At 38.3% G+C, this 72,089-nt stretch overlaps 2 protein-coding genes and 1 non-coding gene across 7 annotated transcripts; all 3 read right to left on the reverse strand.

Moving 5' to 3' along the window:
* Positions 1-33,219: 33,219 nt before the first annotated feature.
* TRA2A (transformer 2 alpha homolog) lies at positions 33,220-54,300 on the reverse strand. 5 transcript variants are annotated; one of them, XM_060157164.1, is made up of 8 exons: positions 54,089-54,300; positions 43,560-43,693; positions 39,993-40,158; positions 38,310-38,498; positions 36,039-36,154; positions 34,815-34,934; positions 34,273-34,340; positions 33,220-34,105 (listed from the first exon to the last, which is right to left on the reverse strand). In XM_060157164.1, the coding sequence occupies exons 1-8, from the start codon at positions 54,122-54,124 to the stop codon at positions 34,095-34,097; spliced, it is 840 nt and encodes a 279-aa protein (XP_060013147.1). In that variant the 5' UTR covers positions 54,125-54,300; the 3' UTR covers positions 33,220-34,094. The 5 variants fall into 5 exon arrangements, with proteins under 5 accessions (XP_060013147.1, XP_060013143.1, XP_060013146.1 ...); XM_060157160.1 differs by having other exon boundaries at positions 34,809-34,934; XM_060157163.1 differs by having other exon boundaries at positions 34,815-34,937.
* Positions 54,301-64,695: 10,395 nt separating this feature from the next.
* On the reverse strand, positions 64,696-64,802 carry LOC132524995 (U6 spliceosomal RNA). Its single transcript, XR_009542130.1, has one exon. It is a non-coding gene; the product is annotated as a U6 spliceosomal RNA (small nuclear RNA).
* A 44-nt stretch (positions 64,803-64,846) lies between these two features.
* Positions 64,847-66,250, reverse strand: LOC132524297 (nucleosome assembly protein 1-like 1). Its single transcript, XM_060156155.1, is given in 2 exon segments — positions 64,847-65,134; positions 65,136-66,250. Coding segments are annotated over 2 exon segments (1,188 nt in total). The 5' UTR covers positions 66,165-66,250; the 3' UTR covers positions 64,847-64,975.
* Between the last annotated feature and the right edge of the window lie 5,839 nt (positions 66,251-72,089).

Below are 72,089 nucleotides of genomic sequence, written 5' to 3' on the forward strand. Positions count from 1 at the left end.
GAAACTACTTTTTGTCTCTTACTCCCCAACCCCTCTGGCATCGGCCAGCGGACTGTGAAAATATCACACTACGTGAGGGCAGGCGCCGCCTCCCCATAAAAAACCCAGAAGGGTGACTGGCAGGGGGGAGGGGAGAAGGGGTGGAGGGAGGAAGGCGCAGGAGGCGGAAAAAATCCGCTCCGAGTGTCCGGCTTTTTGAATGAGCCACGTGTTCAAACTACAAATCAACGTCTCACGTGAGGAATCCCAGCGCCTCAATTAGAGTGGGCTTCGCAGGAAAAAAAGAGCTAGCAGGAGGAGGAAGAGGGGGAGGGGAAACGAGATTGGGCGAGGGACCGTGAGAAGGCGAGGAGGAAGAGGGGCGGAAAATGCTAAAGGAGCCGCAGCCGAGGCATGGAGGGGAGCGCGGCCGGGGGAGCAGATTGTCACCACGGAGTTTAGAAAGGGTTATCTGGTCGGGGCGGATCCGGAGGGGGAGGGGAGAAATATTGATTTTTTTTTTTTAAATGAGATAGGAGTCGGGGTGCTAACTAGGCAATTCCTCAGCTCTATTTACCGGAGTTTTCAATGTTCGATTTTTAAAAAGAGGTAATTAACAAAGCCAAAGAGTCCCCATTCCGAACTCGCCTTGTGGCTTTGATGACACAAGTGTAACCTCGGCAAAGCCGCGAGCACCTTCCCAGGGCTGGCAGGGACGGAAACGCAATAAGGGGGTGTCTGGGTGGGTGGGTGCGGGCGGGAGAGGCGGGCAGACGCGCCCCACCCTGTGCACCCTTTACAGTCGCGGGCACCGGGGAAGTGGGGCGGCCCCGAGCCAGGGGGATGGGGGATGGGAGCCCGCGGCGTCCTGGGCGGGTGTCTGGGCGACACCTCCTCCGCCTCCGCCTGCGCTCGCGGTGGCTTTGGGCTTCGCGTTTGCCATTGGTTGCGCGATTCAGAAAAGGCTCCGGGATCAATGAGGCCGGGGGCGGGCTTGGCCACCGGTGGGGGAGGGGAGCGCAGGGGCCGAGGTTTCTGGCGTGGGGATGGGGGCGTCCCGGGCCTCGGAGGCCGGAGCCGAGAATTCAGAGTGGGAAAAGTCGGTATTTAAACGGAAACCATTTCTTCCTGTAGTTTCCAGAGGAGGAGGAGGAGTGGGGTAGGCTGGTACTTTTATTTAAAGAATTTTAGTTGGAGAACTTGGGACTGCTAAAACAGGAAGACCGCTCTGCGTTACCCCTAGGTGGTATTTGCACTCGAAAAATTGCTCGAGTCTCTTTCTGCTTCTTTTCTGCCCGCATTTGGCCATGAGAACCATTCATAATTTCCCCTGTGTGTAACGAGTACAATGGTGGGTGTGGGGGGGAGGGTCTGGGCCCGGTGGAGCCTTACTGGGCCGACAAAATGAGGACTGGAGACGAGGAATACGGAAATGAGTGCTGGGGTTCTTCTGGAAATCTCCGAGTGTTTCATGATTGTGTACTCCACTCAAAGGCTTCATGTGCACCAGGATACTTGAGGTTTATTTTTAACAGGTATTCCATGGAAAAGAATGCTTATTTTTAAAAAGTGATTGCAATTATATATAGGATGGAAATATAAGCCAGAATCTTTAATGACTTAATACTTATTATTAGAAAAATGCATTGAGTAGTAGAGAAAATACTGTTTACACTGAATCATCTTCAGTAATTATGACAGTTGATATAGTTCATTTCTTTTGGTCCAATCCGTATATGGCATTTAAAGGTGTATGATTTCCAATTGAAAGATGAATGGCGGATTATTTTTTAAATATGTGGGAATTATTGCATGGTATAAAGAGCATTTACATTTTTTCTTTTAAAGGGAACATAATTTTGTGTTAAGAAACCGGAAGGTGTCAGATCATCCATTTTAAATGCAACTGTTTCTTTCTAACAGGTTTTTCTTTTCCTGCCAAGCAAATCCAACTTTTTAAACGTAAACTCACTTTCACAATATTTTCATTCACATTTAATTTAGTGAAATTTAGTGTTTTTACTTTACGATACGGAGGGGGCAAACATGTTCTTGTGTAATCATGTTTTGAACTGCGTTATGAGCTATGTCTTCAAAGAACGTTTTGGTGGTGAAATTTTAAGTTTCTGGTTAGATTTAACTTTTAAAAAGAGCTTACTTATTTTTCCTTTTCATGTTTTTGAAAAGAGAACCTTCGTTCTAAAAAAAGGGAAAAAATATATGTATTCTTTATGACTTCTGTGGTATTCAAAATGTAAATATCAAATTATGAATTTATTTTTCATTTACCTGTTGCATGTGATCAAAAGCTATTTGGAGAAATATGCTTTTCATTCATTTAGTAATATTTGCTTTTCTCTAAATTTTATAGTCTGTTGACCATTTAAGTTTTAGTAATTTTTCATAAGAACAATTTTATATGTTCAACTTGCTTTCAAAAATCAATTGAATGTTGCCTTCTGGATTCTTGACTGTACTTGCTCTTATTAAAACTGAGACCTAAGAAAATACTTCTAAAGCAGGGGGTAAAATGTTTATTTTCCATAAATACTAGTCCGTGCCTGTCTGTCACTATCAAACAAATCTAACAGCTGGAATTTAAAACAAGTGTGTGCTGTTTTGATGAATATGTTCCTGGGGCTCTTGTGAATTTAATCTGTGTATTATTATAACAAACTGGATACTCCGTCTAGGACCTTAAAAACATACACGAGTTATATAAGCTCAGACATCAAAAAGGGAGGTAAATACAGTCCATTCCACTTCGAATTTTCCTAGCATTTGAGGGATAAGTATATGATCAATGGCTGAGTAAAAAGAGCATGGGTAATTGGGTTTTTTTACTGGCATTTCAAGTGTAAAAATATCTTCGGTGGATTTTCAAGAATGAATATAAGGTTGATGTAACCTCCAGTCTGAATGAGTCTCACACATGAAATTAACCGTGTGTATGGGCTACTCCAAGTTCTTCCTGAAGCAACTGCAGCTCCTAATTAATGTTAACTCCACGAAGGACTCCCACCCATTGTATGTGCTCTGATGCGGTTGAGTCTTTCCAACTGTAGCCTGTTTACTCTTTGGACAGCTGCACCTCCTCCTGATCTCCTGACCTGAAGGCAATAAAAATGTTTCTTAAAGGTCAGTGTAATATTAAAGGAGAAAAAACATGCTTATAAGGTCGGTTACCCCTCCTGTATCCACAGGTTATAAGCGACGGCTTATCAGGTAGAGGAGGGAGAAGGGGCATTCTTGTTGCTACCCCTAACTCCTGGCTTCCTCTGAGACCAGCCCAGAGCCGAAGTCCTTAACGCGGGTGGGCACGCAATGCCCGCCGCGTCGCCTGGGCCTCATAGGAGGTATTTTTTAACATTCTCTTGCTCCTTCGAACAGCTCTCCTGGACTCTGATCTGTTAAAACCAGATGCGTGATAAGTGGTAACCTGGCTCTGCCCTCTCTTCAGAATATGCCTTCAGTTATTTTTGTTTAAAATAAAAAATGGTGCCCTAGGAGATGTTTCCTTTTTCCCCTGGCTCTGCCGGGAGAAAGAGGGCGGGATCCTTCGTCGGCCGCTGCTCGCCTCAGAGGCCCTAGACCACCCGTCTGCCCTAGCCCTGCCGCGGGACAGGCGCCTGCTGGCTCCGCCTCGGGGTCTGTCCCTCCGCGCGGAGCCGCGTGGAGGGTTAGACGTGGGGGCCCGGGCAGGGGAGCCTCTCTCGTCCCCCTCGCGGCACTACCCCACCTGAGCTCGTCCTTCCCCTGCCGGCCGGGGCGGACCAGGCAGCGAGTCTGGCGACCCTGCCGCACTTCCGGCCTGTTTCGAGTGTGCCAGGGGCTCCCTGGAGCTGGGGGATGCTCGGTACCCACGGAGAAAGACCGCAAGGAGAGCTCCCTGAACCCTCCGCCTATGCCCGGGGCGGGGCGGGGCGGTGAGACGGGTGCACTGGGCGCGCGAACGCGGCTCCGGGGCGGGGCTTCGCTCTCTGTGGGGCCGACTAGCTGAGCCCGAGTCTGAGCAACCAGCTTGGAGAGAGACACCGCCCCTGGCTGGGGAGGGGGCGGGAGGGCTTCTCTCACCCGATTGGTGGACGGAGGGAACCTATCACCGTCGGCTACCTCCGCCGGAGCCGTTTGCTAGTTCCCATTCATTGGCTATCGAGCAGCCCTTGGATTTCCATCTTTTGTGGCGCGAAAATAACCCTTTGCTCCCTCTCATTGGTTTTGTTCTTGTTGAGGAGTGAGATTGGGTTCCTCTCTTCTTGCTCTCATTTTTCCTGCCCTTTAACTGTGAGACCCCAACCCCAGCCCCCAAGGAGGAAAGAAGGAGATAACTGAGGAAGAGTAGAAAATGGTTGTGCGTGTGCGTGTGAATTCCGCCCCTTGGGCTGACCGCGTGGTGCCCGCAGAGTCCCTTCCCTTCCCCCATCGTCCAGCGCCCAGAGGTCGTAGGTTTGCTCCATGCTCAGCTGCTGGAGTCACATCGTTTCCCTGCTCGATTCCAGCACCTTAGAATGTATACGTCTTTTTTAGTTAAAACAACATAATACGTTTCCAGGTGCCTGATTTTTCCGGGGCTTCTAGAGAAACTGACTCATTCCGCCCCCTCCTTTACTAACCCCCTTTGTGGTCCACAGGGTTGTTTTAAGCAAAACCAAACAATCCCTCCAAAAAAAGCAAACGAAAAATTCCGGGTAAAATCAACTATGCCGAGACCACGTTTTCGTTGAAGCTTCCCTAAGACCTAGGAGCTGAGACCGACCTTGAAGGATTAGCGATTTCTGTAGCTGAAATGTTCTAATTTTACTGACGTTTGGTGAAGACGGTGAAAAAAAATAAATATGAATTTGGCTTGGAAAAGCACAAAACAAACGAATGATCGTATTTAATGTGATTAAATAAAAAGCTAACAGCTACAGTGGTGTATTCTAGGTAGTGATATCTTGGATGCATTTGTAATTTTATACGTAAGTTGCTACTGGTCTCAAAAATAAATTAAAAATCAGGACTCTGACCATTACAGAAAAGAGGGAAGTATAAATTTGTTTGGTATATCTAATTTCATGACAGACTTTTCAATTCTTTGATTATCCAAAGAAAAGGAAATGTACCAGTTAGAAATATAACAATTTGTTCACAGATAATTTAGTTGTTTTTTTGAAGTCTTGACAAAACACTTGATTTGGTTTTAAACTAGTAAAACAATAGTTCCCCAGTAAATATTTTAAAGTAGTCAAGTTACATCATCCTATCATCCTCTTAAGTTCATTTGGAAAAACTATTTATTTAGTTTTGTACTTTTTCTTTTTAGTCTCTGAAAACCAACTAATTGAAGGAATATAAATGCCATGTACCATGATACTAAAACAAAGTTATTTGAGCAGCTCTTTAAAACAAATTTTAAAAACTGGCTTAATTAGTAAAGAAAAACTGTTCTAAAATACATTTTGTTTACATTTTGTATAATTAAACTACATTTCACTAATATGGTTAATAGATAATGTATTTTTTAAGTTTTCATGTAAAATTATTTCTCAGAAACCAGAGTAATTTACAAATGGTTTATTTTGACTTGAACAAATTAATGAAAGCTTAGAGACTAAGTTTATAGTGTAAATACTGAAGATTACAGTTCATAATTTATATAAACCTTAAACACCTAAGAAATTTAAAATGTAAAGACATGATTATTTGTAAAATGAACCTAGATTGGGTTTTATATATTATGTAACCTTTATATTTTGAAAATGATACAGTAGAAAAAATAATTTTTCAGAGTAAATTTCAATTGTAAAAAAGAGTTCCAAAATAATCTGGACAAACCCAAACTCTAAAACCTGAGCTATTTTCAAATGTTTTCTCGAACTCAAAGATTTATATAACCAATATTTTTATTTAAGGAAACTTTTTTCTGGTTGGAGAAATTTATTTATTTTTTTAAAACTTTTCAACTACTAAGTCAGGAATCAGAATTTTCATCTATCTGGTAACTTAAAACATAATTGTTAAAGTAGTAGATAAACATGATTCCTTTTATTGCTATTCTTTGTTTTACTGCTTCACATGAGTGAAACTTTAAAAAAATATTCATTTATTATTGCTACTCTGGGGGTGGGGGGATTGAGACCTTTAGTGAAAAGACTCTTTGGTAATTGATGTGTACATAAGTATTTGCAGACCAGCCACAGGAAACAAAGAAGATAGACATTTGTTTGTGGGGGGAGGGGTATGGGGAGGCTGAGAAGACTTGGATATTTAAATTTGTTTCTTGGTTGCAACTAATTTATCCTGCAGGTTTTCCTGCTAAGGGTGTAAGGATGGTGGTAGAGAGAGAATGTATTGACTGATGGAGTAAAATGGGACAGTAATCCAAGCATGAAATCCCACTGGAGAGAACAATAAGAACCTCCTCTCCCCACTAAAATAATCCGAAAGCAAAGCACATGCTGAGGTTATAACTAGTTCTCAGCATTTTCTAACACACAATTAAAAGACACATCTTAGGTTACTATTTTCATATTGGGACCTTTTGTTTTCCTGGCCATTTCTTTTCCAGAATCCCATTCAAAAGAAAAAAGGAACTATGCAGATTTCATGACATGGATATACAAATCAGCTCCTTTAGAGATAAACTGATGAATCCTTCATGCTGTCTATATATGAAAATACAGTTTTTAGATATAATAAGGCAAAGTATATTTATAAATTCCTTACTTGCAGGAATAATGGTAGATCATTATCATTTACACTTTGACTCTTTAAAATTCATTCCTTCTGAGTTCTGTTTGCATTTTGGTCCTGAACTTCTCTAGCGTGATGATCCCAGCTTTAAAGATGGAAACAACAGGCTAGATGAGGATTTTATTGTTATTTCAAAACATCTCAGCTAAAATTCATAAGAATCTGAGAATATAAGATACAGCAGAAAATAAACAAAACTTAGTCTAAACTCTTTATCAAAATTGACCCTATAAAGATTTGTGCTAAAATTCATGCCTAACACACTTCCGTTGAAACATTTCTTTTTTGTAGTAGGTTGCTTAAAAATATAAAAGTTGGTAGTATTTTTTGTTGCTTTTCTCAAATGACTTAAATTTACTGACCAATTATTTTTAAATTGACAGTGCTAGTGCCTTCTCAAAGGCAAAATTTTGCTTGAACTGGGATTTAAATTTAATATCAATAATTGAAACTGATAATTTCCCCTCATTTAATTTTGGTTTGGGGGAGGGGAGTCTTGTGCCAGTCATTGAAGTAATTTTTCTATTTTTTAAGTTATTTTTCTTTGTAAACTCTTCATATCTTATTTGTAATCTAAAAGTGTTTTTCCTAGCACTTTCCAAGACTTGGAAAAAAATTTAAATGTAACTAAATCTTACTCTAAATATTATTAAAACTTTAAGAAATGTGTATAATTTGATACAAAGAAGTATGAAACATATTACTATTGAATATTTTCCACTAAACTAACATAACTGTATGGCCCCTCTTTTTAATTCTAACCCATTCTAATTCAAATCCAGCTACTAAAAATTTAATTCATAAAAAGGAGACTAACAAAGGTCATAAATACCAAAAAAAATCAATTTTGTTACATCAAGAAAAGGTATGATTTCTGTTATATTGTTAACAGTTTGTTCTGGGACAATTAAATACTGAATGATGTCACCATCTTTTGCTTTCGTTTGTTGAAAATAGCCTAGAATTTTGCTCCTTCATTCTAAATATTACCATATATCTTATGGTAATTTATCTGCTCTTATATTTTTTAATACCAAGATTCAAATGCCATTTTTGGTTTTGATTTAAATGAATGGCCATCTATAAAAAGCCAAATAGAAAATAAACTAAAATTTTTTTAAATTTTGGTGTAGTACATTATAGATGCTTATCTCTGGCAACCATAGAGTTATATTCAAATTGTATTTTAATCCACAGCCAATATCATAGCCTTTAAAAACAGATTAAATTGAATTTTGTTTTAAATATTAATAGACAGCAAAAGAAGTTGAGAAAATGTTTAATCCAGTGAAATAGACAATAGGGTTAAAGGTGACATTACTCTTTTCCCTCAATATCAACAAATCTTCCAGTTGAGGGCAGTTTTGTCAGGTATGGAAGGTATGGAATGCAGTCAGTGTGTGCAATTGGACAGGAGAACATATGTACATATTCCTGCTGAGAAACCCTTTGTGGAGATTTGTGGAGTAAAGCAAGATAGAACTTGTGTTCAGTTCTGAGGTTGCAGGTTAAAACAAGCAAGGTAAGCATTATTTTATTAAGTTTTTGCCTTAACTGTCAGAATACTTCAATATGATGCTTTTAAAGGTGGGGAGAGAAGAGTAATAATATAGACCGAACTGGAATTAGGATGCTATTAGTACATCAACATTAGAATTTAAATAATACAAATATGTTTGGCATTTTCTATTTGTCTTGTTTTCTATTTTTAAAAAACTATTACATACAGGTTAAAAATATCCAATAACATTATTAAAACATACATGTAATGAATTTTAAAACTTAGAATAATATCACATATTTTGAAAATGTTAGGTGTTAAATTTACTCAAAAAATATGAAGTTATTATCACAAACCATTTCTGTTGGATTGTTCCACCACTTCTATTTTTGCATATGATCCATATATGGATGGTTCCTTTTAATCAAAGTAAATAACATTATTTGAGAAAATGTCCCTAATGAAAAAAAAAAAAATGGTGTGCTGTTATTGTGAAAACAACAATGTGTTTTGAAACCTAAATATAGAGAGGAAGCTCAGATTTTAAGTGAAAGCTGGGTCCTATTATTTACTGCATTTTCTCTATTTATTGAGGGATAGGGGAACGGATTAAACTGTAATATTGCTTCAGGGCTGACCACCAATAAAGTTTTTAGTGGCTATAAACAAAGGATGTTGTTTCAATCAATGATAGCCCCTTCCTATTACTATTCTCAGAAGAGATTCTCTTTCCTTGATTATTAAATATCCCTAAATTATTTCATTACAGAGTTGGGGGAAAGTCATGTTACATTAGGATAACTAAATATTTTTAACACTTTGAGCTTTTGACAGATGAAGAAGGACCACTGCTTTTTAAATAAACAAAACATTGTCTTTTTGTTGTAATAAGTGATGCATTTATTTTCTTTCCTATTCTCTACCAATGTTCTGCTAATATAGTAATAAGCTGAATTACTCTCAGATGTGGTAGTTAATGGAAATAAATATATTACAACCAAAGTGCAAAGAAGTTGTATAAGCAAGAAAAGGAGAAAAATCAGCATGTCTTGATTAAGCTAAAAATTAAAGTATCTTCCCACAACCAAATCCAGTGATCTGGATTATAGTTTTTATTGTTTAAAGTCTATAACAGTTAAAATTTGAACGTATTGTTGGTTTGCAGTTACTACTAATTATCATAGGTAGAATCTCTTTAATAGCTTGTGATTTCATTTAATGTAACTTTGTATGTAATATAAAAACCAATTGCTTTGTTTTTTAAACAATTTTTCATATTTTTTTCAATAAGTTTGAAAACATGAAAGTTAAGCTGAAGACTACTAGTTATTTTGTTAAAATCTATTATCTGTGGGTTAAAATATGGTCTTTTCCATCGAATTTTTCCATGAAAGCTTGAAATAATAACCGATTAAAAACCAAGAGATGCAATGGCATTTACAAAGTCATAAAACAGGTTTTGCTGATTTTTTAAAAAATAGTCTTAAAGGTAATTTAAGGATATTAGAGAATTTGATTTATGTATATGTAACTAATTAGAAGTTGGACATTTAAACAGAAATTCATTTTGAAAGTAATACAATTTAAGCAAATTGTCACCAAGTGGCATTACCAAAGTGATTATGCTATATAAAATGTGGCATAGACTCTGGATTTTCAATTCTACTATGGATATACCAATATAAATATGCAAATAAATTATGGTTTCCAAAAGCCCAGGCTAGAGTGGATGTAAAGTCAAAAAAGCAGACTCTGTGGCGTAAAGGGAAGTCAAAGTGTTTGAAGCACTTGTAACAGGAAAAGGCTGTGTGAACTGGAAAATATCTAGATTCACTATAGTAAATAGTAAGTTATGATTTCTCTAAAATGTAATTTTGGTAGTTAAGATTTGGTCTTTGGACATGTAAACTTTTAGCACTTTTTTTTATCTAATGGAAAGAGAAAGAGATTGCAGCAGTTCATATTAGAACTTAGTCCTAAAAGACTCAAAGTGGGAAAATAGCCCTTTATATATTCCAAAATCTTGGATTCTTTGTATAAAGAAGTTTGGGCATTTCGTTTTTGTGTTTAATTAGGGGATAGTACAGAGTATCATCTCTTTTATATGTCTTTCATTTGAACCTCTTTCATTATAAAACAATTCTAAAATTTGAGGGCTGGGAGGATTTTTGGGGGGTCTGCTAGAGTCTCCTTTTACATTTGAGGAAATTGAAGCCAGGGAAGATCAAAGCAGGTAGACACACAGCTAGTTCGGTGGCAGGACTGAGACTGTGTTTATCATAGAATGATACCACATAATAATCCTGAGTGGAAGGTAGTAAAAATACTTCTTCCTATTTTTGGTGGTAAGAAAACTGACCCAAGGTGAGATTTGCCCAGACCCAATAGCATTACTTTCTAAAAAACAAACAAACACCTATATTTATCCAGACCAAAAGTTCTACATGTCGTTGAAAGCTAAAGGCAAAAGACTTGAAGGTAGAAGAGACCTTGAAAAAAAAAATTACCTGGTTCATCTCAGTCACTTTCCCCAGGATCTCATTTAAACTACCCCAAACATGTGAACTCAGTTTAATGTGAAAGGCTGATATGGAAAAAGATCCCATGACTTTTCTTCTCTCAAAAGCTTGATTCAAGGCCCAGCCACATCAGAACCTCCAGAAGCCAAGGAATCTGTATTAACAACCGCTTCACACACTCTTAGCAGTAAGCTAAGAAATTCCTCCTCATATCAAACTTTAAAAATGATATGTTCAGATTTAGTCCAAATTAACAATAGTTTATCACTGGGTTTGAATTTTATTTTCTTTTTGCTTTAGTGAAATTTCAGGGGGGGGAGATGTGTATATACATATACACGTACATATATTTGCATATCTATCTCCCTGTGCTGTAGTTCAAACTCTTCCCTCCTCTGCTATCTCCTGCATTGTGAAGAACAGCTGGCAGAAGCGCCCCCTGCCACTAGCCCTTCTCTTATTTGCTCACACCGGGACAGAGTGGTGGTCACAGGCCATAAATCCTTCTGGCTTCCCACCCCTAACTAGAGACATGAACCATGGCCTGTTCGCAGAGCTCAAAGTCCCTGGCTGTGCCTTTGAATTAAAACCTGCACTTAAATAACTTCATTTACCTGTAAATCTGTTGATGTTCATAAACTGTGGATGCCACAAAGGCGCCTGTTTTCTCTGTGTGTCACTGACCCTGCTGTGACCCTGGGTCAGTTTTTTTTCACCTCCTTGGTCTGGTTTCCGCAGTTGTAAAGAGAATTAAACTATTTATACCATCCTTTACCTTTTCCACAACAACCGGCACTGAGTAGACTTTCTACAAATATTTGTGGAATTTAGTTTTCAGAAAGAGAACTAAGACTGGAAATAGCAATGAAATTATTGGACCACTTCGGAAAGTTCTATCAAATGCAAGAGGGGAAGGGGTTATTGCTTGACACTGGAAAATAATGCAAGTAGGATACTTTGTGTATATAGAACCAGTATCAGAGAAAAGAAAGCTCATTTAAATACCACAGCTAAGTAAGAAGAGTTGGTAGGGAAAGCAGGACAAAAATGAAAAACTATCCCCTGTAAAGGAATCCCTTACTGATGCCAACCACCCAAACAAGCCAATGTCCCGACCAGAGGTTGTAAAAAATTTGTCTCAGCTCTCTGAGTAAAACAATTTATTTCCATAAACGGTTTCCTTCTGTTAGAATCAGAACCTCATGCTTCAGATGAACTTAGATAAGAAATTATTACCATAATACAGAATTTATAGGTAAAAGGGAATTAACACAGAAAACCAAAAATGTCAAAATTTTGAAGCTGATGAGTCAAATGTCAAATTACTAGATGATCAATCAGTGTGAATGTTTACTGATAACTACATTTGGCCTTTAAATTAATTTTCTAACTGCTTCCCTTAGATTTTTTTTTTTTGTGTGGGGAGTCGAGTCATGTGGGAAACTTCCCTGACCAGGGATGGAACTCATTCCCCCTGCATTGGAAGCATGGAGACTTAACCACTGGACCACGAGGGAAGTTCTTCCCTTAGATTTCTGAAGAATGAACCAATTTGGATATTTTATAGAAACAAATTTAAGATGATTAGAACAAAAACTTGAGTCTCTTGAGCCCAATTATATTGAAAATATACTAGACCAAACTAAAGGTAAACAAAATATCATTAGATTAAGACCATGTATATTAGATTTAAAGAATTTAAAGTGCTCAGTTAAAATATCTATGTTTACTTCTATTCCTGGTGGTTTCTTGAACTATTCTGCAAGAATTACTTAGAAAAAATACATAACATTTTTGTTTGTGCTGCAGTGACTATCCCTGGCTTGGCTTTTCCCCCTCTAGAGTGGAAATGTTCATTTGAGCAACATTTTCAAGAGAAACTTTTCCATAGAATTAAAGAAGTTCAGCATAGTTGCTCTTTCATGCTAAATAGCTTTAGCAGTGGTGCACTTGAAAAACTCCAAAAATAATGGGAATAGCAGGGCTCTAAGAGAAAAAAAGATCCTGCAGATGAATCTTTATTTTCAGTATTTGAAATAAGCACAGTTATATAATGCAGCTTTTTTTAAAAAACAAATTTATTTATTTATTTTTTGACTGCGTTGGGTCTTCGTTGCTGCGCGCGGGCTTTCTCTAGTTGCGGCGAGCAGGAGCTGCTCTTCGTTGCGTTGTGCAGACTTCTCATTGCGGTGGCCTCTCTTACTGTGGAGCACCAGCTCTAGGCGTGCGGGCTCAGTAGTTGTGGCACTCAGGCTCAGTAGTTGTGGCTCGCAGGCTCTAAAGCGCAGGCTCAGTAGTTGTGGCGCACGGGCTTAGTTGCTCTGCGGCATGTGGGATCTTCCCGGACCAGGGCTCAAACCCGTTTCCCCTGCATTGGCAGGCGGATTCCTAACCACTGTGCCACCAGGGAAGTCTCTATAATGCAACTTTAATACTCTGTGATTATGAGTATCCCTGTGCATTCTATCTGCTTAATTCATTCTCATAAAACGAAGGAGAAGCTTGATGGAACAAACTGACTGATTTAGGAGCCATTTCTTATTTCTCACTTATTTAAAATAACAAATTGTAAAGAAAAAAAGCAGCTTATTGGAATTTATTGTGCTTTTCATGTATGATATTTCAAATTTTTGTAGAGACTAAAATTTTTAGAGTCTAGGCAAATTGAAAACTATTTTGTTAACAAAAAATTCATAATGTGAAAGTAAATGAAGACTCTCAATGATAACAGCAGAAAAGATTATTTAGCCTATTTAGTTTATACCTCCAAGTGTTTATAAAAATAATAGCCTTTTAATCTTGTCCTGCTACTTTGAAGTTATTAATAATGTAAATATAGAAGAGATTTTTATAAAACTTAGAAGTTTATAAAACTTCTATTCCACTGCAACAATTTAAATATATTTTTAACAAGAAAAGTCCTTATAGTCTAAAGTCAGAACTAATAATGTTTGAAAACAAGGAAGCCAATCAAATTTGGGTTGATTTTTCCTTTTACTTCTTGTGCTGTTGTGTTTTTCATATTGAAAATCTTTCATGCCCATGACACATTCAAAGGTAGACACATTGTGCACTGTATATTTTAAACTTACCTCACTTTTCTTTGTTCTTTTTATTTTGTAATATAATGAACTTAATTTAAAGTAATCATGTACGACATATTCATAACTTAGACTACACATGTAGGCTGGTCTCAACTAAGTCATTATTTTCCATGAAGCCTTCCCTGATCCTTGACACTAGAAATTACCTCTCACTCCTCCGATGTTAGAATTCAGAAGCATGAATTTGACATAGCACTTCATATATTGCAAGACATTTATCATTAAAAAATTTTTTTTTACACTTATCTCCTCTGTTAGAGTGTAAACTGATTAGAAAGCCTGATTTATCTTTGTATATAAGTAAACTCCATGAGGGCAGGGTTTTTCTTTTTTGGTTTGGTTTAGTCTATATTGCTTATTGCTAATTTTCCAATACCTAAAATTGTGCTTGACACATAGTATATACTCAATAAATATTTGTTGAATGAATGCATGATACTATCTAACATCCAGCCTTTTATGAAGCAAGCCCTCAATTAAAGTTGTTGAACATACAAATGCTGGGGCTTTTGGGGTGCAAATGCATACTTTATCCCACTCTCTAAAATGCATGTGGTGATCCTGTTTCAAAGAAAAAAACTAGCTACTTTGGGATTGAGAATATAGACTAATTCTGCAACAAAATACATCAAAGTTCTGTCATTTCCAGTTTTGTGAAGGTGCTGAAAAGTCTTTGATCATAATTTCTTATCAGTACAATCATGTCAGATAGAGCATCATAAAGTTTAATCACTTCATACACAGACTAACTTCTAAAAAATAGTAGAGAGTATAATTGAATTTAAAGGAAACTTTTTTGAGACTTACTCTGTATGAATGATTTTTGTCACATCTGGCAATGTATATTGAGTAAACATGAGGTTTTTATTAAGTAGCCCTATGATACAGTCCTATTTTAAGAGAAGAAATGGTAAAATTGTCCAGAAAAAGAGCAAGTCTATGACCTAAAACTCCTTAAACAATAATTTTCAAGTTAAAAAAGTAAAGTGGCTGAGAACCTCATACAAATTATCAAGTGGGATTCTGGGAAGTTACAATAAACTCATTTCACCTTCTACTTTGAAATAGCTATGATTTTCAGATAGTGAAATCTATGCTTTGATTTTTACAGAATCTTTAATTTTTACATTTCTCATTTCACAATGGCCAATATCAAATAGTTAGCATTATCTAAAATGTAGTAATATAATGTCATAAGTTTTAATTATGTAGCTAGCTAACAAAAATGATTTATAGAATCACTAGCTTCTGAAAATAATGAATATAACAGATACATTTTTCTGTAAAGACTTTAGTGTATTGGGTATACTTTGAACTGGATTTGTTCATGTCTACAATTCTCTCTCTAATAAATGTCATCAAAAAATATTTGGTGAAATAATGTTTTCTTATTTATTTAACAAATATTTGAGCCCCCAAAGGTGTAGGGCACTGTGGAGGGCAGAAATTGATGCATAAGGTGTGGTCCTTGCTCACCACCCCGTAAAAGGCAGCATATAAATGCCATTTATGCAGCCCTTAAAAATGTCTGCGATGCACCCCAAAAGCCCTTAACTTTCTTTAATGGCCCATTTTAAAGACTGTATTTAGAAATCCATCCAAACCCTTCTTGAACATATCTAAATGATATAAAAATATCAAAGTGCCTTCAAAAAATAATGACTCTATCAAATAAACTATTTAGTTTTTTTTTCTCAATCAGAGGTTTCTTGGTTCATCATGTCCTAACAGAGATTGACAGTAAAGGGCCACAAGAAACTCACTACGTACCCTCTAAAGAACTTTCTTTTTTCCAAAGATCTCTCAAGGCTGAAACTATGCTTTCTAATTCTAAATACCAAACAAGTTCACACACATCCCACCAGTTCCTTTCAGGAATTTTTGAACCGCAATGATATATCCTCTTATTTTAAGGTTCTAGTTTGTAGTGCCCTGGTTCTCTCAGCCTGGTCTCTTAAGATACTCATTGATGGATTTCTTGGATCATTTGTTGCCTTTTTCCAGACTTCTGTCTTCCTTTCACTGTTTTTGGAGCAATATTCAACATCCAGGCAGGGGTTCACTATGGTTTTATGAAAGGAGAAGTTCTGTTTTCCATCTTGTTTCAGTGATTTGTGAGTATCACCCAGGGTGGGGAGATTTCAGGCTTTTTGGACCTCTATCTCAGGCTGCTGTTTAAATGCAACTATGCACACTAACTCCTCAATCTCTTCCCGAGGTATTGGTTATTGTTTGGAGCAGAGCCCCTTGTTTTTTCTCTTACCTAGACTGAAGCTTATTTTGTACCCTTTATGTTCTTGGGTGAATGGATGGAGGAGAAGAATAGATAACTGTTAACCAGTGTGTTAAAGTGGTGAGTAGAAATCATCAGCACTGTCATATCCCACAGATAGGATAGTCTTACCCACTAATGATTAAACAGATCAGGTTCATCTCAATGATGTTACACAAAAGTTTAGCCTTATAATTTTGTCTGGCTGTCCCCTAATTTGAAAATGACTGGCCTGGACTTAGTGATCTTTAAAGCCCTTTTGAGCTCTAATATTTTACTGATTCTCCTGAAACAGGAAATTGCTACCCAAGGTTGACTTTGCTTATAGCTTATTTGTTGCCATTTAGTATTTAAATAGTGTCTAGAGAAAATTTTATCACAGCCAACATGGAGACTTATAAGTTGAATTTTCTGGGAAGAAATGCAGAATAAGCTAAAGGATAATAAATTTCCATCTAGAGAGTTGTAATCGTAGCAGAATTCATTTTTTGAAAAATCTCACTTATACATACGGGTGAGAGGAAGAGTGAGTGGGCTTTCATCCCCCATGCACCAGCCTTTAGAAATTTTAGCATCACTTTTTCAAAAATTCACCATTTTGGCCATATTAAAATGTACAATTCAGTGACATTTAGTACATTCCCCATGTTGTATGACCATCCTCACTACCTAGTTCCAGAATATTTTTGTCATCCCAAGGGGAAACCCTACTTATCACCACTTTTAAGGAGAGAGGGAGCAAACATTTCATGGACACTTGGCATCATTTGTTCTTTTGGTTCTAGTACTTATAAAACTAAACATAAATTCTAGCCAAACTTTAGTACTCACTTTCACCTTCTGTAGGCTGAAACTATTAAGATTCAAGAAATAAAAACTAATTAAATTCATAACTTAAATATACATAGAATATTTTTTTCATAGAATATTAAATAATGAGATACAATTCAATCTGAAGTCAATATATTCTTGTCTATTACGTTGTGGTTTTATCTAATGGGTGATCTTTTAAATTTTTTTAACTTTTCTGTTTATGTAGTACACAGTTTGCTACTAGTTGCACTTTTCTCACCCTATGAGACTATAGTGTGTTTTCCAAAGGATTAATTTGCTGAAAAAGATTCTAAACTTACTTGCATTGTAGTTAGCTAAGTGAAATTCCTTGTGCTAGCAAGCCTAGGAGTAGTAATTCATACTGTATACAGTGTAGAAATGTTCTTTGAGGAATTGGGTCAGTCATCTCCCTTTCATTTTACTTTTTTTTTTTCTCTCTCTTTTTTGGTGCTGAAAACTGGGATCATTTTTACTTTCAAAGCTAAGGTTTTTCCCAGTTTTTTTAAAATACAAATTTATTTATTTATTTATTTATTTATTCTTGGCTGCATTGGGTCTTTGTTGCTGTGCGCAAGCTTTCTCTAGTTGTGGTGAGCGGAGGCTACTCTTCATTGCGGTGCATGGGCTTCTCACTGCGGTGGATTCTCTTGTTGCAGAGCACGGGCTCTAGGCGCGCCGGCTTCAGTAGTTGTGGCTCACAGGCTCAGTACTTGTGGCTCGCCGGCTCTAGAGCGCAGGCTCAGTAGTTGTGGCGCACGGGCTTAGTTGCTCCGTGGCACGTGGGATCTTCCCGGACCAGGGCTCAAACCCATGTCCCTTGCCTTGGCAGGCGGATTCTTAACCACTGCACCACGAGGGAAGTCCCTTTTCCCAGTTTTAAAAAAATTATAATTAAATACGCTTTAGCCACAGTTGTCTCCTCTTCAAATTATGGGTTGGAAACATTTCAATTTTTATTTAAATAAATTTATACTTATAGAAACTCTGAAAGAATAGTGCAGTGAATCCACACAGCTTTTTGACTTAACTCTGTATCTGTATATACAATTTTTTTGTTTGAACTATTTGAAAAAGGTTGCAGTCATCTTGACACTTCACCCTTTCAGTCTGCATCTTCTAAGAATAATGATATTCTCCCATAGAATCATTATGCTATTTTCATAGCTAAGAAAATTAACATTCATTCAGTCACATTAGCTAATATGCATAGTTCAAATTCAGTTTCCCAAAGTGACCCAAATACCTTTTGTGGATATTTATTTGTTAGATCCTGCATGCAGTCAAGGTTTAAGTAGAGCATACCAAAATCATATCTTTTCAGTGTCTTTTAATCTAGACCACTACACACCCACCCCAGCCTTTCAGGCTGGTTGTGTGTAGAATTTCTCACATTCTGAATTTGTCAGATTATTTTCTCCAGATTAGGTTCGGGTTAAACACTTTTGGCAAGAATACTTCTAAGCAAAGTTGTAAACCTTACACTGTATTACAATACAGGTTCATGGAGGCACGTGTGTTGTCCACTATTGATGATGCGAAATTTGGTTACCTTGTTAATGTGATGACTGCCAGATCTCTCCACTGTAAAGGAATATTCCTTTCTTTTATGATTAATAAGTAATCTGTAGCATGATACTTTGAGTCCCTTCAAATATCCTTCTTTCCAACAAACATTCACCCAAAGGTTTTAGAATCCATTGATAATTTCTGTCTAAATTTGTTATTATATTGAAGGCTGCAGAATGATTTCTTAATTCTATCAGTTATACATTCACTAACTGTCATTCACCTGTAAAGAACGTTCCCACTCCTTCTCTGTGTGTGTGTGTGTGTGTGTGTGTGCACGCGTGCGTGTCTGTGTTTGACTTCATTTTTAAGAGTTTGTGGGGGGGTATGTGTCTGCATCACATATATATGGAGTTTCACCCTTTGTAATATATTTACAAATGTTTTCTGCAGTTTATCATTTCTCTTCAACTTTGTTTATAGTATGTGTCACACATTTTTTTTCTATGTAATTGAATTTATCAATTTCTTTTATTGCAAATGGATTTTGAGTGGTAATTAGCAAGGATTCTCTCACACCCAGATGATGAAGAAATTCACTTATGTTTTCTTTTCAAACTGGCACGGTTTCATTCGTTTCATTTAAATCATTGCTTCATTCTGGAAATTCCCTGGCAGTCCAGTGGTTAGGACTTGGCGCTTTCACTGCCGTGGCCTGGGTTCCATCCCTGGTTGGGGAACTAAGATCCTGCAAGCCTGTGGCGAGGCAAAAAAAAAGAAAAAAAATCCTTGATTAATTCTGTGTTTCACTGTATACTCATAGGTGTCCCAACACCATTTCTTAAAAAGTCCATCATTGCCTCAGTGATTTCAGAAGGCTACCTCTTTAATATACAAACTTTCCATATGTAAATTGGTCTATTTCTAGACTTTCTGTTCCACTCACTTATCTGTGTGTCTATTTTCATGGACTAGTACCACACTGTTTTAATTATGGAGATTTTATAGTATGTTTTAATATCTGGTAAGAATAGTCTTGATTCGCTGCCTCCATGCCCAGGGTTTTCATAGCTATTTCAGCAGGTTTAGTTTTGCAAATAAACTTTAGAATCATATTATCTATCTCTAAGGGGGAAAAGAAAAAAACACTTGGACTGGGGCATATGAGAACTCTCTGTATTTTCCACTCAATTTTGCTATGAACCTAAAACTCCTCTAGGGACTTCCCTGGCTGTCCAGTGGTTGAGACTCTGTGCTCCCAATGTGTGTGTGTGTGGGGGGGGCATGGGTATTTTCCCTGGTCAGATCCTGCATGCCGCACTGCACAGCCAAAAAAACCCTCTAAAAAATAAAGTTTATTAATTTAAAAAAATTGTTAGAATGGATGAGTTGTGTTGAATTTATATATGAATTTGGGAAGAATTGTCTTCTGTATGATGTTATATCCAAGAATGAAGCATTTCTTTTCCTACTTTGATGTCTTTCAGGAGGGTTGTAAAGTTCTCCTAAGTATTCCTACATATTTAATCTTTACTGTTGCTGTTGTACATGGATTTTCTTTTCCATTATATTTTCTAACTGGATGTGTTTATACATTTGAAGACCCCTGGTTTTTGCATTTTTGATTTTATACGTTGCTACCTTATATATGAATTCTCTTATTGTTTATGTTAGTTTTATCATTGATGCCTTTTGGTTTTCTATGTTCAGTACACCTTCATATCACCTCCAAATAGAGATTTTTTTAACTTCATCTTTCCAGTCTTTATGCCTCTAATTTTCTCTTGCCTAACTGCATTTACTACCTCCAATACAAAGTTATATAGTAATGGAGATAGTAGACATTTTTTTTTTTTTATGTTGGGGATAGGAGTTAATTAATTAATTTATTTTTGCTGTGTTGGGTCTTCGTTTCTGTGCGAGGGCTTTCTCTAGTTGTGGCAGGTGGGGGCCGCTCTTCATCACGGTGCGCGGGCCTCTCACTATAGCGGCCTCTCTTGCTGCGGAGCACAAGCTCCAGACGCGCAGGCTCAGTAGTTGTGGCTCACAGGCCTAGTTGCTCCACAGCATGTGGGATTCTCCCAGACCAGGGCTCGAACCCGTGTCCCCTGCATTAGGAGGCAGATTCTCAACCACTGTGCCACCAGGGAAGCCCAAAAAAAAGAATAGTTATTGAATTTTGTAAAGAGCCATTAGACAACTGGAAATAATCATACGATTTTTCTCTTTAGACTATTAATATGGTGAATTATATTAATGTATTACCTACTATTAAACATTCTTATATATGTAGAATAAATCCCCTTTGGTGTATTTGTTTGAAATGTGCTCTTGGAGTCTACTTGCTACTTATCTCATTCAGAATATTTGCATTGTTATTCTTAAATGAAATTTGTCTGTACTTTTCTATTTCGTGCTACCTTTAAGTTTAGATATCAATGTTAAACTTGCTTCACAAAACAATTTGGATTTAAAAAAAAAATTCCCTGAACAATCTGGATAATCTTGGTATTATCTGGTTTTTGGAGTCTTGTCAGAATTACCCTTGGAAATCATGTGGGCCTGGCGCTTTTTCTTGAATTAGTTCTTTAATAAATGTCTCTATTTCTTCTAGAAATTGGTCTGTTTAAGCTTTCTGTCTCTACGGACGGCAACATTGATAAAAGGAAACATATTTTAATATGAGTAAGTTCATGCTAATACCTCCAATTCAAATCCAACACAAGAGAGATCTTCCTCACCTTCCCTTACTCCACATTTCTATCTTCCTTCTCTCACAAAATGAAAAATATGGGCTCCCAACAACATCCATATTTCCACTCATGATTTTCAAATCATACACAGCTTCAATTCTATTAGCCTAAAAGACCATGGTTTTTTACTTGGGGAGGGTTATGAACACCTTTTAGAATCTGATGGGAGCACTAAACTCTTTCTTTAGAAAAATAAACATAAACACATCTAGTTCTGAATACATATTCAAAGATTCACGGTCTCTCTAAAGTTCATTCACTCGGCTACCCCCTAGCCAAGGACCCTGGGTTAAGACTCACTTCCTTAAACTACCTACTGTAAGGAGTATCATGTTCTAGAAAGGATTCAATTATTAGATGGAGAGTTGGATTAGATCATTTTAAGACATTACTCAACCCTGAGGTTCCAATCTAGAATGTTTAACCGAATGGTAAAACAAAACAATACAGCATGAAAGACTGATCAAGCATTTATGGACTACTTATACAAATGACCAATTTTAAAGGACTATATGAATTTAAGAATGGTAACTAAGAGATTCTTTCAAGTTAAGAGGTTCTCTCTCTCCCTCTCTTTTTTCTTTTGAATATTTTTCTACAAAAATTTGTTTTTTTCCCATATACTGAGAATTATTTTTCACTGAATTGAAGTATACATATCACTCCATATTTTTAAATTATACATTCTATCTTTGGAGATAAAAAATAGTCACAATTTGATTACATTATTTTAAATAGATAAAAACATGTATGTTTTAAAAACTTCAAACAGTACTAAAAAATGTGAAATTTAAGCCTCCCTTCAATATGTGAACTGCAGTCAACTAATTTCTGGAAACTACCATGTCCATGTCATATATATTTCCAAAGTACTTAACAGCAGATATGTACATATTTCCATTTCATGCATGAACACATGCACTACATTAATACAGATACACAAATGGCAGCATAGAATACATACTATTCTACACCTTGTTTTACACTTTACCTATATATTTTGGATGGTTTTTTATATCAGTACATACAGATTGTATCATTTTGTTAATGTTTTTCTTCATTTTTTGAATAACTAAACTATTGAATGGGTTGCCATAATAAACTTTATTAATTTAATTATATTTATTTTTGGCTATTCTTCATTGCTGCACACAGGCTTTTCCCTAGTTGCAGTAAGCGGGGGCTACTCTTCATCGTGGTGCGCGGGCTTATTGCTGTGGCTTCTCTTGTTGCGGAGCACGGGCTCTAGGCGCGCGGGCTTCAGTAGTTGTGGCTCGTGGGCTCTAGAGCACAGGCTCAGTAGTTGTGGGCGCATGGGCTTGGCTGCTCCTCGGCATGTGGGATCTTCCCCGACCAGGGCTCGAACCCGTGTCTCCTGCATTGGCAGGCGGATTCTTAACCACTGCGCCACTAGGGAAGCCCCATAATATACTTTTACTAGTTTTCTGTTGATGGACATTTAAGTTGCATCAATAAGGAGTTTCATATGTGAATATTTGTGCCCATGCTCATGTATATCTAAGGTATATTTCTAGAAGTAGCAATTTTTTTTTTTTGGCCTTGCTGCGGGGCTTGCAGAATTTTAGTTCCCTGACCAGGAATTAAACCCGGGCCTTCAGCAATGAAAGTGCAGGGTCCTTACCACTGGACTGTCAGGGAATTCCTGCTCTTTAAATTTAAAAGCAAATTTTTCATACTAGTTTGGCAATTATTAGGTAAAATAAGTGTATAAATTTGGGTATATCTTAAGATATAAACTCAACTTTAAATGTCAGTTAGTTTTTAAAATGTATTAGTGTCCTGTTCTCCAAAGATGACTTACAATTCTAAATCTAATGGTCCAATTCAGATTTGGAGTACCATATATTATGAACACATTTAACTCAAACTTTGGCCCATTTCTACGAAGATCCGTGTTAAGATTTAGTGAAGTTTTATTTATTTATCTTTTATTTTTTGGCCTCGCCTCGTGGCATGCAGGATCTAACCCTGACCAGGGATCGTACCCGTGCCCCCTGCAATGGAAGTGTGGAGTCTTAACCACTGGACCACCAGGGAAGTCCCAAGATTTAGTAAAGTTTTGATCAGCTGTTGGAGTGATCTGGTTAATTGAATTTTCTCATTAATTGACTTTTAGTCAGAAAGTCCTTTATTTCAACTCTTGAAGTTTTTTAAATGTGTTAGCTTCCTGCTTTTAATCCAATAAACAACTTTTTAGCAATCTTCACGCACCTTAAAATTAAGTCTAATTGTATTTTATTGTGGAAATTATAGGACCTTTACTAAACAGTCTAAAGGTCATGGAATGAAAATTGTTTCACTAAATAAGATTTTGGTTAGCACTTTGTTTTCTCATGACACATCTCTGTCACCTAAAAGTAGAGTAACCCTTAGCTTAGTGAGAACTCAATTAACTTTTATTTAAAATCAAATATAACATTCTTTTTTTTTTTTTTTTTTTGGTGGTACACATGCCTTTCACTGTTGTGGCCTCTCCCGTTGCAGAGCACAGGCTCCGGACGCGCAGGCTCAGTGGCCATGGCTCACGGGTCTAGCCGCTCCACGGCATGTGGGATCTTCCCAGACCAGGGCACGAACCCGTGTCCCCTGCATCGGTAGGCGCACTCTAAACCACTGCGCCACCAGGGAAGCCCCCAAATATAAAATTCTTTTTCACACCAATTCAGTCTGTCTGGAAAGTCAGTTTACAGAATTAACTCTCTAATACAATAAGTACTAAAGAAGTACTAAGAATAATTGTTGGTATGAAAAGGCTTCTGTGCTCTGTAACTGCTGAAGTAGATTTAAAAATTAATATAAACCCTGACTGTACACATTTAGTCAAAAATTGTATTGTACACTTGAAAGTGATGAATATAATTTTATGTAAACTGTACAATAAAGCTGATTTTAAGAAGAACTAGAGGATTGATTAATCAGTGGTATGAATCCCCATGGCTGAAAACAATGAAACCATTTTAAAAAAATTTTAAATTATTATTATTATTATTATTTTTTTTTTTTTGCGTTACGCGGGCCTCTCACTGTTGTGGCCTCTCCCGTTGCAGAGCACAGGCTCCGGACGCACAGGCCCAGCGGCCATGGCTCACGGGCCCAGCCGCTCCGCGGCATGTGGGATCTTCCCAGACCGGGGCACGAACCCACGTCCCCTGCATCGGCAGGCGGACTCTTAACCACAGCGCCACCAGGGAAGCCCTTAAATTATTTTTAAAAAAATATTTATATTTATTTGGTTGCACCAGGCCTTAGTTGCAGCTCCTGGGCTCTTTAGTTGTGGCATGCATGTGGGATCTAGTTACCTAACTAGGGATCAAACCCAGGCCTCCTGCATTGGGAGCACAGAGTCTTAACTACTGTGCCACTAGGGAAGTCCCTGAAACCACTTAAAAATCATATTTTATTAACTTATTTTTAAAAATTCTTTTTATACAGCATGTTCTTATTAGTTATCTATTTTATACATATTAGTGTGTATATGTCAATCCCAATCTCCCAGTTCATCCCACCACCACCACCACCACCCTCCCCGCTTTCCCCCCGTGGTATCCATATGTTTGTTCTCTACATCTGTCTCTTTTTTTTTCTAATAGTTTTTTAAAAAATTAAATTGTTTAATTTATTCATTTCTGGCTGCACTGGGTCTTCGTTGCTGTGCAAGGGCTTTCTCTAGTTGCAGTGAGCGGGGGCTACTCTTCCTTGCGGTGCGCGGGCTTCTCATTGCGGTGGCTTCTGATGTTGCGGAGCACGGGCTCTAGGCACGCGGGCTTCAGTAGCTGTGGCTCGCCGTCTCTAGAGCACAGGCTCTGTAGAAGTGGCGCTCGGGCTTAGTTGCTCCGCGGCATGTGGGATCTTCCCCGACCAGGGCTCGAATCCGTGTCCCCTGCATTGGCAGGCGGATTCCCAACCACTGCGCCACCAGGGAAGCCCTGTGTCTTTACTACTGCCTTGCAAACCGGTTCATCTGTACCATTTTTCTAGATTCCACATATATGCATTAATATATATTTGTTTTTCTCTAAAAATCATATTGTAAAAAGAATAAAACACAATCCCAGATCGTGGCTTGCATTGTTATATGGCTTTTAAGTCTCCTTTATTCCTCAATCTTATCTTTCATGACATTGGCCTTTTTGAAGCAAACAGATCAGTTACTTATAGAATGCCTCTCCACTGGGGGTGATCTCCTTTCTCCCATGATTAGAGTCAAGTTACATATTTTCTGTTGACTGTCACAAAAGTGATATTGTCCTTAGTGTTTCATATCAGGAAGCACGTGATGTTCATCAGTCCCATTACTGTGATGTTAACTTTTTTTTTTTTTTTGCGGTACGCGGGCCTCTCACTGTTGCGGCCTCTCCCGTTGCGGAGCACAGGCTCCGGACGCGCAGGCCCAGCGGCCATGGCTCATGGGCCTAGCCGCTCTGCGGCATGTGGGATCCTCCCGGACCGGGGCACGAACCCGTGTTCCCCGCATCGGCAGGCGGACTCTCAACCACTGCGCCACCAGGGAAACCCCTGTGATGTTAACTTTGATCATTTGGTTTATGGGGTGTCACAGATTTCTCCAGTGTACAATTACAGCTGACCCTTGAACAACGTGAATTTGAATTGTACAGGTACACTTATACATGGATAATTTTCAGTAATAAATACTACAGCACTACACGGTCCTGGTTGGTTGAATCCGAGGATACAGAGGAAGCACAGATACAGAGGGTCAGCTGTAAATTATACACAGATTAACCCCCATGTTGTTCAAGGGTCAACTGTACAAATTTTTCCCTTTGTAATTAGGTATTTTCTGGGGAGAGATTTTCATACTACGTTTTTTTCATTATTCCTCACACTTTTACCCTAGTTTTGGCACCCAAAGAGCCTTGCTTGTCTTAGTTAATACTATCGTGGTTCCCAAACGGTAATTTACAGCTTCATTTTTCACATTTAGATATTTAATCCACCTGTAATTCATGGTAATGTAGTATGAGGCAAGGGTCTAAATTTATTTTCTTCCAAATAGTCAATTGTACCATCTTGATTTGTCCTTTTTCTACCAAAATGAAATGTCTTTATAAATTCTCGTATGTACTTGGATCTATTCTGGATTCTATTCCTCTGTTTATTCATTCCTACATACATTCTTCTATGTGGTCCTTGGAATAATTTCATCCACTCCTCCCAAACTGCCCATCTTGTAGGGGCTATTATAAGCAATTAACAAAACCCTTCCCCCTTTTGTATGTTTATACATATATATATTTTGGGTAAGGACTGGAATGTTTATACTAGTACTACTAGGTCTTCCCATTCAGTAATGTATAAATGGATTCAGGATCCATGTATACAAGACAACAAATGTTTCTAGTTTTCCTTATTTCTTCTTGAGTTTTGCACCTACTAAATTTATATTAACAAGTGTAAACCCTAAATAATTCTGAGAAACCAGATCACACAAACCATAATTTAAAATTTAAAATTGTATTACAAGTTCAATTAGATATGTGTATGCCTTCACAAATAATTTTTAATGTAACAGTACTTGAAAATAAAACTAATGTCCCTTTTTACATTTCAAAAAACATTTGCCATTGATGTCTCTGCTGCACTTGATTTTGTAAATATCAAATAGAATGCTTCACTTATCTGATACCAGGGATCCCAGTGTTTCAGGTAAATGAATTTTCGAGGTGACTTAAACTCCAATACTTTAATAATTTTTTTTCCTTTTTTTTTGGCTGCGCCGTGCAGCTTGCAGGATTTAGTTCCCTAACCAGGGGTTGAACCTGGGCCCCTGCAGTGAAAGCACTGAGTCCTAACTACTGGACTGCCAGGGAATTCCATAATTATTAAATTGCCTTTTCTCTTCCTTTATTAAACAGATTTATATTAAATGTGATTCTTAATCCCTTTTTAGGGTCATCGTCATTGAAAATAGTTTCAGCCTAGACCCCTTCTGTCATACCCCTTTTATACTTCAGCTTTTCAGTTTAATTTGATGGTAATTTTGGACTGGGAATTTCATAAGTTAATAGGCCTCACCAATTATTTCCCTATGTTAATTCACTCATTTATACATACATACATTTATTGGACACTTACTCCATCAGGACTTATAGGTACTATAACTATTACCTCATTGGTTACCTAATCATTTTTGCTATTTTCAAATTGCAGGATACACCAGAGAGAAACAGTACCAAGCTAGATATGTGTGGATCTTTTAGGCTTTGGGGGTTTTTGCTATGTCCCTTTTTTTGCGTGGTAAACTATACATAAAAGTTACCATTTGTAAGTGCACAGATTTGTGGCATGAATACATTCGTTGTTGTATAACCATCACCACCATCCGTCTCCAACTTTTTCATCTTCTCCAACTGAAACTCTATTCAAATTAAACTTTCTATTCTCCCTTTTATTTGTCCTTTTAATTTTTCAAAATTAAAGTGATCAGAGCCACATTCTGTGTTCTAAAACTGTCATGCTTCAGTTACTCATGTGTCCATGTTCACCTCTGAGGGGAAAGTAGGATAGTCTATTTAGGCCCTCTCTTTGAAGAGTCAATTTTTCCAAGTTTGTCAATTTTATCCCCAACTCATCGTTAAAGTATGTTGCCAGTTACATTCCCTGTATCAAGGAAGTATCCTCTCAAATTTACAAAGAAGCAATATGTGTAGTAGTCTGAAAATTACGCCATGAAAATGTATGCCTGGATTAAATTATCAGAGAGATACAGTAGTCCCTCCTTTCACACTTTCTGTAGTTTCAATTACCTGAGGTCAACCATGATGCAAAAATACTAAAAATTCCAGAAACAAACAATTCTTAAGTTTTAAATTGTACGCCATTGTGAGTAGTGTGATGAACTCTGGCACCATCCTGCTCAGAATCTCCAACCATCAACGTCATCATAGATCCAAGATCCAGCATCACCTGAAGCAGATGATCTTGCTTCTGACCTATCATCAGATCAACAGTAGCCTAACAATGTCTGTCATTCACCTCAATCTCGTCACATAAGCATTTTTATCATCTCATATTATCACAAGTGTAATTACAGTATAATATTTGGAGAACACATTCATGTAACTTTATTTTATATTGTTTTGTTTTGTTTGGCCACGCTGCACTGCTTGTGGGATCTTAGTCCCCAACCAGGGATTGAACCCGGGCGCTCAGCAGTGAAAGCACGGAGTCCTAAACACTGGACTGCCATGGAATTTCTTACAGCATATTGTTTTTTGCTTTTGTTTTCGCTTTTTTGGCCGCGTTGGGTCTTAGCTGCAGCACGTGGGATCCTTTGTTGTGGCGTGCGGGCTTCTCTCTAGTTGTGGCGTGTGGGTTTTCTCTCTCTAGTTGAGGCACGTGGGCTCAGTAGTTGTGCCATGTGGGATCTTAGTTCCCTGACCGGGGATCAAACCCGCGTTGCCTGTATTGGAAGGATTCTTTACCACTGGACCACCAAGGAAGTCCCAGTATATTCTTTTAACTGTTCTACTTTATTATTGTTAATCTCTTACTGTGCCTAATTTATAAGTTAAACTTTATCATAGGTATGTACACAAAGAAAAAAAAATGTGTAGTACAGGGTTTGGTACTACCCGTGGTTTCAGGCATCCACTGGGGGTCTTAGAATGCATACCCCCCAGGATAAATGGGGAACCGTACATACCTAGATTGCACTTCATAGAGTCCTGTGAGGACTCACAACTTTCTTTTTAAGCTTGTGAACATCGTGCTGATGTTTCCTGACTGGGTAGCCTTTTTAGGGTCACTTGCAAGCACGTGTAGGGCAGAATTAGTGAAATCACTTTAAGTATACAGGATTCCATAGTATGCATATTTTGTACCACTATTATGTTGTCCTCGCCATTATTTTTTATTTAGTTTTTGGCTGCATTGGGTCTTCATTGCTGCGCACGGGCTTTCTCTAGTTGCAGGGAGTGGGGGTTACTCTTCGTTGCAGTGCGTGGGCTTCTCATTGCGGTGGGATCTCTTGTTGCAGAGCATGGGGTCTAGGCATGCGGGCTTCAGTAGTTGCAGCATGCAGGCTCAATAGTTGCAGCACATGGGCTCTAGGCCACACGGGCTTAGTTGCTCCGCAGCATGTGGGATCCTCCCAGACCAGGGCTCAAACTGTGTCCCCTGCACTGGCAGGCAGATTCTTAACCACTGTGCCACAAGGGAAGTCTCACCATATTGTTTTTGAAAATTTTTACCTTAATTTCATTTTGAAATAATTTTGTGGTGTAAATAATTCCAGAGTATAGAAGCTTATTTTCCTTCAGTAATATCTCAATATCTTTTGTTTCAAGAGAAGACCTCCCTTTCACATACTCTTGGTGGGAGTATAAACTGGCAAAGCCTGTTATTCCATTTACCTGTGTATTTGCTTTCTTGGAAGTTACTTAAACCTTTCTCATTTCCTATATTCATTACTCCTCAGTGGTATCTCTCTCATCTTACCTTTTAATGTGTCTTTTGTATAATAAAAAAATGCACTGATTTTAATCACTGAATCCACTTAATTTCAAATTCAGTTTAGTGGGAAGAAGAAAATCCATACACTCAAAACATTAAATATGACATTGGGGTAGACCTATTTAGAATAAACCTTCAACTTACATTATAAATAATAGTCTCTTAATTGCCAAAATGAAGCAATATACATGTGTGCCTCACAGTTCTCAAGGTGCTATTAAATTCAAATGTTCTAAGCAGTAATATCCTAAAAAAAAACCAGCCGAGGAAAGACAACTATTCTTGAATCCGTGGGCAATGTCTGTATGTTACGTGCTTTTACCTTAAGAGATGTATGCACAATGTCTGTGAACTTATATTGTTTTATACATGCACTTTACCTAGGAAGATAGTTTGCAAGTTATTTTTCAGATTTTTTATCTTTTTTAAAGAGTCAGGAACATGCCTGCCTCTTTTTTTTTCTTACTATTTGTTAGTTATTTAGTTGTGTCAGGTCTTAGTTGTGGCATGTGGGCTCCTTAGTCGTGGCATGCAAACTTTTTAGTTGCAGCACACATGTGGGATCTAGTTCCCAGACCAGGGATTGAACCCGGGCCCCCGCATTGGGAGTGCGGAGTCTTAACCACTGCACCACCAGGTAAGTCTCCATTTTTTCAGATCTTTAAGGGCTCCATGACCCAAGTAAGATTAAGCAGGAACCACTGTTGTAAGGAGTTAACAACAGAAGAACCACCACTACCACCCCCCTCCCAAAGTTATTTCTACCTTTCAGTGAGTTAAAAACACTATTGTAGATTTTTACTTTAATACTGTAGGGGACTTCCTTCGTGGTGCAGTGGTTAAGAATCCACCTGCCAATGCAGCAGATACAGGTTCAATCCCTGATCTGGGAAGATCCCACATGCCATGGAGCAACTAAGCCTGTGCGCCACAACTACTGAGCCTGCGCTCTAGAACTCACGAGCCACAACTACTGAATCCCACGCCCCTAGAGCCTGTGCCCCGCAATGAGAAGCTACCGCAAAGAGAAGCCTGTGCACCACAACAAAGAGTATATGTATAGCTGATTCACTTTGTTATAAAGCAGAAACTAACACACTATTTTAAAGCAATTATACTCCAATAAAGATGTTAAAAAAAAAAAGTAGCCCCTGTTCGCTGCAACTAGAGAGAGCTTGAACGCAGTAATGAAGACCCAATGCAGCCAAAATTAAAAGAAAAATACCGTAGGAACTCTCCTACACTGTTGGTAGGAATGTAAACTGGTACAGCCACTATGACGAAGAGTTCCTTAAAAAACTAAATATAAAGTTACCATATATGATACTGCAATACTACTCCTGGGCATATATCCAGAGAAAACCATAATCGAAAAGATACATGCACCCCAAAGTTCACTGCAGCACTATTTACAGTAGCCAAGACATGGAAACAACCTAAATGTCCATTGACACATGAATGGATAAAGATGTGGTGTATGTGTATATATATATACACACACACATACACGCACACAAATGGAATATTACTCAGCCATAAAAAAGAATGAAATAATGCCATTTGCAGCAACATGGATGGACCTACAGATTACCATACGAAATCGAAGACAGACAAGTATCATATAATATCACTCATATGTGGAATCTAAAAAAATGATACAAACGAACTTATTTACAAAACAGAGACTCACAGACTGAAAACAAACTTATGGTTGCCAAAGGGGAAAGGGCGGTGGGGGGAGGGATAAATTAGCAGGTTGGGGTGAACATATACACACTACTGTATATAAAATAGATAACCTATATAGCACAGGGAACTACACTCAATATTTTGTAATAAACTGTAAGTGAAAAGAATCTGAAAAACAGTATGTTTTATACACACACACACACACACATATAAAACAGTCACTGTGCTGTACACCTGAAACTTAAGACGATATATGTAAATCAACTATACTTCAATACGAAAAAAAAGAAAAAATTGTCTTGGATTTTTACTTACCCATTCTCCCCAGCAGTGCCGAGCCCTCGGTTATTATCTTTGTCCTCTGACCTCTTTTCTTCTCCAACACTTCCAGGTATGTAACTGCCTTAAGGCAGTTATGCATGCTGTACCCTATACCTAATACATGCTTCCCCCACGTATCTACAAGGCTCCCTCCCTGCTCACCTTAAAATTTTACTGAAATTCCACCTTCTTAGGGAGGCCTTCAAAGACTGGCCTATTTAAAACTCCTATCCCCCTTACTCCCCTTTTCTCCTTCCCTGCTTTCTTTCCATTAATGCATATGTAACGTCTACATTTTATGGTTTTTTTTTTTAAATTTTTGGCCGTGCCGCAGGGCTTTCGGAATCTTACTTCCCTGACCAGGGATCGAAACCGCGCCCTCGGCATTGAAAGTGTGGAGTCCTAACCACTGGAATTCCCTACATATTGTCTTTAATTATGTTCACTATCTCTTTATATGGCTATTAATTCTCCAGATTGTAGCCAACGTTTTTACTTTTGTTGATGATATACAGCTTAAATCTTTAAAGTACTCCTATGGTCAACAAATTAATGTTCTCTTTAGGGCAATGATTTCCAGTCTTTAAATAACCTGGTTTTAAGAACAAAAACCCTCTAGGGAGCAACAAGAGACAGCTTCATTCTCTGGATAGCCCTTATTGGCAAAAAAAATTTTAAACACATTTTGAAGAGTTAGGTTTTTTTTTTTAATAAAGAAGATGCTGGGGGTAGGAGTTTTATTAATTAATTAATTTATTTATTTTTGCTGTGTTGGGTCTTCATTTCTGTGCGAGGGCTTTCTCTAGTTGTGGCAAGCAGGGGCCACTCTTCATCTCGGTGCGCGGTCCTCTCACTATCATGGCCTCTCTTGTTGCAGAGCACAGGCTCCAGACGCGCAGGCTCAGTAGTTGTGGCTCACGGGCCTAGTTGCTCCTCCGCGGCATGTGGGATCCTCCCAGACGAGGGCTCAAACCCGTGTCCCCTGCATCAGCAGGCAGATTCTCAACCACTGCACCACCAGGGAAGCCCTGAAGAGTTAGCTTTTTAATAAAGATGTCTGAGGTACTTCAGTTCCATAGATCCCACTGATCTATTATATAGATCATAATTATCTAATTTTATTCTCATTGCTTTGAGGAAGAAAACAAAGGAGGCTCATGCTCCTTTACCTTTTTATAAAGGTCACCTGAAAAATCATCCACCTCTTCAGCCTAACAGCCTCTCCTTTCATTACATTACAGTCATTTAAGTGTGTTGTTTCCGATTAGAATGTGGGCTTCTTGAAGAAATGAACCATATTATTTATCTTTCCTTCAGCATAGTGTTTGATTCAGAATACTCTCAATATTTCCAAGTTCGTTGACCAAAAAAGGGAGGAAAGAAAATGGTTTTTCAAGACTGAAGAAGAGACACAGATTATACATTCAGGCGTAAGCAAAAATGTTAGGAAAAAGGAAATCCAAATTAATACAGTTATATTTTCCCATTGTACCACAATAAAGAGACAGTCCCATTTTCAAAGAAATTAACTTTTATTTGAAAGGAGACTACCCTTCGCCTCACTATTTCTAAGGACTCTATACAATAGCCTACTTAAACCATTTCCCCAATACCAAAATTTCTAACAGCAAAGCATACAACTGCTCTAAATAATAAATAATAAGGGTTGTCCTTCACTGATTAAACTTCAAAAATTCCAACACAAAAATCAAACTTTACGTTTTTAAGTTTTAACAAATGTATTTTAAATACAACATGTTTTGTAGGAGTCCACAAGCTTTTCATCTCTAAAAAAACGAAATATTTTTTAGGGCTCAAAAGTTCCGTTCTTCAAAAGAAATGACCAAGTGTTTCCTTCTATAGCTTCAAACTTTCTACACTCAATTATTTGATTGCTCCATGCCACCCCAGACAAACCTGACATGACCGAACTACTTTGTTACTAACTTTCCCAAAAGAAAGTTAAAAAAGGAGTTTGTAGTAAATGCAGCTCTCTAATACCATGTCTAATACAATATCTAACACAAAAGAAGCTTTAAAAAGATCATTTCTTTCCTCATTCGATTAGGCAGGAGTTAATTTTCTGTAAAAGCAACAAACAAACAAAAAAACATTTACAAAAGCATAACACTGGGGGTTCCTTTTTTACTCAAGATGCTTCACTACTCAAAATGACAATTACATCTTTAAGAATATAATAAAAGGGGTGAAAACAGCAATACAATCGACAAAGTGTAGATGCTAAATAAACCAAAGATGTTTGTAAGGGTTCTTTTTAAGGAGTAGGAAGGATTAGAAGCTTGGGGAAATCCAGAATTAAACAAAAAAAGAGAAAAGGAAAAAAAAGAAAGAAAAAGATGTCCTCAACTGCAACCACTCTGTTTATCAATAGCGTCCTGGAAAAGAGTAAAAAAAAATTTTTTTTAATCAAATGAGAATTATAGTTTGACTTGCCTAATATTTTCCCAACTATTAACAGTCACTATATACCTTAATTTTATAAAATATAAGCCATTAATTAGAAATGAGGTTCGTAATGCAACAAAAGCAAAAGTGTACGTACTTGGGCTGTAGGAACGAGATCTTGATCGTGATCTGTATCGACTATAGTAAGGAGAAGGCGATCTTCTTCTGTAGGAAATAAAAGATTAATCAGCATATCATATAATCACTACACCGAGGCAGATAAAACCAAATATTCCATCATTCAAAATAATAATGGACCTAAGAGGAAAGCTATTAAGTTTTCCATGTGCCAACAATACTAGAACAGTATTGGCCAATACAGATAATTAACCACTTTTCTTGGTCTTGAGAAAAATCATTTTTCCTACTTTCAAGAAAGCATCATATAAAATCTATTTATTTATTTATTTTTTTTGGCCACGCTGTGCAGCATGTGGGATCTTATCTTAGTTCCCCGACCAGGGATCAAACCTGTGTCCCCTGTGCTGAAAGCACGGAGCCTCAACCTCTGGACCGCCAGGGAAGCCCCATATTTTAAATATTTTTATTAATACACATTAAACATAAATTAAAAGTGCCAAACACTACTACTATCATCTAACTTAGAACAGAAATCGTAAGTTAAAACATTACCTGTACCGGTAATCATAGTCTTCGTATCTGTCGTACCCACGATCATATCCTCTATCATAGTAAGAATCTCGACGTCTGCCACCTCCTCCACCTCCACCTCCACCACCACCACCACCTCCACCACCACTGCTACAGAAAAATGTGAAAACTCTACATCAGTGTGAATGATCACCTTCTGTCATCATTTAATATAAATGGATGCTTAAATAAAATGGAAGAAGGAAGGGAGATAGACGAGAGAGAGAAGAGATAACCCTTTCATGCTAATTACTTCCACGTCTCACTTTGCTGACTCCCATGGTATTCTGCTTTTGCTTCATATGTATAACATAAATAACCAGGAATAATTTCACAAAACTCTCCAAACTATAAAATGCTCTTCTATTAATGCACTATCCAAAACAGCAACACCTTTTGTGAAAGGTGAAAAAAGCATCGTGCTTTTTTCCATAAGGTGAAAAAGTACCAAAATGCTAAGATGTATGTCCTATGACTAGTTCAAAAGCAGTTAATAAATATCAAGAATTTAAAAGTAACCAACCCTGAACACCAAAGAGAACTGACATCCAGCGCTAAAAAATTTCAAGGTCTGGTGTTCAAACCTCTGGCAGTGAATTTAAACTCTAAGCCTTCTTTTTCCTGCTGTTTTCCCAACTCCTAATCATAGGGACATTATTTTCACTATTACTACTATTTTCTGTAGGCTCTCCTTGTCAAATCCTATATTTTCCCAAGAGGCTTCACATTAAATGAAAGCCTATATTTCTTCTTTCACTCTTAAGAAATACTGCCTTTGGTTATATTATATTAAAAAACTTTTATAAAAGTCCCTATTTATGTTGTACACAATGCAAAACTGGCTTTTTAAAAAACAAACATTAATATCAGTAAAACCATTCCATATACACAGAGGCTTCCAAGGTCACATATACATTTAGAGAATATTTAAAAGCATACAATTTTCTAGTATTTAATATTTTTTCTATTTCTGTAGTACAAGAAAATAGCCAGGAGTGCACTTCAATAGTTTTAATTTCTCCCCATGCTCAAATATACATATAAAAAATCAAAGAAATAAAACAATTCAAAGAATACATATAGTCATATTAAATAACTTTCAATTCAAGTTACAGAGAAAAGAAGTTTATCTTTTGATTCATCAAAATTTTGCACACATTTCTGGTGGATTTCTGGCTCCTAAAATTCAGCTTAGGAAACTTGAAATCTTACTGAGTTGGTCTGCCCATGTATATGCCTGGTGTAGGTGTGTGCGCTCTCTTGGTGATAGAATAATCTACACGAATTCTTCTACCATCCAGCTCCATTCCATTTGCCCTTTCCATAGCCTATAAAGGAGAACAGGCACAGAAAGTCATGCATAATTCACCAAGGAGAAACTATCAAAACTGCAAAAAATTTAACACATTTTTCATTTGAAATTTCAAAAATTAAAATTCTCTAAACACTTCTTTCTCAAGTAAGAAGGGCTAGGATTTGATGTATTAATCCCTGCTATATGCATGTCAATAGTACTGAGTTTTCAACGTACACATGGACACTTAAGCAGGCCTCTGCTGAAAGACTAGGGGCAGCTACAGCCATAAAGAAGGAACCACACAACCCAGGGAAGCCTGAAGAATTCTGAGGCTTCAGTAACTAGCTTCAGTCTGAGCAACTCAAAGCAGAAATTGCAACTCAGTGGACAAGTCTAAACTTGTCAAGCCATTCCTTGAAAACTTGTAGAGCCATTCCTTAAGTAACACACTGCCACCTAGTGAACTCCAAATATAAAGGAACTTCTTAATCCGCCAGCAAGTGCTGTCTTTATGTCTGTGCTCACATTACATAACACTTTGCCCTTTGGTACTAATACCAATAAATGCAAAAATGAATCCAACCACTTTAACACATTTTAAGAAGTTCTCAGGAACTAAGTAAAGTTGCCATTTTAATTTTATCTTATCCAGAAATAAACCTAAGAGGAGGAGGTGTGTGAAAAGATTGGACAAACAAGTTTCATATTAAAAAAATGTTTAATTATGATATTGTTTGCACTACGCACTTCAGGTGAGATATCCTGGTATTTCTAAATTTACACCTTTATCCCTTAATTGAGAACAGGAATAAACCAATCACAAACATGTAACAGTAAAAAAACCATTACTGTGTCTATCATAATGTCTATAACATAAATGCCTTCAACTCAGAGCATTATTTTGTTAGAATTATCCAGGGTTTTTCAACCACACCACTATTGATACAGTTGGGGCCTGCTAATTCCGTGTTGCGGGTGGCTATCCTGTGCACTGTAGGATGTTCAGTATCATCCCTGGCCTCTACCACCCAATAAAAATAGCATTTATTGTTTCTGAAAGATACTCTTTTATTACGACTGCTTATACCGCAATCAAACATTGTTGATGCAAAGAGCAATAATGACCTATAGCCAACTACTGTCACGTGTAAAATGGTACAAAAAAGAAATGCCAGTACCTTCCATTTCTTTAACAAATGACCTTCAAAAATTCCTTAAAATGGAATTTTCTAATTCAGTCACTATGAACTTTTAATATGGAGAAGGCAAGCCTACTGCTTCCTCTATAATCCATTATCTAGAACATTAGAATAGTACTATTTCAAATCCCTGACATTGATTAGGATCATTCTGTCAGGCAAATTAAGAATGGCACTAAACAAAAATGAAAAAGTACCAATTCTTTCCATGTATTATTTTCATTTATAGAACAGAATGGTAGATGAACTTAAGAGAATAGATAAAGCTCTGTAGAGACAGGGAGCTAATTATAGACACTTACAAAAATTAAACAGATTAAACCTAAACACAATTCTTTTTTTTCTTTTTCTTTTTTTTTGGTTGCATTGGGTCTTTGTTGTAGTGTGCAACCTTCTCACTGCGATGGCTTCTCTTGTTGCGGACCACGAGCTGTAGGCACGCGGGCTTCAGTAGCTGTCACATGCGCGCCCAGCAGTTGTGGTTCATGGGCTCTAGAGTGCAGGCTCAGTAGCTGTGGTACATGGGCTTAGTTGCTCTGCGGCATGGGGGATCCTCCCGGACCAGGGCTCGAACCTGTGTCCCCTGCATTGGCAGGCGGATTCTTAACCACTGTGCAACCAGGGAAGCCCTAAACACAATTCTTTTAAAAGGTCAATGTAATCATTTGCCTGGAGCATGAATAAGGGTTATTCAAAAGAGAACACATATATACTTCACCTCTTCCATTAACTCAAACACAACCTCACTTTACAAAGCCGGATTTCAATAAAGATATGCCTATACCAGAGAGTATTAGCTGGAAAGTGAAACTGGCCATTCCAATTCTAATACTGAGAGGTAGAGTTTAAATCATGTCAGACAATGAAAGAGGACATAATGTTTATAGAACTGGGAGTTTATCAATCAGCTTTTAACAGTAACTCAATACTAAATAATGCACATCAGAAAATTTTCAAAATGACAAATAATTACAAAAACAAAATTACCTCCTTTGAGTCATCTATTCTCTCGAAATAAACAAAAGCAAATCCTCGTGATCGTCCAGTTCGCTGGTCATAAACCACATTGACACCACTCAACGGTCCATATCGAGAAAATACTTCGCGAAGATCTCTCTCTGTTGTGTACAAACTGAGGCCAAACACTCCTAGACACGTGTTGGGATCTGGATTTGCCTGTTGAATAAAGATGTTATTTAACTTTAAGCTCCAAATTAAAATAAAAACACACAGAAATACTTTGCTTAGAACACTTCACCCAATACACAAAGACTATATTGTTTCAAGTCACTTGGAAACAAGAATTTAAAAAAAAAAAAAACAGGCGAGCTATATTTTACAGTTCATAGTACACTCAAGCCTTCTTTAGAATATACTCCAGGCTGCATCCTGAATAAAAATGTCCCTAACTTTCTAGCCCAGCAATTTTCAGAACGTATCCTAAGAATTCATCCTTAGTTTAATGCCATATTTTTAGTTTATTCAAATGTTTTATATCCCTTATAGATTTGTACTCAACGTTGACTTCATCTGCAATTGCTGCTTAGATTCTCCTCCTCAATTTTCATTCTTTAGCAAGGATAATCTTTCAAGGTTCCCACAATCCAGATTTGAAAAATTAACATGCAAATTTCAAAGCATCATTAAATAATAGCAGACTCCACCATGGTTAAATACAAACAAACCTCCATGTCACATATCTAAGACTCAATTTCCTTATCAATAATAAGGTAACTTGACTCAAAGAGAGATTAAAAGTATTACTTCATTGAGGAACTTTGCACATTGCTCAATATAAGTGTTAGCTATTAATATTACTGCAGGGCTTTTGCTATTTCCTTGCTACCCTTCCCATGGTAAAACTTTTAATCTCAGTATTTTCAACTCAATTATTGGAACATATTGCTTCTTCCCCAATTTCTTTCTTTTATAAAAATAAATTTATTTATTTTATTAATTTATTTTTGGCTGTGTTGGGTCTTCGTTGCTGCACACGGGCTTTCTCTAGTTGCAGTGAGCAGGGGCTGCTCTTCATTGCGGTGCACGGGCTTCTCACTGCGGTGGCTTCTCTTGTTGTGGAGCACGGGCTTTAAGCACACAGGCTCCAGGCACACGGGCTCTAGGCGTGCGGGCTTCAGGAGCTGTGGCACGAGGGCTTAGCTGCTCCACGGCACGTGGGATCTTCCTGGACCAGGGCTCAAACCCATGTCCCCTGCATTGGCAGGCGGATTCTTAACCACTGCGCCACCAGGGAAGTCCCCAGATTTCATTTCTTTTAACAACTCAAAAGTCAAAAAAAGAAAACACACTTGAATGCATATAAACAATATTCATATAGCCAAGGATGTTTCTGAAGTACCACTTTTAAACAGTGCTCTAGCTCCCATAAAAGATGTTATACTATGACTAAATACACAGGAAAGACAAAATAAGCTTTCATTAACTTTGTTTTTTAAAATTTATTTATTTGGCTGCGTCAGGTCTTAGTTGCAGCACTCGGAATCTTTGTTGTGGCGTGCAGGCTCTACAGCACAGGCCTAGTTGCCCTGCAGCATGTGGGATCTTAGCTCCCCGACCACGGATCGAACCTGCATCCCCTGCACTGGAAGGTAGATTCTTAACCACTGGACCACCAGGGAAGTCCCTCATTAACTTTTAAAAAACACATACCCTGCTGCCTGTATGTCTTCTCCGGTTAGACATTGGAGAATGACTTCGGCTCCTGCGACGCCGGTATTCTGGTGTATAGGACCTACTTCGAGATCGTCTCCTATGAGAGTGAGAATGGGATCTGGATCGAGTGTAACGTCTATGAGAATGCCTCCTTGACCTCGACCTTTGAGAGAAATAAATTTAGGTAAAGATACTGGAACAAAATGCCTAACGCTGTTAAATTCAAAAGCAAACGGACACCAAATGAAGGTTCCCTGAGCAGACGAAACCAGATCAGTCATTAATTTACCTTAATCACCAAATACTGTGAAGACACTGCCTGCTCACCATATAAGCTGCTTTGTAACAACATACCACTGAGCCTCATTCCATGTTTGGCTGGAGTGCTCCCAGTTTGCAAAGTGTCTTTTTGGTATGTGTACAGTAAATTTTTACTAATTATGTTCATGATTCATTGGTTTTACTTTCGCTTTCTGAACTTTTGACAATGCCAAGGACATATACCTATATATATCCCTGCTTATTCTCAGCTCGTTTCCCCTTTCAGAGGAAAAAGTACTCTTCCTCACTACAACTCCTCCTTGTTCCCAGTCTATCCCTTCTAAATTCACTCTTCCCACCTTACCTTACAAACATGTTAAGGCTCCACCTTCTTTAGAAAGAAAAAAATCAACTGGCACTAGCAAGAAAATTCTTTAATATTCTACAACATGGATAAACCTTGAGGACATTATGTGAAATGAAATAAGCCAGTTATAAGAAGACAAATACTGTGTGATTCCACTTAGATGAGGTACTTAAGAGTAGTCAAAATCATAAGAGACAGAAATAAGATGGTGGTTGTCAGAGGCTGGGGGGGAGAATGAGAGTCATTATTTAATGGGTAGAGTTTCAGTTTTACAAGACAAAAAGAATTATGGAGGCGGATGGTTGCACAACAATATGAATGCATTTAATACCAGTGACCATACACGGAAAAATGGTTAAGACTATAAATTTTGTGTATTTCACCACACACAAAAGACAAAACAAACCATCAACTACCATTACCATCACAATAAAATCGCTTGACTCTTATCACATTTTCAAAATAGTCCTATATTCCCTCCATTGTTAAGTATCATTTCCTTCCCAGTCTTTCCTTCGCCTGCTGCAATCTAGCATCTGCTAAATTAACTCGTCACAACCTAAATCCCCACTAAACTAAGTCTTCATGTCTAATGGTCTTCATTTCTTCAAGCTTTCTACAGCATCTCACCAATCTCTCTACTGCTGATTCCCTAGTTCATCTCCTGTTTGATTATTTCCAATTGCTCACAGTCCTTTTTCTTTGCCTATTAATGCAAAGAAAATGCCATTTCTTATTACTATTCATATGATCTATCCTTAAACACCCAGACCAGTAGTCATGAAAGTCATACAAAATAACTTCTATGAGGTATTCAATAAATGATATAAATGCTAAGGGCCAGAAAGTTTAAACAATAAAGCTAGGAGACTTAATAAGATTCTACTAGGGAGACAGGGGAAAAGTGTTCTAGGAATACCAAGAACAAAGGTTCCTTAGCAAGAAAACATGGAAATGTGATTAGAGAATTGCAAAAGAGTATAATCTGCTAGGAATTAGGATACTTATAAAGGATGGAATGAAAATGAAGATGACGAAAGGACTGGGACAAATCTTGTGTATGAAGCTTAGAGTACAGCTTTATTGAAAGGAGGCAAACAATCTTGGGTGGGAATGAAAATAATATGAATGGCCTACTATCTGCAAGAAATTAATCACTGGCCGGGGTGGGGGAGAAACAAGAAAATAACTTGTGTTTTATACGAATACCAAACAGGACATTTCCTATTTTCCTTAGCACCAATTTATAGCTTCAATTTAAAATATAAAAAACATTAATAAGTTGTCACATAAAATATCAATAGTTACATTTAAATGCAGTTAGTCCTTCGTGTGGAGGGCTGACTGTACCATGCTATTTTATATAAGGGACTTGACCATCTGAGGATTTGGTATCCGCAGAAGAAACAATCCTTCCCCAACAGATACTGAGGGAGGACTATAGTAACAAAAAGTGACGTTAATTTAAAATCTTTCAGGACTGCTTACCTTTTCTCTAAGTCAGATAGTGATAAATATTACGAAAAAAATTAGGAATAAGGGAATAAAGAGTGTGCATGGTATTTAATGTTCTCCAGTGATACAAGAGCAGAGAACTGCATCAAGTGATATGAGAATATCTTGACGGAAGAGAATCCTAGGCTAAGGGCAGCAAGTACAAAAGTCCTAAAACGAAAATGTGCTCGCTTCTGTTTCTACACCTGAATTCTATCTAGCACTATTCTGCACATGTGGATTCAATTAATTATGTAGAGTGATTAGCAAATCAAGCACTAGGCTGGATCCTGGATACAACAGAGAAAAAGACATAGCTGTGGATTGCACGAAAAGTATGCCTTTGATTCTTTTGTCTCATGCCCCCTTGCAATCACACTCTATTCAAAGACATAAATTACCTCTTTAAAGAAGAAATTACAATGACTTATCAAACCGACTGTCCAGGTTGTTTTTATTTATTTACTTTAAATTTTATTTGTTTATTTATTTGGCTGTGTTGGGTCTTCGTTGCTGTACGCGAGCGGGGGCCACTCTTCATTGAAGTGCACGGGCTTCTCATTGCGGTGGCTTCTCTTGTTGTGGAGCACGGGCTCTAGGGGCACGGCTTCAGCAGTTGTGGCTGTGAGCTCTAGAGTGCAGGCTCAGTAGTTGTGGCACACAGGCTTAGCTGCTCCGCAGCATGTGGGATATTCCCGGACCAGGGCTTGAACCCATGTCCCCTGCATTGGCAGGCAGGTTCTTAACCACTGCGCCACCAGGGAAGTCCCAGGTTGCTTTTAACTGTTTTTTCCACACACCAGTACACCTGGGACATCTGATACAGTGAGCCTTGCAGTGGCTCACTAGAGTCTTTGTTTTAATCAGTGTAAGTGGTAGTGGCTGGGGCTCTGAATCACTCCAGGACCACTTCCTGCCAATTGTATCTGACCAGAGTTCCACGCTGGATCTAATTAGTTAGAATCTTCAGGTAAAGGATGCAGCTGGAAGGTGAAACTTGAAAAATCTTCTGAAATCATTCTGATAACCAGTACAACATACATACATCAACCATCTCTGCACTAAACTGCATGCCAAGTCTCCAATGGAGAAAATTACCTTTTTGTTGTGCAAATATTATTGAAATAATATCAAACATTAACCTTCAAATGCCAAGCACATTTAAATCAAACAACACATTTAATTTGTATTAATAGCTAGCATCAGATAGATGAATGGACGAAGGGAAAATTCTACCTTATCTAAGTCTTTGTATCTATTACGTATCATTCATTTCTAAACCACAGATTAAAAAAAAAAGACAACTTCATGATTTTGAGTCTTCAGTGAAATTTCCACAAAAAATGCAACAAAAATGAGGGATTTGGTAAAAACCACTTTGCCCTGAAAAATCCAGGAAAAGCATTTTAAACATACTTACATATTATTTTAAACACACTTACCTGGATTTTGATCTTGATCGAGAATGGGATTCAGAGTGTTTGGAAACTCTTGATGGACTACGAGATCCTGACCTGCTCTCCGATTTTACACGAGCAGGAGTTCCCGTTGGAGATTTTGACTGAGAGCGAGACTCCTAACAAAGAAGACAGTATTACAAATGGCACTGGTCACGTAGATGCCTAACACCTAACATTTAAAGTACCGTAATTATTTATATTGATTGCTCCTGAAAAACAAATGGTTAGGCAACACCCTCCAGAAAAAATTTCAGCTCATTAATAACCCATTGTTAATACTGCTAACTGTCCTCAATAATTCCCTACTTGAACCAGATCACCAATTCTCTATTAACTAAGTAATCATGCAAATTCATCTACAACTTGATCATACAGACACTGGAACATAAACCATACATTTACTTAACCTAGGACCCATTCATTCTTCCAGATTCTTTTAATTCTACTTCACTCTTGCTTTCTACTTCTCTTCATTCTTCATTGAGTTTTTCATTTTTCATACTTCGTGTATTCTTCCCCAATTCAAACAATTCAAAATAGCCTTAAAAAAAAATATTCAAGTGCTTCTATCTGACCAATCTTCTGTTCAATTTTTTCCCCCATTCAATTTTAATTTTCTGATCTTTAATACTTTTCATTAGCCTTCTTTTATCTTGATTTATCTTCCACATTCTTGGAAAAAACTCTTCAATTTCTTCACGAACATTAACCTTAATGGAAAAAGAACATTTAGTATATTTAAGCACGTGGGGATTATAAAACTCTGCTGGAGTTCAGAATGTTATCTACCAAATGGAAAAGCCAGCAGGTAAAGTGCAAATAACTAGTTTATTAAAAAAACAATTTTATAATCTTTAAAGTTGTTCAAAAGTCTAGTTTCTAACAATTAAAGAGAATTTACTGAATTTCTCTAAATGTTTTTACCATACTCTTCACCCTCCTCCCCTTTCATGTTTCATCCTAGTTCCTAAAACGTGAACAGTTTTAATATAAATACTTAATTCAAGCATAACTCTAACAAACTGTAACCCCCCCACCTATGCCTTAAGTTTTCACTAATTTATAACCTGAAGATTCCAAGTGATCTTAAAATAAGCCTTCACTAAGCCATGCTAAGGTATCAAGATATAGTTAAAGCAAAGCATCATAGGCTGAAATATTTGTACACACCTATCTAAACTCACACATTATAGGACACATGTTGAGGTTCAAAGAAGTAAAAAAAATTAGTAAAATCACTACCATCTCCTGATTTTGTTTGACCACTATCTTTGCTCACTCTGACTTAACCAGAAAGATACAACCTGAAATAAAACAAGCATACTGAAAAAAACCAAGGGGAAAAGAAAGTATGAAATTTAAAAAATTTCCCCTTTGGCTTGTGAATTCCTAGTAGTAGATGTATTTTTTTTTTTTTAGTAGATGTATTTTTGCAACTGAGCCATTTAAAAAATTCTATTTTATCCAGTGAAGTACATAATGTACATTACAAAATTAGTATCATGGTCTTTATTGTTTATCCTACCTCTTTTGTTCATAGTTTTCCCATATTTTATGCAGCTATGCATACTTATACTCCCTTCAGTAACTATATCCTTTATCAGAAAATTGACTGGCTTCTGAAGAAGTTGGATATAAAAAACTGATTAAAAGCCTGTTTGTTTTTTTTTAATTTGATAGACATATGAAGCACTTATGACTGAAGTTGGATGGACAGTGTGGTTTCTCTGTCCACTTAAGCCTTGATTATTAGCGAAAATAATCCCAATTTCGCACCAATTTTCATTTAGGCTATTTATTAAGACTATCACGCAACTTCCTTAAAGTTTTCCTTCAGGTTTAATATCAAAAGACTTACTCATCAAGGACAGTACTAATGCTGCTAGGCCTATTTATTTTTTTCAGATGAAAACAAAATCAAAATATATAGCTACCTTTCTGTTTAATATCACCTTTTCCCATTTATTTACCTACAATAAGTCTTTCACCACATCTCAGATACTTGCTAAATTTCTGGACAGATGCCTGGAGCAGGCACAGCAACTTAGGCTTTTTCATTCACTGAAACTGTAAAAGCAGCACATTCAGGACTAAAAACAGAAACAAAAACAAAAGTATGGCTAATTCACTTGTAATTGAAGCCTCACAGGCCAGTTCATTACCTATAATTCATTAGGTAAAAATATATTCCCCTCTCCCTTTTGGCTTTCCCTCATATAAAACAGATCCGCTGGTATAAATCTACAAACATCACCACAGCCTTTGTTATACATATAGAAAGCTTTGAGTTCTGTAACACTCTAAAACCTTTTTTAGGATAGAAATCAAAATTTTATATATTAGGTTTAAGCCTTCCATCATAAAAACAATAGTTGAAAATTATTCAGTAGTGCTGAAAATAACCACTTTTTAGGTATTAATGCTAACAAGGTAACTCCGTAACAACTTAAAGTTTAAATTTTAAATCCCATTTCTGGTATAGCAACCCACTGGAAAATATGCAATTTTCCTTTTAGTTTGTTAACAAAAGCATTAAGATATGACAGAATATCTTTTCAAAAGACATCAGCAAATTTAAAAGAAGGCTTGCTTTTTATTATCCAAGGTGTCACATATACGTAACCTCCTTTGTTGCCTACTCTTCAATTTTTGTATCAGGGAAACCTCAAACTACATATTTTTTTCCCCCGGAATCATTCAAGATTAAGAAAGAGTAACTTCCCTTTAACTTATAAAGATGTCAATAATTTTAACTTCCAAAAGCAATTTGGAGACTTATCTATCTAAAAAGTAAATCAGTAACTGTCAGTAAACTTAAAAGAATAAACTGTAAAGCATAAAAAACTTTCAATCTTCATAATTATTTTTACTATAATACTAAACAAACGCCCTGTCATTGTAAAGAACTAGCAGTTTAGTCTTCAAACACACATAGTCATATTCACCATTTTAAAATAACATTCCTCAAAGGCTGACAACCAAATAAATGCCACTTTCACCAAACTGTGCATTGGCAATCAGGCAACCATAAGCCCTTTATAGACAAATGCTGGATTATCCTTTTCTACCTTTGACTTGTCTTCATTATGAAATGGTAATTCCAACTTTTTCCAAAGAAATTCATACAACTATTCAGAATTTGGAAACGGAACTGAAATTGCGAAGAGAAAAATAAATATTGAGAAGGGGTGTTACCTGTCCTGTTTCACTGGAGACTACTTAACCTGCTCTTAAAGCTGTCCAGTCAAGAAGTTCTGCAAATTCTTCAGTAACCTGCATCTAGACCCACCAACCATTAAAAGTATAGTGCCTACTTGAAATGGGCAGATTAATGACTCAACCAAATCATACCACGAATTTTAACAGAAATATATCTTAAGGAGGCTTCCAGTCTACCTTAGCTACTATAAACGAGGAGCTAGGCAGAAAGTTCTCACAGTACAACCTGCTTAAATAGTGTCCGTTTTTTTTTGTTTTTTTTTTGCGGTACGCGGGCCTCTCACTGTTGTGGCCTCTCCCGTTGTGGAGCACAGGCTCTGGACGCACAGGCTCAGCGGCCATGGCTCACGGGCCCAGCCGCTCCGCGGCACGTGGGATCTTCCCGGACCGGGGCACGAACCCGTGTCCCCTGCATCGGCAGGCGGACTCTCAACCACTGCGCCACCAGGGAAGCCCCTGTCTGTTTTTTGAACTGTTTTTTGAACTATTTTTTATTAACAAGATGCCTCTGGTGGTAGTTGAAGGACACAGCCAAAAATAAAAAGGCGCTAACTACAATTACTATAGTGTATCCAATACAAGCAAAGAACTATCTTTCTATGTATAAAAATAGTATAACCATGTACTATTTTTTAAACCAGGAAAAAGGTTATTAAATATGTTCATGTCGAACATGAACGATTCCTACAGCAAACAATAACTTCAGGGTCTTTTAATACAGCTAGTATATTATAGATGGGAAAAAAAATTCTGACCATATGTATACTTAATACTTAAAGCCCATTAAAATAAACCAATATAAATGCTATGCTGTAACCCATTCTACTATTATGGCAAGGCAAAATTCCAAGGCAAACGCCAAGTAACAGTGCCAAGTTTACAGAAATTCAAGTCTATATGAATATAGTATAAGCTTTTAAAACAAATTCTCAAAATTATATTTCCCTACTACTTTGTAAAACTGAAGATTTCCACAGAAACATACTAGTGCATTTAGGTAAACTGTATGTGGGGGTGGGGAGGATTTTAAATTACCCAAATAACTTATATTTATTGTACTAAGAATTTCCTTCTTTAGGATTTGAGGGAAACCTCCTGTGTTTACTCACTTCTTTCATTTCAGTCTACAGAAATAGCAGTTCTGCCTCCTTCCTTTCGAGTATAATAGACTGCTTCTTTTACAGATTCATCCTTAGGCTTGTAAAAGAAATACTTTCACTCTCTTTTTAATCCATAACTGGTATTAGAGCAATTTCTTAAAAAGAAAATACCGATTGCTCATAACATTAGCTATTTTAAATGATAATTTCCCCCTTTTTAAAGTCATACCAGTATCTGCATTCTAAGTAAGATTAAAGTGGTCTTTGTACCTACAAAGGCTCACACATATTCCAACCTGTATGTCTTTATATTCTCTAAAGTTTGGAATAATTTTGGCAATGTGTTAGACAAATTATTAAGGAATTGACAGGTAATCAAATTTAAACTCATGTCACACTGTGAAATTACCTGTAAAATCTACAAATCTTCTGTACAAATTTTATTTATTTATTTAGTTTGGCTGTGCCACAGGGCTTTGCGGGATCTTAATTTCCTGGCCAGGGATCAAACCCTTGCCCTCGGCAGTGAAAGCTTGGAGTCCTAACCACTGGACTGTCAGAGAATTCCCTTCTGTACAAATTTTAAATGTGGCTCATAAACCAGCCGGCTTATATGCCATGATCAATTGTAATGTCCAAAAAGCTAGTGTGTAAGTGGCAACTTCAAAGGTACAGAAACAAGTGTAAAAAGGCTAAAGTGGTTTAACTATATTAAAACAGACTACTAAGAACCTGTTACAGAATTCCCTACTTATGTTCTCATCTTCTAATGTCATGGAGTATTTACAAATCTTGAATAAGTAAGACTACAGGGCTTTAGTTTCAAGGAAAAAAATCGTACTTTTCTTCTACCTCAGATTGGTCAGGCCTAGTCACTCACTTTGGTGAAAATCACGAGACAATAAGGATTATACAGAACTACAGACAGCAGTAACTTAAAGGAGGGAGGGGAAACAACACTTCCTTCTGTATTCTCTTCTCAGCTTTTCTTTTTTTAGTGTTTACTGATTCTTTTCCCCATCTGATCGCTACCATTTTCTCACCTCCACTTCAGTCCTACTAAATTGGTTATGACATGTGTACAAATAATCAGTATTAATTCAGTCAGCTTGTGGACATATACCTTTTATAAAGGTCCCAGGGTTAGTTACTTGATGCCTGAGCACCCACTGATGCTATCAAAGAGGTTTTCACACTGTTCACAAGTTCTAAAAAACTATCATGCTGATTACTCATGGCTATTTCACACCTGTTACATTACACACTATACCATAAGTAAGTAACCCCAGTTCATTTACAAAATTAAGTCCATAAACAAAGTTTATCTGTACTTTTTTTAATGACTCTCATTCTTAAATATTTAAATCTCTGGATATTCTTTCAGATCCCAAGACTCTTTATACTTGTTTTAGGAACGGTACAAATCATAAAAAGTATCTACAAAAAATCTGTAAAATTAGTTAGGCACCATGGGTATGATTAGTTGTACTGCTCTTTTTAAAAATCCCAACTTCTGCTTATACTGAGCAAATTAGCACCCTTCAGTGAAAGAACCTCAAATACAAAAATTTGAGTATTTAAAACGTCACCTTAAGTTTCACAAATTCTCTGCTTAAATGGATGGGGGAATAAAAAAGCATTAAAATTTGATAAACCATAGTACTTTAGGGAAAAAAAATTAAACCCAAGACACATAAGACTATCCCCCAAGTTTAATACCACTCCTACTAAAAGGAAGCCTTACCCTTTTGCAACAGGTTGATGAGATATATAAATTGCTTAAGAAGGTGAACCAAGTTTTTTTTTTTTTAAGCTAAAGTGCTAACATTCTTAATCTGTAACAGGGATTCAATCTTATTTGTATTCTTAAAAAAAAAAAAAGAAAGAAAGAAAAGAAAATAAGAAAGGAGAGGTTTTTTTTTTTTAAAAGGAACCAGTCACCAAGCTGGGTTTTTAATGGCATAGTCATCACCCTTATTATAATTACAAACCAGGGTTCAAAGAAGCAAAAAAACACCAAAAAAACAAAAAGCAAAACTTCCCCCATTTCTGCTATTCTTCAACAAAATATCTTAAGACACACAAATTTAAATTCCAAACGGATACAGATGAATTTGTGTTTGGCTCTTCACGTTTATCATCCAGGTAATCATCTCATATATTAAGAAGGGAAACACTAGGAGTCTCTTTAAAATATTCCAGCTACTCAAGAAGCCAGAATAAGCTCTGAAAAACGGACGCCAGAGTAAGTAGTATCCTTCCTCTTCAACTATTCTAAACTATTCTACAAAGCATAGACAATTGTGGAATTATAAGATAGAGAATCCTTAACCTCTATTAAGAGCACTGGGCCACTGTCAAAGAAAAAAATTGGACTTAACGTTTTTCTAAGCTTCGTTCAAAAAAAAATTAGAGGTAGAGGGGAATAAGTAAAATAACAAGAAAGTCTTAATTTCTGTTCCCCTTAATTTCTATCAAGGAGACTAAAATTTTTGGAGATTGAATTTTAGTTGAAGTTGTATTCTTTTTCTGAAGATGACATTCAAAGTCATAGATCAAGTGCCAACATCACTCCCAGCTCCAAAAGACATTTCCGCTTAAAATTCTGTTAAGTTGATATAAATGTCCCAAGCAAACTGCTTTAATGGACCTACTTATTGATATTTTATTGGCACCACTATTCTCCTGGATCCCTTAAAAATGTCTCGCTCATTCTTTACATCCCACTGTTGTCCAGTTTAGATCAGATTTTTCATAAGCTCCTTCCTTAAATATTTCAAGTGTGCCCTGCGGCTCTTCCTATATTGGTCTCCGTTCTTTGCTAAAATTCCTTTCATTTTGCCACTCCCAGAATTAAAAATCCATAGATGGCTCCTTACTGCATACTGGATTAAGTCCAAATTTCTAAATCTAGAATTCAAAATCCTCCATTATCTGACTACACAGTCAAATCTATCATGTCTCATTAGTCCAGCAACCTCTTCCTTGTCTCATCCTTATAATCAATATTCGTATTTCCCTTACCATAATGTCCAGCGTAAGTTTTACATATTAGATAAAGCTTTCCCTTTCCTCTAAGCTCACGGAACTGCTCAGCTTTATTTTCTGAATTCCTTATTAATTCTATCACACAGCACTTGATTATATACTTACTTTTACCCAGATGTGAGCTGTCAGTCATCTCAAATCAGATTCCAAGCTCTCTTTCCCTCAAGAACACCTGACCTTTACTAAAAAGGTAGTGGATGCTCAACAGTTTCACCCCAGGCAGAAGGGAAATTGGTTGGTTAACTGTTAGGGTTACTTATAACAAAATTCAGCCAATTATATTTTCTTTCCTAAAGCTCTTTTACTCCAGTCCTTTGAAAATGCAAGAGATATTAATATATAATGGAAAATTAAGCTCCTGTCATTGTTTTCAGCAAACTCCATTAATGGCTCTGAGACACTGAAGTGCAGTGTGCTCCTTTAAAAAAATGTAATCAAAATATATACACAGCATAGTTTAAGTATACAATGAGCAATGGACTGGGACTTGTAAATCTCATATTTCTGGCTGCATGGTCTTCTGGGCCTAAGTTTTTAATTTCTTAAAATGCTAAGAGTTCTCCAGCCCTTGCAAGATTATGAGCAGTATATGAGAAAATATGTCAAAGATGGCGGGGAGGGGAGGAGATCCTAAAATGCTATAGAAGTAGTAACTATTAGTACGAGTCCTGATTCTTTAATATGTTCCGCAGTCTCTAGGAACTTACCCTCTAATTTTAAATATCTTTTCAATAAGATGGCGTTAAAATGTGTTGTTTATTCTGTACATAAAGCAAATGAAATCTGAATACTGACCTATGTTTTCTCTAATTTGTTTTAGTCAAAAAGTTTGAAGTACAATAACTACTTAAAACACCTCAGAAACATCATTTGAAAATCCTTTTTCTGAGGCTCTCTAAAAGGTTACTACAGTTAGAAACAAAGATAACAACTGTATTCTATAAAACCTTTTTTAATTGCTGGTTTGTGGTTAGTTGATAAAAGATCACTATAGTTTAAAAACCAAAAGAACTGGTGAATATGAAACTGCTTTAAGAGAACAACAACGACAAAGCATACACCCTCAGAAAAGTTTCTGGCATTTTAATTCTTCACCCAGTTATGAATAAAGACAAATATCTCAACCAACCAAAAAGAAAAGGTAACAGGTGAATGTATTTATTATACAATCGGAGTTCATTAATACTAAAACACATTTGGCTATCACATGTGAAAAAATATTTTCTATGACCACAAACACTCTAAAAGGAAAAGGTAAAAACCTTTTTCTATTAAAATAAATTGTTAATGCCTACATGCATTTTAGCTTAAAACTGGGTGGGAATCTTACATTTATTTCTTTCTCAGATGGGTAAGGTAACAATTACCTAGAACTAGCCAAATTCAACCTGATGACTACATAAAAAAATAAGAACTTAAAAGAAAACAAGGTCCAAAACAGTAGTCCTCTTCACTTCACCACAAACCAAAATAAACATTAACTGCCCAAAACTGTACTGAAGTTAACTGAAGATTAACAGACAGCAAAATTTCTTCCCATAACTACCTAACATTTTCAAAACAAGAAGCAGCTTATGACTATCGACCACCTAAATACCATTACATGATTTTAAAAACTTCTGTTGTGACAATCAATACCCCATCCTAAAAAATGAGCAGGTTCAACTATTCATTAATATCTAACGCTCCAGATTTTATTAGAGAAATCCAATCTTAAAGGCATTAAAGATAGCTTTCTTTGTCTCTAACCTCAAAAAGAAAACCCTAAATTGACCTTCTGATTTAACTGTCTGGTTCGATGCTTATCTTATGAACTTCTTATAAAAAGACAAAATTCATTCCATCCAGCATACACCTGAAGTGTTTTTTATGAGTTTCCCCTAGTGACCAGAATGCCAACACGAGAGCCGGAAAATGCTGTCTGGGGACTGTTTTCTTTTCAGGGTTCTACACTAGCTCACATCAATTTTCACTACGAGGGTAACATCGGAAATATAACCCAATCATTGCTAAACGTTCTAGTATCTTTAAGCTGAGGATAACGTATCTTTGTGATGTTTATATTCATCACATCCAAAATAATGAAAAACTTTGAGCCCTCTTTGCTGGGGGATGGGTTGAAAAGAGAAATGGAAGACAGAGGGCCTGTAATTTTCAGGTAACGTTTTGAGTTAAGAGAATAGCATAGCATTAACTACTGTAAAAATACTGAGCCATGAAATTTGTTCAGTTATGTAAGATTAAGACAGAAGATTCTCTCTTTTTTTTTTTTTACCGTAAAAACCTGTAAAGGAGTGGTCAGTGTTGAGGTGAAAGGTCATAGGAAGAAAAGCATTAAAAGGTGATATATAAAGAAGAGAAAGAAAAAAAAAAGCCCAACATCAAGGAATTCGAAAAATAAGGCGTTATAGCATTTCCACATTCATTTTGAAGTGAAAGGAAAGCAGAAGGGACATTAAAGGAAAAGGGCTCCTCGCGTAGTTTTCCCCTCACAGCTCTCGTCTTAAGAACGCTTAAGGGTCGGTGCGGTCGTTGACTAACCACTTCATTAGGCTCGTCCCACCTTCAACCTCAAGGCTTTCGCCTTTATAGACGCAACGCCGCCGGTTCCAACAGAGACGCGGCCGCTCACTGCAATAGAGAGCCAAGGAGACACAGGCCCCAGCTAGTCCCACGCCAGCTTCTCCCCGCCCGGACAGCAGCCCCGCGCACTTTCGACCCCGAGACCCTCTACGATGCTCGGGGTCGCCAGAAACGCCACCGCAGGAAGCACCTACCACTATCCGGCCGGGGGGAACTCCCTGCCGTCTCCTCCCGCCCCACCGGGACCCACACCTCGGAACAGAGATAAGGAAGCCTCGGGGTGGGGAGAAGGCAGGGCGCACCGCTGGGGGAAATCAGACCCAGGGGTCCAGCTATCAGTCTCCAAAGAAAGGGGGAAGGGAAGGTTATCCGTGGTGTTTGGGGCAAGAGTGTAACCCAGAAGCCATCTTGGGATGTGAAGAAGCGACCTCGATGGCTCCAGAGGTTGCTCCCCGCGGGCCCCCGCAGAACTCCCCGCAACCCCGCCCGACCGCGCTCGTCCCAGAGAAACCCCGAGCATCGGGCCGCCGCCGAAGACGGCTCCCGCGGCTTTGTACTCACTCTGCCCTCGAAGTTGTTCTCCTCTACATCACTCATGTCGGCCAGGCACTCCCCAGAACTAAATAAGAGACAGGTCTCGGCTTGAGGGCCGATGGCCTAATCAACCAGCTGACTGGACCGTGGGGAGGAGGAAAGAGTCGGCAACAACAGCCGCTCCACTCCACTCCCACTCGGTCACAGGCTCCGGCAAAATGGCGCCGATGCCGCCAGAAACCTTCTGGCCTCCCGAGTGCGCGACGTAAGGAGGCGGAGCGTCTCTGTGATGTCAAGTGGCCCCGCCCCCAGCGAGGTTTTGTGGTGGCCCCGGCCTAGCAACGCGAGCAGTCGAGCTCTGACCCTCCTAATTTTCGAGTCGCATGCCCACCAGACCTCCGAACTTCAGACTCCTTCCGACGCGTCAGTCCTTTTGAAGATTTTCAGTCACCAGATAAGCTTTTATTGACCTTGGTCCCTTTATATATTTTCCAAGTGGATTCTGATGGAACAGAAAAAACTGGAATCGTCTACATAATTAGTAGGCTTTTTATTTTGAATGTTTTCCGCACTCTTACTTTTCTCTGCCCTATGTAATACTATTGAAGTAATATAGGCACAGATGGGGTTGTAATGAAAAGTCACAGTTCCTTGCTTCACTCCTCCCTGAGACAGCTGTGTCAATTTTATTTTATTTTATTTTATTTATTTTTTTTTTTGCGGTACGCGGGCCTGTCACTGTTGTGGCCTCCCCCGTTGTGGAGCACAGGCTCCGGACGCGCAGGCTCAGCGGCCATGGCTCACGGGCCCAGCCGCTCCACGGCATGTGGGATCTTCCCGGACTGTGGCACAAACCCATGTCCCCTGCATCGGCAGATGGACTCTCAACCACTGCGCCACCAGGGAAGCCCAATTTTATTTTTAATAATGCTTAGTTCCCTACTAATCTTAGGGAACTAAGAATTATTTGACTTAGTTCCCTAATTTTTTAAAATTAATTAATTAATTTTTGGCTGCATTGGGTCTTTGTTGCTGCACGCGGGCTTTCTCTAGCTGCAGCGAGCAGCGGGCTAGTCTTTGTTGCGGTGCACGGGCTTCTCATTGCGGTGGCTTCTCTTGTGGCTGAGCACTGGCTCTAAACGCGTGGGCTTCAGTAGTTGTGGCTCACAGGCTCAGTAGTTGTGGCTTGCAGGCTCTAGTGTGCAGGCTCAGTAGTTGTGGCGCACAGGCTTAGTTGCTCTGCGGCATGTGGGATCTTCCCGGACCAGGGCTCAAACCCGTGTCCCCTGCCTTGGCAGGCAGATTCTTAACCACTACACCACCATTGATTTAGATATTTCCTTATATCTTCATAGCCAAGACCTCCCAAATCTATCTACTTAGTTCCCAATCATGGTGGTAATTTCTGAGGTGAATATGAGCTTTATTTGTATTTTGCAATTTTAAACTTAGTTTCCTCATAAAAATTTTTTTTGCATAATACTTTGTGATGGAAAGGTTGATGTGAACCTTCAACCACAGTTTTATGTTAGGAAAGGTAATTGAAAAACATTTTTATGAAGATTGCTCCCCCAGGGCAAGATTTCAAGATTTGAATGTGTCTGCTGTTGATAGAGCTAAACATATATAACATCTACTTTTTTTTTTTTTCTGCGGTACGCAGGCCTCTCACTCTTGTGGCCTGTCCCGTTGCGGAGCACAGGCTCCGGACGCACAGGCTCAGCGGCCATGGCTCACGAGCCCAGCCGCTCCACGGCATGTGGGATCTTCCCGGACTGGGGCACGAACCCGTATCCCCTGTATCGGCAGGCGGACTCTCAACCACTGCGCCACCAGGGAAGCCCTAACATCTACTTTAAAAAAAAAAAAATTTTTTTTATTGAAATATAGTTGGTTTACAATGTTGTGTTAGTTTCAGGTGTACAGCGAAATGATTCAAAAATATATATTCTTTTTGTACATTCTCTATTATAGGTTATTACAAGATATTAAGTATGGTTCCCTGTAGGTCCTTGTTGGTTATCTATTTTATATATAGTAGTGTGTATATTTTAATCCCAAAGTCCTAATTTATCCCTCCCCTCCTTTCCCCTTTGGTAACTACAAGTTACAAAACTATATGACTGTGAGTCTATTTCTGTTTTGTAAATAACTTCATTTGTATCATTTTTTTAGATTCCACATATAAGTGAAATAATATGATATTTGTCTTTCTCCGTCTGGCTTACTTCACTTTGTATGATAACCTCTAGGTCCATCCACATTGCTGCAAATGGCATTATTTTTTTCTTTTTTATGGCTGAGTAATATTCCATTGTATATATATACCACATCTTTATCCATTCATCTGTTGATGGACAGTTAGGTTGCTTCCATATCTTGGCTACTGTAAATAGTGCTGCAATGAACATTGGGGTGCATGTATCTTTTCAAATTATGGTTTTCTCCAGGTATATGCCCAAGAGTGGGATTGCAGGATCATATGTGGTAGTTCTGTTTTTAGTTTTTTAAGGAACCTCCATACCGTTCTCCATAGTGGCTGTACCAATTTACATTTCCACCAACAGTGTAGGAGGGTTCCTTTCCTTCCACACCCTCTCCAGTATTTATTATTTGTAGAGTTTTTTTTGATGTTGGCCATTCTGACCAGTGTGAGGTTATCACTGTAGTTTTGATTTGCATTTCTGCAGTAATTAGCGATGTTGAGCATCTTTTCATATGCCTTTTGGCCATCTGTATGTCTTCTTTGGAGAAATGTCTTTTTATTTTATTTTTAATTTTTTTTAAAAAACATATAGACACTATACATAGAATTTTCCCTTCAGAACTGCTTTCATTTTATTTTCTTTTTTCGTTTTTTTCGTTTTTTTCGTTTTTTTCTTTTTTTGGCCATGCCGCACAGCTTTCAAGATCTTAGTTCCATGACCAAGGATTGAACCCCAGGGCCGCGGCAGTGAAAGCGCCAAGTCCTAACCACAGGACCCCGCAGGGAACTCCCTGAAGAAATGTTTTTTGTTTTTTTTAAATAAATAAATTTATTTATTTATTTATTTTTGGCTGTGTTGGGTCTTCGTTACTGTGCGTGGGCTTTCTCTAGTTATGGTGAGCAGGGGCTACTCTTCGTTGCAGTGTGCGGGCTTCTCACTGTGGTCGCTTCTCTCGTTGCAGATACGGGCTCTAGGCGCACGGGCTTCAGTAGTTGTGGCACACGGGCTCTAGAGCATAGGCTCAATAGTTGTGGTGCACGGGCTTCGTTGCTCCGCGGCATGTGAAATCTTACCGGACCAGGGATCGAACCCATGTCCCCTGCATTGGCAGGCGGATTCTCAACCACTGCACCACCAGGGAAGCCCCAAAAATGTCTTTTTAGATCTTCCACCCTTTTTTTTTTTTTTCTTGTGGTACGCAGGCCCCTCACTGCCGTGGCCTCTCCCGCCGCGGAGCACAGGCTCCGGACTCGCAGGCCCAGCGGTCATGGCTCACGGGTCCAGACGCTCCGTGCACGGCATGTGGGATACTCCCGGACCAGGGCACGAACCTGCGCCCCCTGCATCGGCAGGCGGACTCCCAACCACTGCGCCACCAGGGAAGCCCCCACCCATTTTTTGATTGGGTTGTTTGTTTATAACAACTACTTTTTAAAAAGATGTTGAACTTTATAATGAGGGAATCAGGTGTGTACCATTGGAACCTCCCAATCAATCTTAATACCATTAAAAGTGAGATAATAAAAAAAAAGTGAGATAATCAGACATGGTATACTTCTTGAGGTGATGCAATAGGAACTACAAAGCACCTTCTATAAGTATTTATGATTCCTCCAAATTGAACTCAAATCTAATTAAGCCTTAGCTCTAACCAACAGTTTATAGGAAATACAGGGAATAGAAAAAGAAGTTTAAAAAAGCGCACCAGAACACCAAGAAGTAATCAGGTTTCATAGGACAAATAGCCTAATTTCCCCAACAAATTGAATAAATTTAAAAACAAGGGACTTCCCTGGTGGCAGGGTGGTTAAGAATCCACCTGCCAATGCCAGGGACACAGGTTGAAACTCTGGTCCGGGAAGATCCCACATGCTGTGGATGCAACTAAGCCCGTGCACCACAACTACTGAAGCCCTTACACCTAGAGCCCGTGGTCCTCAACAAGAGAAGCCACTGCAATGAGAAGCCTGTGCACTGCATCGAACAGTAGCCCCCGCTTGCTGCAACTAGAGAAAACCTGTGCGCAGCAACGAAGATGCAACGCAGCCAAAAATAAATAAATAAATAAAGAATGCTTATTAAAAAAAAATCAATAAAAACAAGTGTGTAAGGGGGAAGGTGGACTATCAAAGACTAAAAGTTGGGCCTTCCCTGGTGGCGCAGTGGTTAAGAATCCGCCTGCCAGTGCAGGGCACACAGGTTCAATCCCTGGTCGGGGAAGATTCCATATGTCGCGGAGCAACTAAGGCCATGCTCACAACTACTGAGCCTGCGCTCTAGAGCCCACAAATCACAACGACCAAAGCCTGAATGCCACAGGTACTGAAGCCCACGTGCCTAGAGCCCGTGCTCCTCAACAAGAGAAGCCACCGCAATGAGAAGCCCGTGTGCTGTAACGAAGATAAATAAATAAATTAATCTATTATTTAATTTAATCAATAAAATAATTAAATTATTAAGATAAAATAATTAAAATAAATAAATAAAATAATTAAATTATAATTATTAATAATAAAACTAATTAATTTTAAAAAAGACTAAAAGTCTTAAGAGACATAATCAAATATGTACCTCATGATCTTGATTCAAACCAATTGTTTTAAGACAGCAAAATTTGAATTAAGTCTGGGAATTTGATCGTATTCAGGAATTAATATTAGTAGATGTGATAATGGTATGGTGGATATATTTAAAGAAAAAAGTCTTTACCACAAAATGACATATCTGGGACTTGCTTTAAATTATTCCAGAAAAAAACCCCAAATAAATAAATATTGTGAATATGGGGAGGATAATGACTGCTAAAATTCAGTAGTGGGTACACAGGGTTCATAATGGAAACAAAGGGTTATTCTCTCTACTTTTTTGTTTAAAATTTTCCATAATAGTTTAAAAAAAATATTGGAAGAAATTACTTTTCTTGTGTCATTTTAAACTGATACAGGGTACTTCCCTGGTGGCGCAGTAGTTAAGAATCCGCATGCTGATGCAGGGGACCTGGGTTCGAGTCCTGGTCTGGGAAGATCCCACATGCCGTGGCGCAACTAAGCCTGTGCACCACAACTACTGAAGCGGGTGTGCTCTAGGCCTGTGCTCCACAACAAGAGAAGCCACTGCAATGAGCAGCCCCCAGACCACAACGAAGAATAGACCCTGCTCGCCACAACTAGAGAAAGCCTGCATGCAGCAACAAAGACCCAACACAGCCAAAAAATAATAATATTAAAAAATATATATATATAAAAACTGATATGGAAAGCACTTTCAAAAGAAAAAGTCAAAAACTTTTTCACAGCCTTACAATAAATAACATTTCAGAGACAGTACTTTGAAGTATAATAATTATTTGAACAGACAAGTTCTATTTTTGTCTTTTCATTTTAAAATAATTCCAAGCTAATTTTTTATTTTTATTTTTTTGGGGTACGCGGGCCTCTCAGTCTTGTGGCCTCTCCCGTTGCAGAGCACAGGCTCCGGACGCACAGGCTCAGCGGCCATGGCTCATGGGCCTAGCCGCTCCGCGGCATGTGGGATCTTCCCGGACCGGGGCATGAACCCGTGTCCCCTGCATCGGCAGACGGACTCTCAACCACTGTGCCACCAGGGAAGCCCCCAAGCTTATTTTTTTTAAAAAGTTGTAAGAGTAGTACAAAGAATTCTCTTCACCCAGCTTCCCCAAGTATTTTTGGCTTACATAACCACAGGTATAATCATGAAAACCAGGAAATTGACATACTGTTAACTAATCTGCAGACTTTATTTAAATTTCATCAATTGTCTCACTAATAACCCATTTCTGGGCAAGGATCTAATCCAGGATTATACATTGCATTTAATTGTTATCTTCTTTTAATCTGGATAACGTCTCAGTCTTTGTCTTTTACTTTCAGTCATTGAAATTTTTGAAGAATACTGGCCAGCTGTTTTGTAGACATAACTCAAATTGGGTTGTCTGACATTTCTCCTGATTAAATTAAGGTTATATATTTTGGCAAAAATATCACAGAAGTGATGTTGCGTTCATCTCAGTTCATCATATCTGAAGGTACAATACATGATGCCAATATGTCTCATTACTGGTGATGTTAACCTCAATCACTGTTTATCAGGTGATATTTGCTGGATTTCTCCACTGTAAAATCATTTTCTATCTCTTTGTAATGAAAAAGAGTGTCTTGTGGGGAGATTTTTTTGAGACTAAATACCATGCTTCTCCTAATGCTTTCTTGCCAGCAACAAGTATTACCACGCTATTTGTCAAATGGTTTTCTATTGCCAATCATTCCTTCTACATTTATTAATTGGAATTCTACTCTAAGGAAGATCTTTCTCTCTTCTCCCATTATTCATTCAATTATTCATTTTTATCAGTATGAGCTCATGGCTATTTATTTTATTCTGTGTGTTCTAATCTATTGCTATCATTATTTTGTTACTCAAATTGTCCCAGATTTGTCCATAGAGAGTCTCTTTAAGTGAACTCTCTATTTATGAGTTAGTTTAAATTTTTTTGTGTTTAAACATATATATTTATGTCTTTTTGTGTATTGTCTGTTCATGTCTCTTTTCCATTTTTCTATTGGATTTGTCCCTCAACTTTCAAGAGTTCTTTATGTATTAGAAATATTACCCTTTTATCTGTGATGTATGTTGCAAGAATTTTCTCCTAGTTTGTGAGTTGTCTTTTGGTTTTGTTTATGGTATTTTTTGCATACAGTTGTTTTACATAGTCAGATTTATTCTCTTATTATTGCCTTTGGATTTTGAATCATAGAACACTGAGGTTAAAGGGAAGTTCACTCATGTTTTCTTCCAATAGCTGTGTAGTTTCATATTTTACATTGAGGTTCTTTTTCTTTTTTTTAAAAATAAATTTATTTATTTATTTATTTATTTATGGCTGCGTTGGGTCTTCGTTGCTGCACACGGGCTTTCTCTAGTTGTGGCGAGCGGGGGCTACTCTTCGTTGCGGTGCGCGGGCTTCTCATTGCAGTGGCTTCTCTTTTTGCAGAACACGGGCTCTAGGCATGCGGGCTCCAGAGCGCAGGCTCCGTAGTTGTGGCGCACAGGCTTAGTTGCTCCATGACATGTGGGGTCTTCCTGGACCAGGGCTTGAACCCATGTCCCCTGCATTGGCAAGCAGATTCTTTTTTTAAAAAAATTATTTAATTAATTAATTAATTTATTTTTGGCTGTGTTGGGTCTTCGTTTCTGTGCGAGGGCTTTCTCTAGTTGTGGCGAGCGGGGGCCACTCCTCATCGCGGTGCGCAGGCCTCTCACTGTCGTGGCCTCTCTTGTTGCGGAGCACAGGCTCCAGACGCGCAAGCTCAGTAGTTGTGGCTTACAGGCTTAGTTGCTCCGCGGCATGTGGGATCTTCCCAGACCAGGGCTCGAACCCGTGTCCCCTGCATTGGCAGGCAGGCAGATTCTTAACCACTGTGCCACCAGGGAAGTCCCTACATTTAGGTTCTTGATCCGTTTGGAGTTTATTCTCACATATGGTATGACATATGGATCTAATTTTACCTTTTTCCAAATGGCTACGCAGTTGTTTCAGCACCATTTATTAAAAATCTCATCTTTGAAAAAAAAAAAAAATCTCATCTTTGCTGCAGTGATGTAAGATGCCACCTTTATTATATGCTAAATTTCCTTATGCATTAAATTTTATTTATGCGTTTTCTATTCTGTTCCCTCGGTCTGTCTATTCATGCATCAGTACCACACTGTTTTAATTATAAACACTTTTAAGTTTTAATGTCTGATAGGACAAGTCTCCTTCCTATATATTTTTATATATTTTTAAAGTTAGCTTCAATAATCGCTATCCATTTTATGGGGAAATGATACCTTTTTATTACTGACTTCCTGACAAAGGAAAAGAGCAATCTTCCTAGTTCCCTCCTCATTATCATCATCATACCATCTCTACTATCATCATGGTGTCATCTATACCAGCTATGCCATCTATGTACTAACCATTTTATGCACATTTTCTCATTTAATAAAGCATCAAAACTCAGGCAGACTTTGGGAGGAGTTGAAAATATGTAAGTATCTTTCCTCTCTCCAAGCTTACCTTCTCAGTCTTAGCAGGTGAGGAGGTTTTGGTTAATTGAGTCTAACTCCCCTGTTCAGATCTGTGTACATGGAAGTTTAGAAGAGGATCCTTTATGGTCAGAGATGTTAGAAATAGATGGTATCTCCAGTCTCCTCATTCTATTTTTATTTTTATTAAAAGGTTTTATTTATTTTTTGGTCATGCCGAGCGGCTTGAGGGACCTTAGTACCCTGACCAGGGACCAAACCCAGACCCTTATCAGTGAAAGCCTGAGACTTAACCACTGGACTACCAGGGAATTCCTCTAGTCTCCTCATTTTATTTATTTTACTTTTATTTTTATTTTTAAAATATATTTATTTATTTATTTATTTTTGGCTGCCTTGGATCTTCGTTGCTGCACATGGGCTTTCTCTACTTGTGGTGAGCGGGGGCTACTCTTTGTTGTGGTGCACAGGCTTCTCATTGCAGTGGCTTCTCTTGTTGCAGAGCACGGGCTCTAGGCACGTGGGCTCAGTACTTGTGGCGTGCAGGTTCAGTAGTTGTGGCACACCAGCTTAGTTGCTTTGCGGTATGTGGGATCTTCTGGACCAGAGTTCGAACCCCTGTCCCCTACATTGGCAGGCGGATTCTTAACCACTGCGCCACCAGGGAAGTCCCTAGTCTCCTCATTTTAAATGCAGACATGAAGGCTCAGGGAGGGGAAGTCACTTACACCAAAAGAGAGATGGAAACAAGTTTAGAAATAATCTAATCCAATTTCTTGGTTTCACAGAGGCAGAAGTTGTGTGGTCCACCCAAGGTCTTGTAGCAATAATAATACCTTTGGGTCCTCACCATGTATCAGGCACTGTACTAAGAAATCAACATAGTTTATCTCACTTATTACAGCAACCTGAAGAATAATTAATATTATTACCTCCACTTTGTAGAAAACTGAGGCTGAGAGTGGTAGAGTAACTTGTTCAAGGTGAGCCAGTCAGCTGGCACAAGGCAGAGTTGGGATTTAAAGCTGGCGGATTAACACTTCTAACCACTTCGGCTCCAATGCCCCCAGCAAGCCTCTGGCATTGCAGATACAGAGCTCAAGTGAGCAGACCCAAGATTAATGTCCAGTCACTCAAAACTTGCTTGTTTTAACTAAGAACTAAAGTGTTGAGATCACACAAAATTTTCATAAAAGTAAAGTAAAAGCAAAAACACAGAATAGTTTATATTGTTTTGACAGTGCGGCAGGACTGTCCAAAAAGGTCATTATTTGCAGTGATAGCTTTTTTTAACATACAGAGTTTTAGTGTTTGCTTTAAACATGCACACAAAAAAGAGAGTCTGGTATAATGCTGAAGTGTTTTAAATTAAATTGAAATATTCTGATATTGCATAACTGTTTCAACATGCATCTCTTTAAAAATGACTTTTCTTATATAACTGCAATATTATTTCCTACAATACCATCATCACATCTAAACTTGAACAATAATTGCCTAATACTACCTAATAGTTCATTATCGAATTTCCACTATTGTCCCAAAACTCGTTTAAATTTTTTTGTTAAAATCTGGATCTAATCAAGCACCAAGATTGCTTTTTCTCATTTTATCTCTTTAATCTCTTTTATTTACAGTGATCCAATTTTTCCTACCCTCTCTTTATCTTTCTCTTTCTCCCTTCTGCCCTTCCTCCCTTCCTTCCTTCCTCTCTCTCTCTCTCTCTTTTTAAAGGTGTATTTTTAATTTAATTTAATTTTTTAACATCTTTATTGGAGTATAATTGCTTTACAGTGGTGTGTTAGTTTCTGCTGTATAACAAAGTGAACCAGCTGTACGTATACCTATATCCCCATATCCTCTCCCTCTTGCGTCTCCCTTCCACCCTCCCTATCCCACCCCTCTAGGTGGTCACAAAGCACCGAGCTGACCTCCCTGTGCTGTGCAGCTGCTTCCCACTAGCTATCTATTTGACATTTGGTAGTGTATAAATAAGTCCATGCCACTCTCACTTCGTCCCAGCTTACCCTTCCCCCTCTCTGTGTCAAGTCCATTCTCTACATCTGCATCTTTATTCCTGTCCTGCCCCTAGGTTCTTTATAACCTTTTTTTTTTTTTTTTTTTTTTGCGGTACGCGGGCCTCTCACTGTTGTGGCCTCTCCCGTTGCGGAGCACAGGCTCCGGACGCGCAGGCTCAGCGGCCATGGCTCACGGGCCCAGCCGCTCCGCGGCATGTGGGATCTTCCCGGACCGGGGCACGAACCCGTGTCCCCTGCATCGGCAGGCGGACTCTCAACCACTGTGCCACCAGGGAAGCCGTTTTTTGTTTTTTTTTTTAAGATTCCATATATACATGTTAGCATGCGGCATTTGTTTTTCAAAAATATGGAACGCTTCACGAATTTGCGTGTCATCCTTGCACAGGGGCCATGCTAATCTTCTCTGTATCGTTCCAACTTTAGTATATGTGCTGCCGAAGCAAGCACTCTCTCTCTTTCTTCCTCTCTCTCTCTCTTTCTTTCTTTTTAATTATATTTGACATTTTTATTTTAGGCTGCAAAACAGAAATGAGCAAACAAACAACAAAAAACTTGAAATAGGCTTGTCAAATGATGTAAATTCATCCTTTCCAGGGAAGCAGAAGGTAGACCATCGTGCTTCACTGCTGCTTGCACTCTGCTGGGTTTTGATTTTTCTTTGGGTCATAGTCTGGATCATTTTCCTCATCTCCTTCTTCCCCTTCCTCATCCGCTTCTTCACCTTCTTCATCATAATCATCATCATCATCTTCAATAACTTCTCCAGTAAAGTATATTGATCTTGATTATGCGCTCTGATCTCGGGATTATGCACTCATGTAAAAAGTGACCAACATCAAAGTCCTCAACAAGGATAGCTTCAGCAGCATCATCCAGATCTCCACTCTCAGGAACTTCAGGAGGGGCAAAAAAATTAAAGAAAGAGTCATTAGAAACTGTTTTGGTCACAGTATGAACTGTCCCACATCCCTTGTGTTTCTGCTTCTTCTTAATGGTTTTCAAAGTGACATTCTTCCCTTTTTTCCTATCTATCTGGCACCCTGTACAACCCATAATTTCTGGTCCATCAAAAGAAAAAGGATCAGAATCATTTGGTTCTGACCTCGTCCTATACGTCTTTGTCAACACTTCATCTGTGAAATATTCATTGGGTTCAAAGTGAAATTCTAAGACAAAACCCATAGGCTGACCAGCATCTGAGAACTTCACTTTAATATCTTTCAAGTGCTTCAGAATAGGTTCATCATGGTCCTGAACCATATCACTGAGCAAGTCAACATTCTTAAAAATGGTCAACCAAAAGTCAAGAATTCCTTTGGGGTCTTCTTTTTCTTCATCCTTTTTCTCATCTTCAGTCTTGGCCTTTTCTTTTAGTTCCTCTGAAATTTCATCTTCCTCATCTGGTTTCCATTCACATTCTTCTTCTGTAGGTTCATAAATAGCATTGATGATCTCAAATCGCTTATCAAATAGAGGTTGATAGAGAACAACATACTTTCTTTCAACATCATGAACTTCCTCATAGAACTTGGCTTCTATCTGTGCATATTTAACTTGAAGGTCTTTGAGAGCATTCACGTGTCTTTTAACTACCCTAGGCAAGCTTTCAATGTGTCCTGTTGGTGTTTCTACCAGACCATCAAGTCTTTCTTGAAGGACTGTAAGAATCTGAGGATTTTGCATCATCTGAACAGTCAGCTGACGTGCTTTGATTTTTGTTTCTTCACCAGTTTCTTCTTCTTCTACTTCTTCAACGTTGTCCAAATCTTGATCAAGTTCAGACTGTTCTTTGTTGTCTATGTCTGCCATGTTGTATGAGCGCCAAATATCGGTGACTAGCACGGGGAGCCAGGCGGCTGGAGCTGCGCAGGCAGCGACTCCGGACGGCGACGGGAGGAGCAGAAGGCGGTGTGGCGAGCAGATGGTGCTAAAAAAGCTCTTTCATTTTTAAAAAAAAAAAAATTATTTATTTTTGGCTGCGTTGGGTCTTCATTGATGCACTGGGCTTTGTCTAGTTGTGGAGAGCAGGGACTACTCTTCGTTGAGGTGTACAGCCTTCTCATTGTGGTGGCTTCTCTTGTTGCGGACCACGGGCTCTTGGCGTGCAGGCTCTAGAGTGCAGGCTCAGTAGTTGTGGTGCATGGGCTTAGTTGCTCTGCGACATGTGGGATCTTCCCGGACCCAGAGCTCGAACCCATGTCTCCTGCATTGGCAGGCAGATTCTTAACCACTGTGCCACCAGGGAAGCCCCCCCACCAAAATTTTAAGATTTTGGGTATCAAAGGACACTATCAACGGAGTGAAAATACAAATTACAGAATAGGAGAAAATATTTGCAAGAGTCTAGTATGTAGATTATATAAAACACTCTTACAACTCAAGAAAAAAACCCCAAATGGTTCAGTTTGAACATGAGGGAAGGACTTGAAAAGACATTTCTCCAAAGAAAATATACCCATGGCCAATGAGCTCATGAAAAGATGCTCAACATCATGGGTCATTAGGGAAATGCAAACGGAAACCACAAATGAGATACCACTTTACACATACTCGGATGGTTATAATAATAATTTTTCAAAACCATAACTATACTCCAATATAAAATAAAAGTTAAAAAAGATTAAAAAAATAAAAACCAGACAATAACAAGTGTTGACAGGGATGCAGAGGAATTGGACATTGGGACTCTCATACATTGCTGGTGGAAATGTAAAATGGTGCAGCTGATGTGGAAAACAGTTTGGCAGTTCCTCAAAAAGTTAAACACAGAATTTCCATATGAGTGAGCAATTCCACTTCTAGGTGTATACCCAAGAGAGTTGAAAATGTGTGTTCACACAAAAATTTTTACACAAATAGTTATAGAAGCATTGTTCATAACTGCCAAAAGGTGAAAACAAAACAAATGTATGTCATCTGACGAGTGGATAAAGAAAATGTGGTATATCCCTACAATTCTTTTATTGGGATTTATTTTATCCCTACAATTATTTAGCCATAAAAAAATGAAGTAATGTTATACTCTACAATGTGGATGAACCTTGAAAATATTGCACAAATTCAAAGAAGGCAGACATAAAATTCCACATATTGTATGATTCTATTCATGTGAAATGTCAGTTAGGCAAATTCATAGAGACAGAAGGTAGATTAGTGATTATCAAAGAATGAGGAGAAGGGGGAATTGGGGACTAACTGCTAATGCATACAAGGTTTCTTTTTGGGGTGATGGAAATGTTCTAAATTAGATAGTGGTTATGGTTGTTACAGAACAGAGCGAATATACCAAAACACACTGAATTGTATAAACTAGTGAATTTTATGTTATATGAAGTATATCTCAAATTTTAAAATGCCATAAGTAAAAAAAAAGGAAAGAAAAGAAAGATCACCAAAGAGAGAGAAAGCTAAACAGTCTTCTGGAATGTGAAACCATCATGTTGACCCTTAATCACTTTAAGTGGTTCCAAAATGCTGCCAGACAAAATTGCCCCAATGAAGCAACAATGAACCTGTGATGATGATTTTTTTTTCCTTTTCAATTTATTGCGGCAGTAAAAATGAATCAGGTGTTATAAACAAGTAATAGAAGGACCCTATATAAAAATTATTAGGGCTTCCCTGGTGGCGCAGTGGTTAAGAATCCATCTGCCAATGCAGTGTACAGGGGTTCGAGCCTTGGTCTGGGAGGATCCTACATGCCGCGGAGCAACTAAGCCCGTGCGCCACAACTACTGAGCCTGCGCTCTAGAGCCTGCAAGCCACAAGTACTGAGCCCACAGGCCACAAGTACTGAGCCCGCGGGCCACAACTACTGAAGCTGCTCGCCTAGAGCCCATGCTCCGCAACAAGAGAAGACACCACAATGAAAAGCAAACACAGCACAATGAAGAGTAGCCCCTGCTCGCCACAACTAGAGAAAGCCCGCATGCAGCAAAGAAGACCCAATGCACCCAAAAATAAAAAAATTAATTAAAAAAATTATTATGCTGTGTGACCTGTCAAATGATAAGTAATCGATTATACACACTGTTAATACAGATATATAAATTATGAGTTTTAAACTTGCTGTATATAACAATATCATTTATAATTGTTTGAATATGATAGTGGTGTGATCATGTCTAAGAATATAATACATTAAAAAAAAATCTATTCATGGGACTTCCCTGGTGGTCCACTGGTTAAGAGTCTACCTTGCAGGGTGGATTGCAGGGAATGCAGCTTCGATCCCTGGTCGGAGAACTAAGATCCCACATGCTGAGGGGCAACTAAGCCTACACACTCTAGAGCCTGCCTGCCACACCTAGAGAGCGCGCATGCCGCAACTACTGAGCCCTTGCCCTCTGGAGCCCATGCACCACAACTATAGAGCCCGCATGCTCTAGAGCCCGTGCACCACAACTGGAAAGAAGCCCGCTCACCACAACAAAGATCCCAAGTGCTGCAACTAAGACCCGACGCAGCCAAATAAATAAATAAGAGGTTTGTTAAAAAAAAATCTTTTCAGTATCCATATTGGCTTGTATATTCAGAGAGTATCTCCGAAAGGGTATAAAAAACCCTGATATCATTCTTTCCCTGAGGTCGGGGAACTGAAAGACCTAGGTGAAAGGAGTTTTTTTATTATAAACCATTCAGTACCTTCTTAATTTTGAACGATGTGAACGTATTGATTACTCAAAAAATATTTTAAACCAACATTATTTTTACAGGATAATCAGATTAAACTTAATTTCAATTTATAGCATCTTTTCCAGTTTTCAGAACTTTTGTGATGACATTCTTGGTTGGATATTTCAACCTCAATGCACCATGGAATTTTATCACTGGCAGTTGGACCTGCATTGATGTAGAGCTTAAGTCTTAAGAGCTACAGGAATACCAAGGTCTGTTAACTTATTGTCCCTGTCACCAACCTTCATTAGGCAATGGTGATATCAAAGAGAGCAACTTCGAGAGCAGAGACACACCTTTGCAGAAAACAGAGAAAATTCACTTCATCTTTAAACACCTTGATAGGACCAGCCTTGATCTGTCAGCTGCCAGTGGTATGATTTGACTGGTGCACAGAAGAACTTTCAGTTTACATTTATCCCCACCTTTTCCTCTTTGCCTTCTGGGGCTCATGGTTAATCATCTGCAAAACTCCCCTATGTTTTATTATTTTTCCTTTATTTATTTTTTGCTTGCGTTGGGTCTTAGTTGCAGCACGTGGGATCTTCGTTGAGGCATGCGGGATCTTTTGTTGTGGCGTGGTGTCTCTTCCTTGCGGCGCGCGGGTTTCTCTCTAGTTGTGGCTTGCGGGTTTTTCTCTCTCTAGTTGTGGTGCGCGGACTCTAAAGCGTGTGGGCTCTGTAGTTTGCGGCACACAGGCTCTCTTGCTGAGGCGTGTGGGCTCAGTGGTTGCGGCACACAGACCTAGTTTCCCCTCGGCATGTGGGATCTTAGTTCCCCGATCGGGGATCGAACCCGCGTCCCCTGCATTGGAAGGTAGATTCTTTACCACTGGACCACCAGGGAGGTCCCGCCCTTATGTTTTAAATCTCTTCTTTGAATATTTCCTGCACCTTCTTGCTCTAGTTCAGCAGTTCTCAATAGGGGTAATTTTGCCCCACTCCCTGGCGACATTTTGCAAAGTCTGGAGATATTTTTGGTTGTCACACTAGAGGTGATGCTACTAGCAACTAGTGGTTAGAAGCCAGGGATGGTGCTAAAGTTCCTACAGTGCACAGGACAGCCCCCAACAACAAAGAATCTTCAGGCCTCAAACATCAGCAGGGCTCGGGTTGAGATGCCCTGATTCTGTCTTGGAGGAACTGCTTCACCTGCAGCCTTCTCAACTAGTGTCTGTGTTTTCTTGTAACAGGATTGGGAAGTATTTTGTCTTCTCACTGCTTTCAAACACACCCCGCCGACCGCCCCCCCCCGCCCCTTCCCCTAAATCCTTAAGAAAAAGTTTAGTTGTGAATTTCTTATCAGGCTTGACACTCGCTTCCTCTCTTTACTGCAGTCATTTACTGATTTGAGCTCCTCTTTCACTGTCATTCTCTTCAACACTGCAACTGTCTTAAATCTTGGTGATTTCTCTATCCATCCAACATCCTAGACTCTCAGTTCCTTGTATTCCTCTCCTGCAAGAATCTTACTCTCCACCCTATCTCAGTCACTTGCTCATTTATCACTGTTTCTCATTGACTTTAATTGCAATGTCTCCATCATTTCAATTCACGTGGTCCATTTTCTGACCGCTACCTCCTGTCAGTTTAGCCCATTCCTTCTAGCAATCTGATTTCCACAAACCTTTGATCTGATGAGGACAATCAATCTACTGATCCTCACAACTTTTACTTGTCCCTGGTAAAATCCAGTTATCCATCTACCCAGAGCCTACACCGTGCAGCTGAATGTGGCTGAACCAAAGCATTCAATTATGCTAACTGTTCTCTCTTCAAGTTTATGACCACTAACCTCAAGTGGGCCCTTAATGCTACCCAACAATATATTTCCCTAATCTCTTTACTCTCCTTTTCTAGACAACTATTTTATTTCTTTCCTTGCTTTTTTCCCCCGGCTTTATTGAGGTATAATTGACAAATAAAGTTGTAATATATTAAAAGCCTACAACATGATTTGGTATCCGTATACGTTGTGAAAGGATTCCCACCGTCGAGTTAATTAACACATCCGTCACCTCATATATTTACTTTTTTTTCCCTTGGTGAGAACACTTAAGTTCTACTCTCTTAGCAAATTTCAACTATAAAATACAATAGTATTATCAACTATAGTCACCATCTTACGCATTAGATCTTTATTTATTTATTTTTTAAAGAAGATGTTGGGGGTAGGAGTTTATTATTAATTTATTTATTTTTGCTGTGTTGGGTCTTCGTTTCTGTGCGAGGGCTTTCTCTAGTTGTGGCAAGCAGGGGCCACTCTTCATCGCGGTGTGCGGGCCTCTCACTATCGTGGCCTCTCTTGCTGTGGAGCACAGGCTCCAGACGCACAGGCTCAGTAGTTGTGGCTCATGGGCCTAGTTGCTCCGTGGCATGTGGGATCCTCCCAGACCAGGGCTCGAACCCGTGTCCCCTGCATTAGCAGGCAGATTCTCAACCACTGCGCCACCAGGGAAGCCCAGCATTAGATCTTTAGATCTTACTAATCTCATAACTGAAAGTCCGTACCTTTTACCAGCCTCTCCCTATTTCCCCACCTCCCAGTCCCTGGCAACCACCGTTCTACTCTCTGTTTCTATGAGTTTGACTTCTTTCTTTCTTTTTTTTTTTTTTTTGCGATTCCACATATAAGTTATACTGTGCAGTATTGTCTTTCTCTGTCTGGCTTATTTCACATAGCATGATAACCTCAAGGATCATCCATGTTGTTGCAAATTGCATTATTTCCTTCTTTTTGTGGCTGAATAATATTCCATTGTATATATACATCACATTTTCTTTATCCACTCATCTGTCAATGGATACCTAGGTTGTTTTCATGCCTTGACTGTTGTGACTAATGCTGAAATGAACATGGGATATATACCCAGAAGTGGAACTGCTAGATCATATGATAGTTCTATTTTTAATTTTTTGAGGAAACTCCATACTGTTTTGCATAGTGGCTGTACCAGTTTACATCACCAATAGTTTATAAAGGTTCCTTTTTTCCACATCCTTGCCGACACTTATCTCGTCTTTTTTTTTTAAATTTATTTATTTAATTTATTTATTT

Source organism: Lagenorhynchus albirostris, chromosome 8 (assembly GCF_949774975.1).
Source record: "Lagenorhynchus albirostris chromosome 8, mLagAlb1.1, whole genome shotgun sequence".
NCBI classification, from domain to species: Eukaryota; Metazoa; Chordata; class Mammalia; order Artiodactyla; family Delphinidae; genus Lagenorhynchus; species Lagenorhynchus albirostris.

Bases quoted from the DNA above. Each gene is read 5' to 3' on its own strand.
- TRA2A (XM_060157159.1), bottom strand. From the start codon at position 54,124: ATGAGTGATGTAGAGGAGAACAACTTCGAGGGCAGA. The intron at 43,694-54,088 runs GTGAGTACAAAG...CTTCTTTGTTAG, and splicing joins AGAACAACTTCGAGGGCAGA to GAGTCTCGCTCTCAGTCAAA. The intron at 38,499-39,992 runs GTATGTGTTTTT...TTTATTCAACAG, and splicing joins GAAGACATACAGGCAGCAGG to GCAAATCCAGATCCCAACAC.